The 72,089-nt window shown below is 39.5% G+C and overlaps 2 protein-coding genes across 4 annotated transcripts; one reads left to right on the forward strand and one right to left on the reverse strand.

The window, feature by feature from the left end:
• Positions 1–15,913: 15,913 nt before the first annotated feature.
• Positions 15,914–45,080, forward strand: CLNK (cytokine dependent hematopoietic cell linker). Its single transcript, XM_086747416.1, has 15 exons — positions 15,914–16,013; positions 18,106–18,268; positions 20,023–20,102; positions 20,408–20,453; positions 23,265–23,293; positions 23,637–23,656; positions 25,149–25,277; positions 28,123–28,150; positions 33,759–33,777; positions 34,826–34,901; positions 36,071–36,111; positions 39,562–39,695; positions 40,066–40,143; positions 40,249–40,404; positions 44,934–45,080. Exons 1-15 carry the CDS (start codon positions 15,939–15,941, stop codon positions 45,078–45,080), a joined length of 1,221 nt encoding a protein of 406 aa, XP_086603542.1. The 5' UTR covers positions 15,914–15,938.
• An 839-nt stretch (positions 45,081–45,919) lies between these two features.
• On the reverse strand, positions 45,920–58,862 carry ZNF518B (zinc finger protein 518B). 3 transcript variants are annotated; one of them, XM_086747232.1, is made up of 2 exons: positions 58,760–58,862; positions 45,920–52,230 (listed from the first exon to the last, which is right to left on the reverse strand). In XM_086747232.1, the coding sequence occupies exon 2, from the start codon at positions 52,029–52,031 to the stop codon at positions 48,783–48,785; it is 3,249 nt and encodes a 1,082-aa protein (XP_086603358.1). In that variant the 5' UTR covers positions 52,032–52,230; positions 58,760–58,862; the 3' UTR covers positions 45,920–48,782. The 3 variants fall into 3 exon arrangements, with proteins under 3 accessions (XP_086603358.1, XP_086603359.1, XP_086603357.1); XM_086747233.1 differs by lacking the exon at positions 58,760–58,862 and adding an exon at positions 58,301–58,538; XM_086747231.1 differs by lacking the exon at positions 58,760–58,862 and adding an exon at positions 58,258–58,538.
• Between the last annotated feature and the right edge of the window lie 13,227 nt (positions 58,863–72,089).

A 72,089-nucleotide genomic window follows, 5' to 3' on the forward strand; every position in this document is an offset into this window, starting at 1 on the left:
TAAATACAAAAATAAAAAATAAAATATTGAGCATAACTGGAAGAAATTAAACAGCCCAAACTAGAGCCAAGCCCCATAGCTGGTCTTATTCCAAGGCCACTTCACTGCAGAAAGGATGGAGAATTTGAGGACTGTTTAAATTTTATCACCTTCAAATCCCGTGCATCACAGACAAATTTGAGCTAACTTTGTGCTGATTTATTATGAAAATCCAGAGTGCTCAGTTATTCATGGAATAGTTTGTTTGTTTGTTTGTGGTTCCTGGATGCTTCTACTTCTATTGAATGGCCTTCAAGGAGAGAAGAACTGGGACAAGGAACAAATATTAGGCTGGAGTTGAAAGTTACAATTTCAGAAATCTTTTCTAAAAGGAACATTATGCTGCTTGTGAAATGTGTACCAGAATCAGGCACTTATTCACAAAGGCTTCAGAAACAGCATAGTCTATTCCACCCCAGTCCCTCACGTTTAGTAAGCTGCTCGTGTAGACATCCAAGATTTCACACACATACATGTCTGTAGCTGTCAAGCAGCATGAACTGAAATGCCAGGAAGCCATAACATCGGGTAGCTGGCAGTGCTGAGCAGATATCCAGCCATGACTTTTGTAGAGTTTACACTTCTGTAGGGTTTTACAGAGAGGGGTACAACTGTACAAGAGTGGCCAAAAGCAAGAAGAGGGTTAATCCAGGATTAGTCAGGCACAGACACAGATGGCAATCTAGGACTGGTGAAGAACATGGGTTTTTACATCAAGTTGGATAACTGAGAGAGAAAGAGAAAGAGAGTGAAAAAAAATCTCTTAAGTGGGGTTTGTTAATGTTCAGGGGCATTTAGCTAGACCTAGAGAAAAGCCAGGCTTTTCAAACATGAATGCCTACACTGAGGCAACAGTAGGTTAATTCAAATGTGTAATTTATATTTTAGGATCCCAGTCTGAGTGATACGAATGCTTAAATAAGCAAATATAACCTCATCAGCCAAGCCTCTTCTCTTTCTCCCAAATCGTAGCATTTCTTACATTTGATTTTTCAGTGAGTTCTATAGATTGCTAAATCAAGATATTAAAATATTCTGTGAAATTTACGGGTAGTTAATAGCAACTCTTTTCCAGTCAGACCCCTACAGAAACCACTGCTTTACTATTTGCTGTCCTCTATGAAGAACTTTCTGTTAAAGAAAAGTTGATGGCTGTTTTTTCTAAGAAAACTCAAAGAGGTAATTAAAAAAATATTTTTTTTCTTTGTTGTTTGCCGATGATTCAAAACCTCCAACAACATGCATACAAATGAAAGAACCAGCTATGAAGATACTTGCTTGCTTTCATTTTTACTTGAAGAATGACTACCATACTTACCTCTAATACAGCATGGAAACCACTCCTGTGAGAATACTTGGAGCAGTCATTTTCATCCACCTATAAACTGGATTTCATTGGCAACCTGTAACCACAGTGTAATGCTGTTGGATTCACAGATACCACGGACGGGGATATAGGTTTACAGTGCAGTAGCTGTAAAGTGGAGTGCTTCAGTGCACGCTGTTCTTTTCTCTAGGTACATATTTCTCTCCTGCGTTGGATAGGGTGATATTATTCTCCCTGGATACTAAGAGCCATATTTTAGGTTAGACTCTGTATCTGTGAGGGAGGGATCAAGCACTTGTATTATTATATTTATATGCAGATTACTCACCTTGACTCAGATAGAGTGAAATTAAATTAAAAGCTGCTTACCTATTAGCTCCTTCCTGACAGCAGATAGCAAGGAAGGACAGAAATGGCATTTCCTTTGAGTTCTAGCTCGTTACTTGCCTGTCACGTGCAATAGGTCTGCTCAGATTGTTTTACGATTTGCTGCTGTAGAGAAGCAGCAAGCCATCAGCATAACAGGGATAAGGAGGGAATTTTGAGTCAGGCACTTAACTCTGAGCCAAATGTCTGCTGAAACAGCAGGTTTGCCTAGGGCTATGGGGAAGACTGCCAGGCTCTGGTATATGCTAGAAAGAGCTGCACACATAGTGACAATGCCCTGGGCAGTACTAGGTCACACAGCACCCCGCCCTAGATTTTCTGGCAAGTAGCTCTAGCCAGAACCACATCCTCTGAGATAAGATATCATCTGCTTGGCTTCTTCTCTGCTTCCAGGATGTTCCTCATCTGCAGAGGAGGAAGATAATAAACCTTCAGCTCCTCTGACCACTGAGACAGAGATACTTAGGTATTCTTTAGGCAAGTGGAAAGCTACAAGGCTTCAGCTTCCCTTTTCACATCAAGCAGTCCCCAAAAGGTCTAGGAGATGGTAATCCCAAGATTTCAAGCACTAGTGAGAGAATTAAGAAGTTACATATTTTCCCTCTGACTTCCTTGGGTGAATAGGGATTTACATTGTCCATTACAAGATGCAAGGTAGAGAAACAACGTATCCTGATGTATGGACTTTAAAAGCCAGTAAAAATAACTTGGTAGGTAACAACACAGAACAAGTTTGAAAGCTGTACTGCTTGTAAGAAAGAGGCAAAAGAGAAAATAATTATATATATATGTATGAACATTCTGAAAGACATATTTTGCAGGCAGAATTATCTTTAGATGGAATGTTCTCAAATCTTGCATGTTCTCTGAGAGTGTCAGTGTTACCAGGATCTTTACAAAAAAAGTAAAACACATTTGTTTCCTGTTCACATCTTTGCTCTTTATTCCAGAAGAAACTCTCTACCATTTAGATGTGAAAAATCCCAAGGGGTTGCACAGAAGCTAAGAAATGTAAAAATGAAAATAGTCACAGTGATGCAACCCTAAACCTCTACAAAGTGTTAATATCATCCCAGGACCAAATTCAGATGAGGCATTGTAACTGAATGACTCCGACTTCTACAGTCACAAACCATAGTGCTTTTTTAAATTATTATTCTGCTAATATAAAGCATTTTACATGTATTAAGGACTTCCCTCAGTCATGCCCACTCACTTTAGTATTTGGCTGCTGGGACTGAAAAATGTGAAAATTCTATCCACATGACAGATTTGGTTCATTTATGCTTTTCCTCATCTTCGCATAGAATACATTATTTCAGGTGAGTTTAGCAAAAGTCACTGAGAGACTATTTTTATCTGCACTTAATAAGTATTTCCATTACAATCCACTGTTTGTCTAATCTCCCTGCTCTATACTGTGCCATGGCAGAGCTGCTATTGTAGATAAGAAAGTGCTTGGCATAAACACGCATAGCATGAACAGTAACGGCAGGTATCAAAGCCTCCCACTAGCATTCTTCCATGTGTCAAATGTCTGTGGGTACCTTTCAGATACCCACAGACCCTGTCTCTCGTGACAGCATCTCTTCAGCCAGCAAGTCACTGCCTGACAATTTATTAGCAGTTCAAACTACACGAACCTGTCTAAATGCATGCCGGTCTCAAGCATGTGGACTGAGGTGGCAGATGCTGGGTTTAAACAAGTACATATTCAAATACTAATGAAGCTGTGTGGTACTGCCTGAGCAGACATACAGGAAGGGTAAGGGAAGGAGGAGGCAAGCTCACAGTTCACACTATTTCTTTCACGCCACGCCTCCCCAAGGAAGCTTTGAAGTGTGGTTCAGATTATATTACAGCATTTGCCTTGAAGTGTCCCAAAACACTCTGTTGCTCTGTGAATATGTTTTGTCTGATCCAACAGAAGAGTTGTGGGAAGAAAATCACGCCAAACACCAAATCTTTTCCAGGTGTTTCTCTGCACAGCATGGAGTTACACACAACAACAAAAAACAAATCTCAGTTTTGCAACAGCAATGACTTAAAAGGGCCAGTCTCTGTGAGGATGTGCAATTAACGTTGAGTAAAATATTTTCTCTTCCTACAAGATTACAAACACTTAGCTTGATATATGCATTAGTATAGTGCTGTCCTTTCCTTAAGCCACAATGTCTTATCATTTTTTCTCTTTTTAATCTCTCCCAAAGTGCAAAGTCACCTGCCTAGGATTCATTACAGCAATTCCAAACCAGATGAGACTGTAATACAAAGAAAAGAGCATTCTGTGTATCCTAATACCTGTATTAACCAGTACTAGAGAAGTGGGATTCATAATACATTCACCAGGAGACATCTTTCCCTGATAAGGCTAGCTTTAATATCTTTTCATATTTTGCATGTGGACTTGTAAGGAGCTGGCATTTTGGAGCTTGTTAATGCAGTTTGGCATTAAGGAAATGTTTTGATTTGACACTTTTAAAATCTGCATTTAATGAGTACAATAATTAATGTTCACCGTATTTGTTTTTCTGTGGGGTTATTTGAACTGATATTATGCTGATTGGTTGGTGTGTTTATACACATCATTTAAAATGTTGCCAGGGAAACCTAGAGCACTGTTTTTTGAAGAAAATAATTCAAATGAATTGTGCTAGTCATAATTTTTAAGTAGTTTTGCAAGTGATCAGTTACATAATTATACTAAGAGAATATAGCATTTAATATTTATTATTATGTTCCTAACATTGAGTTTACATAAAAAGACCAGAACAAATGTCCTCCTACTTGACACACTTGGGGGACCACAGCTGTAGTAGGTTGAATAGGTTAATCATATCGGCATTTGTTTTATGGAATTTTTTCTAATGTCACCACACTGAGTACAATACTTCTTTGGACGATCTTATTACTGTTTCATAAAACTGACCTTTATAAATCACAAGGAAAAAAAAAAAAAGCTTCATGTTAGAGCAGTATCTTGGATATATTTCAGAAAAGTGGTTAGGCCTTTGCCTCAGACCTAGACGATGCTTATATGCCTGCGTCAAAACTGTGACAGCTGAAAGGTCAAATTTCTCTCCCTTCCTTTTGGCTCTGCCTGCCTGTGTGCATGTGGCAGCCTGACCCTGGCCAGCATCAAAGCCACACAGAGCCGCTCGCTTCCTCCACTCCATGGTGTTCTGGTTTTGTTTAGTGAGGGGGGGCCAAAGGTGGCAGCTTCTGTAGGAAACTGCTAGAAGTCTCTTCCCTTTGTTTAGTGGACTCGGCCAGGCCCAGGGCGGACCTGCTGCTGGCCAAGGCCGAGACAATTGGTAGCAGAATGTCCTGTGATAACGCCTCTGCGATAACGTATTTAAGGGGAAAACAGGAAAAAAAAGGGAAGAGAAGATGTGAAGCAGCTGAGTGGGGGCAGAGAGGGGGAGGCGCAAGCCTTGTGGGCCTTGCAGGCTTCATCCTCTGGCCTCCCGCTGGGCAGCCGACTGGGCCCAATTTGGCCTGGCCTGGCTGCAAGAAGTGGAGAGGAGATGAGAAGTGAATAAGATGTAAAAAGGATCCTGAGAGGCATCTGCCAGCCTGTTGTGAGGAACGGCTGCAGACGCCAAGGTCAGTGAAGAAGGAGGGGGAGGAGTAATGCGGCTCCTGGCCAAGATTCCCCTGTAGCCTGTGGTGACGACCATGGTGGAGCAGGTTGCCCCCTGCAGCCCATTGAGGCCCACAGAGGGGCAGAGATTCACCTGCAGCCCATGGAGGACCCCACGCTGGAGCAGGTGGAGGCCTGAAGGAGGCTGTGGCCTGTGGAGGGCCTGCCGAGGCAGCCATTCTGGAAGGACTGCACCCCGTGGAAGAGATGACCCACGCCAGAGCAGTTTCATGAAGGACTGTGGCCCGTGGGAGGGACCCCACAATGGAGCAGAAGAGGAATGCAAGGAGTTCTTCCCCCGATGACGAAGTAGTGGCATAAAACAACGTGTGATGAACTGACTGTGACCCCCATTCCCTCTTCCCCCCTGTGCTGCTCGAGGGGGGAAGGTGGTAGAGATAATGTTAAGCCTGGGAAGAGGGGTGGGGGGAGGTTATCTTGTTCTCTGTCTCATTCTCCTGCTTTAAGGATTTCTCCCCCTCCTTATCTGAAACCTCGAGCCGTTTTTCCTTATATAATCTCCCCCTATTCTCTTGGAGGGTGGGGGGAGCGAGAGAGAGACTGTGTAGTCTGGTCCCGATCGGGGCTGAACTACGACATATGGGACAGGGGAGAGACAGAAGAGCAAAAGTGAGAAAATCTGTGGGTTGAGATAAAGACAGTTTAGCAATTGAAGGAAAGAAGAGAAAAAAAAAAATTAAACAAAACCAGTGGTGTGAAGGCAATCTTTGAGCAGTGGCTACCTTCAAAAAAACCCCTCCTTTGGTGTTTATTGCTGAGCAGGATGTCCTATGGTATGGAATATCCCTTTGGTCAGCTGGCGTCGGCTGTCCCATCTGTGTCCACTCCCAATCTCTTCCTCACCCCCAGCCTGCTCACTGGGAGGGCAGAATGGGAAAAAGAGAAAGCAGGGAAAAAGAGCAAGCCTTGATGCTGTGCAAGCACTGCTCAGCAACAGCCAGAACACAGGTGTGTTATCAACACTGCTCTGGTCATAAATAAAAAGCACAGCACCATACAGGCCGCTCTGAAGACAATTAACTCCATCCCAGCCAGAGCCAGTACAGCGCGCTGCAAATTCTCCCACCTACATAGAAAGGTAACTCTGTGCCTGCCCAAAACTACCTCAAAAGGGCTTAAAAGCTGAGCAGGTACCACAGGCCAGTCAGGGTACCGAGGCTCTGTTTCAGCCTGTTAAAGGCCCTGAACACCCTTGCTTGCATATGCACTCCCCATCTGCCCTTCCCATCCACCAGCAGGATCAAAAGTCACCTCTGATTGCTGCCCCGTAGGGAGGGATAGGGGGAGTAGTGAAACTCCCCCACTGCCCATCTGCATGCATTTATAGTGTTCAGGAAAAGGAAGATTTGGGCTCACGTTCTTGGGGGATCCAAGCCCCCTTTCTGGAAAGCACCCACAGAACGAGGTCTGCAAGGTATTTTGGTGAGAAGCACTCATCGCCTGCCCAACTGCCATGCAGAAAAACCGCTCCTCCTTCACTGTATGCAGCAGAGCAGGCTGTGAGTGAAGAGTCAAGAGGTGCCTGTGCTCAGCTGGGGCATAGGAGCCCACACCAGGTTCTTGTACCTGTGTTTTCCTTTCAGTGGAGAGCAAATATAAGCAAAACACAGTAATGATCGAGGTACTAAGCAACATACCTCCTCTAATTACTAGATTATTTCATACAAAAGATGATGGATAGCTACCCTTCACTCTTCCATGCGAGAAAGTGTCTGCCTTCCGCTCCCAGCTGCATACTGCAAGTACAAGGATGCACCTGCTCTCCAGCCTGAGCAACCACTGAGGCTGAAATTTCAGGCAGCTGCTCTGCGCTAGCTCACGGCAGCTCCCTGTTCAGCAAGCTAGAGATTGTGGACCCTGCTTTGAGGGGGTCTTTAACTTTACAGGCACCAGGCAAAGAACTGCAGAAGACCTACATCCCTCCCTGAGCAGCATCTGGAGGCTGGGCAGGATGTAATGAGGGACCCAAAATGGCAAGGCACATCTATGTTCAGGCAACTTCAAAATCCTAACTTATCTTCAATAGCGAGATAGCCCAGTCAAGCCAGGTTCGTGATCTCTCTTGCTTGCCTGTATCCCTTCCAAAAGTGAACTCTCTGCTGAGCACCACCTTAGGGGTTTTTGACTGCGTTATCTGTGGTTAGATTTAAACATTGCTTCTGCCCTACTGACTTCAGTTTTGCTTAATCAGGGCCACAGCAGAGGTGGCTAAGCCTCCTCCCAGCCCAAGCCCTGCAATTAAGTACCAGCATCTGAAGGCAGATGTTACCAGAAAACAAAATGAACAGTACAATGCACTTTCAAACCATTGTGTAACAGAATGACCTTGCAATTGCAAAGTCCCCCAGAATCCAGTCACAATGGCACGTGCAATGCACATAACCACCTTTAATCATCATTTGAGGAAACGTGCTGCTTTCTGAATGATAGTACCACTTAATAATCACCCGGGTAAAACATTTATTCAGAAAATAGCTTTAAGCCATGGATTGGGATAATCAGAGTGATAAATAGTGGTGTCCTTTTGTTGTATTATGTAGCCCATAAAATATAATACTGGCCTCTTTCAGTAGTAGTTATGATACAAAGGTGGTTTTCTCTCTCCAAGCACATGACAGGCGCATGGATTTTCAAACTAGGGACTGACCTCCTTCAGATGTTTACAATCAGTAGAGAGTTGCAGACTCCATATTTTACTCCTTTCCTTCTAGCAAAACTTTTTGCCTTCAGCTTGTTGTTTTATCCCCCATTTGTTGGTTGCATCCACCTGTTTTCTCATGGTTTAGAATCATGGAATGGTTAGGGTTTGAAGGGACCCTTAAGGGTCATCTAGTCCAACCTCTCTGCAAGGAGCAGGGACATCTCCAACCAGACCAGGTTGCTCAGAGCCCCGTCCAGCCTGGCCTTGAATGTTTCCAGGGATGGGGCATCCACCACCTCTCTGGGCAACCTCTTCCAGTGTTCTACAACCCTCACTGTAAAAAAATGTATGCATCCTTTGGACTGGGATTGACTTTATGATTGTGAATCATCTGGCACAGGGAGGATTTCTTCTATGATAGGAGCTCTCAAACATTTCTGCAAAATCAAATAAATATACTGCAAAAATAAGTAACTACAAAAACAGATAACTGCAATAATGTTTAACCAATAGGGAATTGCTTCTGAATATTTTGTGCCAAATTATGCCATTTACAGTGTTTCAGGAAAAAAGATTTGACACATGAGTATGGCAGGGCCTTTGGAAAGTAGTAACTGATTGAACAAAACGTCAGGCACTATTTAACTGTTTTATGTACAAGTATTGCAGCCAGAGGAGAGCTATTTAATATGATAGCTACTTTTGTTGTTTCACTGTTGAAATGGAAGAAAAGAGAGAGAAGAAAGATAAGACAGAATGGCTTTTTTTCTGTTTTAGCCATCTGAACTTCAGCTATTTACTTAGCCACGTTTTATTCCTGGCAAGTAAAATTTACCCTAGTAATAATCCCCTTAAATGCTGTGAAGAAAACAAATTTCAAATGCAGTGTCTTATAATTTACCTAATAATTTCACGACTCTTGGAATTTTTAAGATTTTTGAAAGAGAAACTTTTATACATCCCATTCATCATAAGTTAATCATAATTTATTGCAACAGAACCCATCAAGATGAATTCAGTTGACATTAATGTAAGTGTCATCTGTATTTCTGTAGGTGCTCCATCACAATTTGTCTGCAGTTAAATATTAGTCAATCATCACTTAAAATGAAGCCTGCCCTCAATTTTTCACCCCAGTATATCTTCTGGCCATACATGATGTAACTTAAATCTTGAGCTGAATGAGTATTGCTGCTCTGTCTGTGTATTTGGTCAGTCTGCAATGAGTATCATAAATGGAAAAGGTACAGAACATAGCCAGTTAAATGAAATTCCATTTTCCCCTTAAGTTAAAAGACATGAAAGCGTCTTCAATTGCATAGAAAAAAAATTCCATCTTTTTGCAGAAGGAGGGAGCAATGTTGCTGCAGCATTGACCAGAGAATGAAGGAAATCCTGTGAAGAAAAAAATGCTTTGGCCCTATAATTAGACATGGGGATTTAAAAAATGGCATAGCTGTATTTTAAAGCAAAATTGGTGAAAAATACTTTTTTGTAATCTTTTTAGGCAAGGTGGGGATCTTATTAACTTAGATCACTCAAAAGGTGCTGAATGTCCTTACAGCCTGAACCTATGACAAGTTTCTGACAAATCTTGTACTTCTGAGCCATTTATGCTACCAGTTACCAGTAACACGTATGTAGTTCTGAAGGACTCACAGAGGTAGCCAGCAAAGGAGGTATTCACTCTCAGTGCTGCATCTCACAGGCAGACAAAAAACAGACTAAAGAGACTAAAATAGTTCCCTGCTGCAGGCAAGGGACAGCTTGCAGAAGGTCACTCTTCAGGTGCATGTTGGGAAAATCACCACCAGAAGAGTCAGGGAGGAATGCAGTAAATTCAAACACACAAAAATCATGTTTACTGCATGTATAATATTCATATGCAATAGATCTTTGCATTTGTAATACACACAGCCTTAGGGGGAGCTGGGGGACGAGTTTTGCAAAAAAATGAAGTTGTTCTTTTAAAGGACAAAAAAATTATACATGAGTGATAAAGAGCATAGAGATGGCAGAAATCAGTTACCTCTTTGTATTCCTGATGCTCCAGAGAGATAACTCAGCAGTATAGATTTAACCATTTAACCAAAATTCTCTATAATTATAGCAACTGTTCAAGCATACCTCTCGCAATAACTCCACAGCTGAAAATATCTTCTCATTCTTCTGAAATTTGCATCTTTGCATTCGTGCCCGTTAGTATTTCCACACTGAAAAAGAAATTATCAATGTGCACATTCAAATATTGATTACAATTTTGTTGTTGCTATTGGTTTTTTGAGGGCATATTTATAAAGAAAAAATTGAAACTTGATTTGGCAATACTGATTATAGGATCTACGAATTCAAAGGAATTTGGGCAGGACTAGGTCCAGGCGACATTGTTCAAGAGAACATGACCATGTTTCCAGCCTGTGGGAATTATTTGGTGAGATAATCCTAACTGTTTTGCAGCGAACACTGAAGTCTCTGGTAGTTAATGGGTAAAAGTTTAAACTATCTTAGTGTTTGTTCCAAGGATTTACAGATCAGTATTATTTCACATGAGTAAAATAAGGAGCTCTGTTTCTAAGTGGGGCTGAAGAGCAACCAGGATCAGAGAGGCCAAGAGACTCTGTTGCTTTGATAGCTATATTGCTGGTGTTCAGCAAGTATTTTACTAGCAATAGAGATCTTGGACTGGTGCCCCTGGGTTTTAATTCCTATTCAGTTGTACAAGAATTTAATAAGCATCCTACTCTAAAGAAACCAAAACACTGAATGCAGGAATTCAGTTCCCAGGTTTTCATTCTATTAGCAGGAAATCATTGTTCTTTTTTCCAAATAGTTGAAAACAACAAGAAAATCAGCAAAATATTCAGAGAATATAAATGTTCGAGGTAGGGACGAAGGGAATCATTTATATATATGCATTTCCCAGATTTGAAAATTTGTTTTTCAACTTTGCTCACACTCACATTTTTTCCCCACTTACTGCCGCTTGCTAACAGTAAATTTTGTTCAATTCCATCAAGAATTTCCAACAGGAAAACGATAGTACTTCGCCCAGCAAATTCAAACAGCAGGAAGACATCTTTGCCAAAAAATAAGTAAGTAAATAAATAACTTTCTAAAGCACTGATAAGTAACATCAATAACAGTTTTATTATTGATGTGTCCATGCTCTAAATAGCAGACAGAGAAAGACCAGATGGCTCTAGTGTGGTTTACAGCCTGCTCACTGAACAGGAAACCACTCAGCTTCACTCTTTGTTCAAAAGCTGCTGCTAACCTAAATTATTTTGTAATTCTAAGAGTGAGGCAGTTGAAACTCAAAGATTTGTGTTGGTATTTCACAAACTTCAGGCAATTCCAAGGGTAGATGCTTAGATACTCAATAAAATAAGTGTACATTAATGCAGTCCTAATGTGATGCATGGCCACATTTTCATTGTACAATATTTCTTGCTGTTGTTTTTGAATACTAAGTACTACTACTGCAATGATCCATAAATGTTGCTGGACAGGCTGCTACAGAGCTAAAGTCCAATGAGTAAAGGGGTGATGGTGAGAGAACCATCATCCAGGACACCAGAGTAAGGTGAAGATGCATTTATGTGTTTCTTGCACACTCAATATATCTCATATACTCCCTATGGCAGAGTAATAGCAGGATGGAAGAATACCACATCAGGATTAGGGGAAATTGTTATACTTATTCTGCTGGCTGGCAGAATGGGAAGGGAGCCATGTGCAGTGGCACAGCTGCATGCTAAAACAGAAGTTTAGCTCTTATCTCCCTAAGCAAATTCATCCGTCGAACAATATACTGAATATGCTAAAGCATCAATAAGGCTGTTACAATATTTATGTCTAAAACGAATGATTGCAAAATGAGTAGAGCTCTCTGTAACTGCACCAAACTTGGAGCTGTAAGTGAACAAAAATGTAAGGTTTGATGCAAGATTGTTGAATTTCCAAATCTGTCAAATAATTTTTCAAATTTAACTATTATCCTTGCAGCTTTCACTCATGCTATTAAGCTAGACTCTTTGAGAATGCTCACAGAACAATGTCAATTTCTAATATTTAAGTGGATTGGTTTTTTTCTTGTTTTATGTCTTTAGATCTTGCCCAAACATACGTGCAGCAGTGAATCCGGATATACATCCAACAGGTAAAATTATTTTCATGCTGAAAAACGAAGTAGTATAGCATGTCTTTTTACCATACTTATTAGTCAGAGTTAGTGATAGGTTGTAACATGCAAGGCATGACAGATCAGAACATCGTAAGATCATAAAAGTTAAAATTAATTGTAAGAAAAAAAACATGAAAAGAAATGGATAGCCACAAATGAAGAAAGCAAAAAAAAAAGTGTTTACTTCCTGAGTGTCCTGAAAATGTTTGCCTCATGATGCTATGCACTGCAAAAAGCCATTAATAAGTCATCCTCTCGTTGGAGACAAAACATTACATCGGCTGATGACTTCTAGGAAGAAACTGAGGGGACTTTCCTTTTTCCTCTGCCACCACTCATGAAGGACTTCCCTCTTTTTGCTGTTTGCTATTCCAAAACAACAGGACAATGGCACAGGATCTCTAAATCTGATTCCATGACAGATTATGGTCAGTAGTAAGCATGTGTTAAATCACACTGATTTCAAAGTAAAACACTGTTCCTGCTTAAATCAACGGAAAATTATACCATATTTCACAACTGTATCTGAGCTAAGAGACATACAAAAGCACACAAAATTATCTAACAAAATAGGGGCAGATAAATTTATTTGGCATACCATATGTTTATTGTGTTATGTGAAGTTTGCTTAAATGCATTCAATATCCATACAATACAGAAGATTTAGATTTAGGGCTGGAAAAAGCAGTTCTGGAAAAATAAAATGCAGCAGTCTATCATCTTATTGCAAATCTTTTATTCTCTGTGGATAGCTGGCCATATCACAAAAGCTCACCACAACTGGCATTCATTCACATGCCTTTTCACAGTCTCTGAAGCAAAGCCTGTCTAGCATTTTGCCTGGTCCTGGAAGTAAACCTATGTAATTTAGGAAGCTTCTACTTATTTCACCCAACTGCTCCTAAGGCTAGAGGAAGATGCCCATATACTTAACAGGACAAGGTTTTACACTGTACTTTTGGCCCAGACAGAAAAAAAAAAAGTGACTCTGAAAACTCCTATGCAGGTTCTTCCTTGCAGCATTTTCAGCCTCATTTTTTTTTGTGCTGAAGGGTTTAGGAGATGCCCTGTCAGGATCACAAGGTTTGTTAAAAGACAACCCACAATACTTTATTGCTTTCTGTCACTGGCTGAAACACCAAAAACAAGGACTAAAAAACCACTGCACATTCACAGGCTCACTGAAGTCAGTGCGAACAGATTTGCTTCTGCTTTCTCATTTAAAGAAGGACTATGTTTCTGACGTTGGGCTCTCATGTACAAATTGTTAACCTGTCACCCTTTTGAACAGACTTTTTTTAGGTCACTATGAAAAGCAGGCAAGGCTGCCACGAAATGCACATCATTTTATTCCCTTGCAAGTTAAAGATAAATTAATTTCTTCCCTTTTGTCCTTTGACATCAGGCATTCTCTGTCAACTGGCAGAAGCACACCCACACATATGCCATAGAAACATAACACCTTACTATTGTTATAACTCATATACTCCATTTATTAATTTCACAGAGGATGTAGCAAAGCAACAAAAAATTTTCCGACTGAATGAAATAGGATCAGTCCCTAGAGCTTGAGGAGACGCTGACTCCTGCCAGCTCTAAGTCTTCAGCTTGCAGTGAAAAAATATTGATGCCAGAAGGTCCAGCTGATTGCAACTACCTGGCACAAAGATAGTGTCCTTTTTTCATTCCTGTACAACAGCCAGTGCACCAGAAGCCAGAAAATTGGATGTTCCAGGGTGATATATATAGTAAACAGCAGAAACAGTCTCCCTCCAAGTGGCAAGCCTCTTTGATGGCCTTCTACCACCCGGATGGCACGCAGCACTTCCCATTCTGAAGGCCCGACATGTACAGCATAGCTGAGACTGAAATATTCATCTTCACTACCAAAATGTCATCCTTAAATAACAGGAGGAGCAGTTTATAGCTGGTTTTCACTCCTCAGCTAGCACAGAGCAAATATTTAGGCATTCACCTTATGTAAAGGGAATGCCCACAGGAGAGCAGCAACGCTGCCTCTCCCTTCACTCACGCTGTGCAAAGAAGGCGTTAGAAGAAAAGGAGAGAGAGGGCTGGAGTTCCTCCAAACTCTGGTGATTCCTGTGTAACAGAATAAACTAACCTAGACATCAAATTGTAAACTGATGTTGGATAGCAATAAATCACCCCAAAGGCTGGTGTCAAACAGTCCCCTTTCAGCATTAAGTCATGAAATGCATGGCTAATAGCTTCAATGTTCACCACTGCTATTCATATCTTATTGTTGAGGATAGAATAACCATTTTTTTATTAACACAAGTAAAAAGGCTACAGTTTAAGACACTGACTGTCTTTTTTCATTATTGTATTGGTACCACCTAATTATCCTCATCTGCATTAGTTTTCCTCAGCAGTGTCATTGATTGAACTGAGTTTACTTCTGATTTGCACCAGCACAACTCAACAGAAAATCAGACAACTAGTTTTCATAAATACCTCTTCCTCCCCCTGTGAATGACCCTCTGAGCAGAGATAAAAGTACCGCATATATTGAATAAATGAACATTCGATGCCATCTGCTGGGGTATACAAAATTCTGCAATATCAGGCTCATGCAGTATTCAGATCTTAAAAGAACAACAGTGACAACAGTAAAAGGCTGTTTGGGTAAAGACTGGCTTCTTTCAAAATACAGCTGGAAGGGAAGGTTGTGGGATGCTGCCCATCCTTCATACACTTGAACAGGGTACAACACCTGGGCAAGAAGTGAGTCTGGTTTTAACTCTCTCCTTGGCATAGAAGGGCTTCAGTCCACAGTTCTCCCTTCCTCCTAAGCATTACAGCGTGCTGTAATTATATGTTATAGGTTAGGCTTAACAAAGACTTTCATGCTCTGCTTTTGAAATCAGAGTATTATGTAGCCACAGATGCAAGATTTGTGAGGCTACAGGCAGTCTAAGCAAGGATTGCTTCAACAGTCCAGAACAAGAGCACGTACTGGGCAAGGACATACCATGGCTGTTTGGCATTAAACAAACACTGGATTAAATGTGTAAATCAGGTTAAGGGCAGAACTTGGGAGTCTATTCTCAAGTGAACTCACTTTTTTGTTCACAAGCTCTTTGGCCCTGTAACTGATGCTCTCCTGGTTACACCATGAGAAAACTTCCATGAGCAGACAGCCACTACCTAGAATAGTTTATAGTCTGGTAGCCTGGAGTGTTCTCGGTTTTGAGAAACATTAGTTTAGAGCTTCTCAAGCTGAAACCAGGACTCTACTTTCCTGGGTAAGTGCTGTGCTACTACAGAAAAGACATCAGCATCATTTTCCAGTTCAGTCTTGAAAGCAAGAAGTCAGATTTTCTTCTGCCACTAAAGGAACAAGATATGTTTCTATTCAGAAGAGGGATTTCCAGACCAGGATCCTCAAGCTCATCAGGGTGAGCACCAAGTTCTGTACCAAGTAGCAAAACTCAGAAGAGAGAGAGAGGAGTTCAAGCACATCCTTCTCTGACTGTTTTCTGTGGGCGGGCTTAGACATGCTAGCAGTTGTAAATCCCATTTCCACAAAGCTACCTCCTCATGCACTGTATAGGTCAACAAACTCATGGGTGGATTTGCTTCATCTGCTTTGTTTTAGTATCTGTAAAATCCTGTGCAGTTGGCAGATCTTTATTCCTTTATATAAATTATTAGTTATTGTATCATTTTCTACGGAATGACACCTGCTGATATTTTTTCTCTATTTCACACAGAAAACAGAAAAACTACTCCTGCTGATCCCTATAATTTTGTGAGTATTACACTGTTCTTCCTAAAATTTTGCTTTTCTTTTTCTTCCTGTTGTGTGTTAATATCATCTTGGCTATAACGCTGACAACAGAAAAGGTAATCCTCACTGTTTGTTAAAGCAAAATACAGCATGAGAAATTTGTATATATGAGAACTTCTACTTTGTTTTAGTGGGAGCGCGGTTAGAGAAGTTACTTACTCACTAGTCAATTCTCCATTTATGGTCTGAATCTAAAATACACCTTTATCATAAGATCATATGAAAACAAGTGTGTAAGTCATAAACCTAAATGTTTAATATGTAACCAACGCAAAAGAAAGCTGAAAAGCTAACAGTACACATTTTAATGTCTTCCCTTTCGTATCTGAAAGCTGGGCTTGAGTTTCAGCTCAAGTGTCTAAGAAAAGACTGCAAATATCTTACAAGTCAGAGAAAGATAAAAGGAAAGCTTAATAAGCAAGTTGAACAAGTAAAGGATGACTAAAGAAGGCTGATCTAATCAATACTTTGGCTGCTTCAGGTTTCATAGAAAGGATAATTACAGTCAGATTACAATCAGACACTATATGTGATTAATAACAACCAGAAGACAGTAATAGCACACAGTAGAACAGGGAAAGAACAGCCAGGAGAATATTTACTTATGCTAAAGCACTTAAGGAAGCATTCAAAGTAATTTCTAATACATTAATTGATTATCTTTGGGAACTCTCCAAGGAGTCCTGAGTATCTAAAGCAATGGAAAGAACAGTGGTAACCTTGATTTCTTACAAGAATGAAAGCAAATCCTGAGTGTTCATCGGATACTTGGAGAGACTATTAAACAAAGTCAGTCTGAAAGCATATTTTGGAAGTAATAAGTCTGATTATGTAAAAAATTGCTAATGTGAACATGAAGAACATCTCATCAACTCCTCAAACTAAAGTAATTTCCTTCTCAGTGGAAATATGGCCATAATGAGGGGAAAGAAAACAGTACATGTGATACATCTTGATTTTTGTTAGGTCTTTATATTTCCCAGAAGTCAGTCTCACAAGTAGAAACCTGGAAACCTAGTCTAGATGAAAATGTGTGAAGAGTTTGCACAACTGATTGAAAAAACACCCACCCTCCACCTAGTTGACAGTATTTTGATGCTGAACTGGAAAGAGTTATGCAGCAGAGGAGCCTGCAAACCCAGGTATCCTCCAGGGGTCTGTTGAGGGTGTGGCAGTAATTTTATGTACTGTTATAAAAAAAGGCAAACCTCCCCCTGAAATGTACTGTCAAGAACACTTCTTGCAGGTCTGCTTGATGTTGTAATAAAGATGTGTACAACCTGGAGAGAGTTCACAGGAAAGCAATACTAGGGATATGAGGTTCAAAATCTTTTAAGTTCGTTGACATCTCAGGAAAGCTTTAAATATATTTATAGGCATTAAGTATAATAAAGATTGAAATAAAGCTGATAGTAATCATTTTTTCTAGTGTCCTTGGAGGGTAAAACAAATTGGTTTAATTTCCAGCACTCAAGAGAAAAAGCATGAACTAAAATGACAGTTAACTAGTGGAAGAAGACACCCCAAGAAGGTATTGATTCCCCATTCACTCTCAGCACCACATTTCTGTGGACACCACTGTTCAGTACATACTTGCTACCACATTCACTTGGGCTGTACATTTGCTAGCACAAATTCTCAAAAACAGTGCATGTTTTTATTTTAAAAATTATGACATCTGTGATGATTCTTGCAAGTAACACACGTAAACGGTCAGTATAATACAAATACCACATGGATAATACTATAGTGAAAGACACAGTTTCAAATGTCTGCAATGATTATAAAATTAAACTCTATCATTATATTTGCAAGAGTAGTGATAGGTCAAACTTAGAGAGAGACCTAAACTGTCCCCCAAATGGCTATTTTATGAATCTAAATCAAAATTTAGATCCTCAAAACCCTTACTCAACTACTTTCCCTTCAATCTCCATCAGAAAATTTGCTGTGCACCAAAATGCTTGTTCTGGTAATCAAATATTTCCAAATCTGAAATTAATCTTGAACTTAAACTTATTTGTATTATCTGTGTATCTCTTCTTCTATCCAGAATAAAGATTCTACAATGAAGGCCAAGAGTAACTTACAATCTTCCTCCAATGTATCAGAGGGGGAAGAAGGTGATTATGAGATTGTAAGTTCTTCCACTCTGGAAGCCATCCATGCTTTGAAAATCCTTCCTGCAAAACCTCTACAAGAATCTGAATACGCAGGTAACTTTTCCTGTCTCTGAAAGTGAGTCAAACCTAAAGGTAAATAGGAACAGTACATATTTGGGGTTTTCAGTCTGGATATTTTTAAAAATTAAATAGTTCAACTGAAAAATAAAACACTGGTGGGAACAAGAGAAAAACTTTGTCTGATCTTCATATTCAACAGTTACCCTTATTTCCATTAGATTATGATAAATTAATAATTACATGCTGCTTTTGTCATTTTAATGTTACCTTCATGGTTGAAATTCCACCTGGAATGTGCAAAAAAACTGGCTGGTCAAACCCACAACCATTTCAGAGAAGCCCACTGCTATTTAACCCTAGAAACCTTTAGGATGGAAAACATATTAAAGAACACATGAAACTTTCCTCCAGATGATAATTTGTGTTCTCTGCCACTTTCAATAGTAGTAATAAGTAATTACTTTGACTGTATTTCTCAGGCATTCTTAACCTTGCAAGATAGCTGCACTAATCAAGTTTTGGTTTACTAAACCCATTCTAAGTCATATTTAGTGCCCAAACATGCATAGCCAATTAATACCCTGTTTATGAAAGTAAATATCATCCTAGCTATCCATTGCTCAAAGCCATTATAAACACTCTGTTGAGGTTTTAAACAATTAAAAAAACAGAGGGAAATCCTAGATGAGGAAGAATGGAAACCAGAAACCAAAAATATCTGAAAATACTGGATCAATATATGTATGAAAGTTTCCTCCTGTTCACATCAAAGTCAGCAAAAATTTTTCTACTATTTTTTTTTGTGGGAGTTAGTTCAATATCTAAACAAATAGATGGCTTTCAATGTGAGTACTTTTTTCAGTGTTTCAGTGTGTGAGCAGATCACAGTCAGTCTGAACATCTGAACGTAACATTCTATGTTATGTTCCAAAGGCTCGTTTGTGCATTTTATTTGGAAATCTGAAGTAACTTCCAAATACTGTTTTTATTTTGCTTAGTAATAAATACTTTCCATCAGCAGTCAGCATCTTTTGTTGTTTATGTAAGACTGTCCTGAAATACCAAAAAGACACCATTTTTGGTTTGTGATTTCAGAGAAAACATATTCAACAAAAAGCTGCTTTTTGCCTGTGTGTTAAACCCAGAAACTATAATGTCAGGACACTATCAGTCAGAAACTATCTCGTCAGGACACAAGAGTGAAGAAAGGTCTGAAAATATATTTCAGAAAGGCAAAACTCAATGATAACATTCCATTTTGCCATCTTTCTTAGACAAATAACAATGCCCTTGAGATATAAAATTAATGACTAGAAAACACATGCTAATGTACAACCTGTGCATTTCTTTTAGATGGCCATGGGTGCAGTATTTATTAAAAGCTAAAGTAAAAATTTAAAAGCCCTCTAGAGAATAAACCCCCACCACCACGCCTCTCACAAAATCAGAACAACGACATTGCCAAGAACAAAAGGTTCAAATAAAAAATAAATTCACTAATCTATTCCCAGCTTAGGTCAAATGTCTGCCTTAACTGCATACCAGCTTATGAAAGCATTCTTTTTAAACCACAGTGAGGAGGTTAACCATAAAACTATTACTAGGGTCACGTTTGTCCTCAATACAGCTACTAAAACAATGGTTAAAATCTGAAAAGGAAAAAATTAAACTGCTATAAAAATGGCAAGATCTGACCTGAAAAAAATATTTTTAACATTAAAACCTCTTCTTCATAAAATACAGTATTACCGAATTACTCAGACTTGCTTTTTCTTCCTCTTTTACAGATAAACGTTGTTTAAGGCCTTCAGGTACCACTTCCCCAATGAACAGCCAGCTCACATCTCAGCCCCCTCAAGATTCGGCTGTAAGTAAAGATCTTAAACCCTACTCACAAACAGATTTCCCCTTTTCTGTAATATCATTTAAAGTTAAGTGCAGTCTATTTAAAGTCTTAGCCACATAACATTCGATTGTACAAGGTTGCACAAGTTCCTGTGACCCGTTCCTGTTTCACTTTGCACCAATGTCCTTGCCACTTGCTTTCACTTGTTGACTGCTGGGGACCTACCAAGCATTAGAGGCATCCCAGTCAGGAGCAGCGCCGTTTCTAGTAGCCATATTTTCAAGGATGATGACTAACATCACATCTTTATTTTGTTTTATTAACAGAAACACACACCTGTTCTGGAGGGGAGGAGCGCACCAAGTGTTAGAGGTATAATTTAGAAATCTACCCATTTCTGCAATCAAAAATAGAATTTGTTGCTTCTATATTTAGCATTTGTACATTAGTAGAGCCTGCAGATGATAGAAAAGACATGGTTTTCAGAACAGCAGCCACTTTCCAAAATAATCACACTTCAAAATTCGCAATACTATCTAGTATCAAAGTAATTATTTACAAAAGGAGATATATGTTATCTCATTAATTCCCTGTTCCTCAAGTGGGAGGAAAAAAAAAAGTTATTCAATTTTAAAATCAAGTTTTCCTTTTTCCTACAATTATAAGGACTTAAGGTCAGGGGGAAGCCTCTGTCTTCCAAACTGTTCCACCAAAAGGCTGCAAGATCCCTATGCTTTACTTCTCCTTCTCATGCTCTCTTGCTTTTTGGCTCCCTGTTCTTCTCAGGCATTTTGTACTAATATATTGTAAAGCATAACCTAATAACTATTTTTAAACACTAATATCAACTATAGCAATTCCTACTAAGGATTTACGTCCTAGGGTAACTATGTACAAAAGCTATCTGACAATGTCCTCCTAAGAATACACTAATTATATGGTATATCACCTAGCATATTTTTTTTCTCCACTGCTTTAATATTAATTGTAAACTTGCTTCAAAGTCCTGTAATTTTGAGTCACCAATGTACCTTTAATTTTTGTTTGTTCTACTTTGTTTCTTGTGGTGAATTCAGACAGATTGCTATCTTGTTCTTCAAGAACCTAATAAGATGTCCAACTATTAAATCCTTAAGTTAATTATTTTACTCAGTCATAAGATTATGTTAAAGTAGGTTTATACACACTTTTCTATATTTTTTTAATATTTTGTATACTTTAGATATAGCAATATCTCATTAAGTCAACTACTGCAGGATTAAGTATCTGATTAATCTTGAAAGGGAATGACATTTTTTCTCTTACAGTTTTCAAATCTTTGCACTTTATGCTAAATATGGTCAAAAAGAATGCAATTGCCACACCAGGAAAATATGATCTTTTCTGTGTTTGTTGCAACAGCTGATTTTTAGAAAGTCTTATATTTGATCAACCAGAAAAATAACACAGAATTCCATGCAAAACAGAATTTGTTTATGTTTTTCTTTTTAGTTCATATTATAATACAAAACATAAAGCTAAATAATCCCTACAGATTATGAGAAAGTAAGCACGATGAAGTTTGCAAAATGAAAGGTTAGACTGATTCTTGTGAGCAAATCCTGGTGTAGCTTGTAAAAAAAAAAAAAAAGCTGAATTGAGAGATATTAGAGTAAGCCAGCTTCAAAATCTGCAGAAATCAGGAGGAAAGGTCCCACTGACCATTTGCCAGTTCAGATAAAGCTTCAAATTCCACGAGGATTTAGTAGGTTGGATTTACATGTTTGTCTGTCTCCATGAGATGTGTGCTGACATTAAGAAAAAAATCAGACAGTGCAGGCAGGTCAACTCTGCAGTCTGAGAATGCAACTTATACATATTTTTTGTACATCCTGAGCTAAGAGTGTTTATAGACGACTCTATTATTTTCACATAACTACACACTGTTATTACATGTACCTTAATATTTCCCATGCCCAGTGCTATTAAGTGGTTTTGCCACAAGATGGCATGAAGAGCACAGAAGAATTTTTATCAAGTTATTTTCTAGAATGTTTTACTTGAAATTGAACTTAAGATATATTGCATGTCTTTTTGCATTAGTTAGGATTTCAGCACATAGAATTTAGAAAATATTTTCAAAATCAAAATTTAATGCAAATAGAGTAATACAGGGTTTTTTTTTTTTAGTAAGATGTCCTATGTTCATTCAAATAATCAGTTGTATTTTGGTAAATTTGAAAAAAAAACAAAAAAACCACCCAGATTTGCTTTCATTGATTTTCAAGATTTTTATAAATTTCTATACAAAAATAAAAAGTGTCCCAAACAACTTGATAAGCCTAAAGTCTCTGAACAATATTTAAATTTACAATACCTGAACAAATATCACCCTCAGATGTTTCATTTTGAAAGCCAGAGGTAAAACCAAAGTTCACTCTATTTTATTGAGTTTCATGATGATTTTTTATTTCCTATATTTTATATTTTAAGCTGAAAAAAAAAAAAACTTGTTTTTTCCAGCTTTAACTTTAACTAATTCCCAGTTATGTCTCTTATGAAATGAATCTTTGTGAGTGAGATTAAAAAGATTTACTTGCCTACAGTGTAATAAGATTCTTAACCCTTCTATGATCACCATCATTATCTAAGTACACTTAGTCTTTGTGATTTATAAGGAGAGAAGCAGACACAGCTGAGAATGAGTCATAAGTTGCATCTGAATCCATCCACGAATCCATCCTTAAAAAAAGGCAAAATAAACTACAGATCAAACAAAATCACACCATGTGCAAAAAGTCTCATTCAGAGCCCCCTGGCCTCATGTGCAGGACAGTTAACGGAGAAAACATGCACTCAGTGCTGGCTTCAGTGACCTCCCTCTCAGGTCTAGACTGTGACTTGCCTTCATTACCACACACACCAACCTCCTGCTGAACCTCTGAACTTTCCAGCTCTAGCTTCACAGAAACTCATGCTTCCCATTCCATAGCAGGAAAAGTTATGGAGATATAGATGTGACAGGTAGGATGAACAGTATAGGGACAGCAACATGACCTCAGACCAAAGATTTCTGGAGGTAGAGGAGAAGGAAGGATGGGGCTGGACTGCCAGTAATAATAAAAATACTAGAATAAAGGTATATCTTTATTTGTTAATTATACAGACAGAACTCTATTAACAATTATTAATAATTATCTTTAGGAGAAACAGTGAAAATACCTGGACCCCAGGTAAGCAGAATCTTTCATCAATTAAAATTTGTACAGGTCATTTTGCCATTGAATATATTTTTGAAAGCTCGGTGCATTTTTGCTAGCTGTAACAAAAGGATAAGTGAATTCATATCTGCAGTCTTGTATTATCTCACTTATTTGCATTCACTGTTTATGTAGATGTCTTTTACTCCTCAATGACTTTAAAACGACATACTAAAGTGTGATGTTTTGTGTTGTAGAATACACAAACCTTTTAACTGTTGATACAGGCATGTCTGCTTAATCTAAACTCTCTATATTTCTCTTAGTAAAACAAGGAAAAAAGCTTACACTGTTTTTTGTTTCCTGTCTTTTCCAGAACCCTGTGCCTCCCCCACGGTAATGTCACTTAAGAGGTCGCTTACCTGCAGTCCTTGGGGATCTCAATGCTAATGAAGGCTCACATCCATCTATATCAGTCATGGTAACGAGATGACTGGAAGTGAGCCGGCATCCTTTTTACTACCTGGCTCTGTTTGGATTTTTTAGCTTCTGAAACGAAATTAGGGAGAACAAAACATGAGCCATAAGTGTTGACAGCTGGAGCTCAGGCCCGCATCTTTAAAATCAACTTGGCTGAGCCTACAACCAAGTCAAAAGCCTAGATATCTTGAATCTGGTTCAACTCATATATAAATTGTTGGGAAAAAAATCTTCCATCAATTTGTATTGATGCCTTAGGTACCTCTGTTCACTGTGATAATATTGACTTCATTGCCTTTTAAATCATTCTGCCTATTTTTTGCTACAAGTCTAAGTTGTGTCCATAGAAATCAACTGGAATATTGCCACTTACTCCCATAGAAGATGGACCAAGCTCTATTTCATGAATATATTTTTCTATTATATGCCCACAAACAAATAATGAATCGCTTGTTAATCTTTTCAGCCCCAAACAATAATAACTGTTACAATTATTATTGTACATAATTGTGAATTTGTGACATCCTTCCAAAAGGTCATCCAGGACTGAAAAGCTTATTCCTCAGTGCCTATACTGGCTACTGCAAAAGCTGTAAACAAGTTTAAAATATGATTAGCATTACAGACATTCAGGTTGTTCCTTAAGTTAAAATAGGAAATAAGACCATAAAAGAACAGTGTAGCATCACAAATTCAAAACTGAAAAACTGCTGAAATAAAAACATCCTCATTTCATTTTTCTACAAAATTTCACTACCTGTTTCTGTTTGTATTATTATGACCAGAATGGATCTTAACTCTCTCACCTGACTTAATTTTGGTCTCCACCATGCAAACGCCTAAGGCATCCTCCCCAGGAGCCCACTGCTGAAGGGCAGGTCTGCCGTGCAGGATGGACACACCTCCAGTTTTACTCACCCAAGCTCTCTGTGCTACAGCTACCAGTTGGAGCTGGGCTGTGACTGGCTGGTCTCAGAGCATGCCCACATCTGCCAGAAAACCACAGGCACATGTTAGCTGTAAGTTTTCTGGGCTGAAAAATATTTTCTCCTCAGTGTCTGAACCGCAGTGTGTTCCCTGGCTGGGCCTTATACGCAGCCATATCCACCCAGAAATATCAATACTGGAAAGCTGTACTTGGCACCTACTGGTGAAGCACACAAAAGCAGTGTTAAGTGACACGTAACACAGTAGAGTAATGGCTTGCAAATGCCATTATTATCCATAATGACTATTGCTACTGAAGGGCCCCAAGATGCTCCTGGACTTGAGCTAAGCTCAGCACAAATACATTGAAATGCTCTCAGAAAATTCCAGAGATTTACTTCTTGAGCTTGCACTTACAATGCAGTCCCTGAACCTCCTTTATTCCCTAATAGTTCTTTAAATTCTCCTTTGATTTCTCTAGGCCTCTGAAGACACTGCCAAAACAGTATCAGCCACTTCCCCCAGAGCCAAAGACAAGGAGCCAGTTCTTTCACATGAGAAAAACGCTCAGCCAAGCTCACACCTTTCCAACATCAGCAGAAGTCACAAGGTATGGGTGCATTCCTCATCCTCATTCCCTGACAACTAAAACACTCTCCCCAGTCAAACCACAAGACTTTACCTCCATCGTACCTCTGCTTTTACTTAAGAAAAAAAAAAAAGTTATTCTTTAGACAGCTGTGAATAATTGAGAGAACTGGTATTTAGCGTAATGGGACACTAGCATTTTTTAAAGAAAAAACTGCCACAAGTCTTTTTTCAGCCCATGAGATCAATGAATCCAGACTCCGAGTCGTTTCTTGCCCTTTCCATCTTGGCCTCCTCTGTCATACGACACCCATGTTCACTCAGCATCCTGATATGGCAGTGTGGATGAGTGCTGAATCATGAAGCACAAGCCGCTTCTGTCCAGCTGTCTGACCAAGCATATGCGTATGTCAGGTTATGAGCCTGGTTGCTTTTTTCACACAACACACATATCTAGTCAGATGAGTGTGTGTGTGTGTGCTGCTCACTCCCACATAACCAGATGCATATGTGCTCTTGCTGCATGACGAAAATGCACATTCATAAATGGGGATGGTGGTGGACACACACTGGGAAGAGGAGTAACACACATCCAGGGGCCACCGGATATATTGTTCAAATGCCTCTCACAACAATCTATTGCAGCCAGAAGTTTGGGCACAAATGAGCTGTGTCAATTCTGCCCATCCTTCCTTAAATGGTTTCAATTTCAGTTCATCAGGATGGAATTTTGCTTTGTTTTGCAAAGGTCACTAGAAATCCCATGAGAGGAAAATGAAAGCTTAGAAATCAATGAAATAATCTTCTGCTTAAAGTTAAGTATGTAAGTAAGGAGTGAGCTCTAAGTATGGGTTGTTGGTTTTTGTTTTGTTGGGTTTTTTTTTCCTGAATGGTGCTTAAATTCTTTCATGGATTAGGTTCCAAAAGCTGTTGGTTGTTAAGACATTTTATTAATATGAAGTAGCTTCATATTCAGGTGCATGACCTGGCTATAGCTGCAAAGTTCCAAATCCCATGACTCATCCCCCGCCTGTGAGAACTGTTATAAGCTGTGTTTGTCAGCAGATATCAGTATGCAGAGCACTTGGATTTGAAAGGTCCTACGATAAAGCCAAATTCTGTAACAAAAATACATGTCATTTCTTATTCTAGAAGTAAAAGGCAGCAGTAAAAATCATAACCATCAAACTCCACTTCTTATTGCAGTTACAGATGCCAGAATATTCCTAATAGTGTGTTGGATTTTTTCCAACTGTACTAGATTTTTTAATCACATGAGTAAGAGAGAAGTGGCACAGACTAAGACCACATATGATCTGGGGAAGGCACTTCACACATTTCCCACACAAGCACTCCACTCAAAATATTTCTCACCCATCTTCAGTCCAGTCACAGCTTTGTAAGAAGAAAACATACATATGAGCTGCAGCGTGGAGGAGTGCACGCTACAGCCGTTATCTGCTAGACTGTAAGCAAAGCTGTCAAACCGTAGATGTGATTTAGGAGTGTAAGTCCTGTTTTCCAACAAGATTTGGAAGACTTGTAAAATTAAACACATCATTATTTATATACTCTATAAATAGCCTCATTAAAAAAAAAAAAAAACCAAAAAAAAACAGGCATGTGCAGGATCCTGGAATATATCTTAGAAGCTTTGGTGCGATTTAAACTTTCCCATGCCTGTGGTACGCAGGCCATGTGAGCGGTGTGTCCCCTCATGATGGAGGCCAGGCGAGTGGCACGTCCCCTCACGGTGGAGGCCAGGCCTGCAAGCACACCTTTGTTACCGCTTAACTTTACCATGCACTCAATGGCCTGAATATAGGCTTCCACAAGTTAAATAATGACCTTGGAGAGCAAGCTAACAAACTACAGAACCTAACGCAAAAGCAACGATCCAGACCGAAAACACTTGCTCTCATTTCTCTCTCCTTAACTCTCCATGATGATGTTTTTAGCACAGGCACAAGGAAAAGACCCCTTCTCACTGAACAAGTGTTGAAAAACAGCTCCCAGGGTTTTCCTTATCGAAAACGGTATATACGATATATACCGTATCTTCCTTTTGCATTCTCTCTGACTGATTTAGCAAAATAACTCACTGTCATATTTTCTAAGTTCTGGAAGTAAGCTAAGCAGGAACTAAATCCTGGAGCCTACAAAAACAGCCTCCAAAAAACTACTGGATGTTTATCCACACCTTATATTGCTAAATAACTTCTAAAATCATCTAACAAAAGATGTTAGACTCAATACATTGTCCCTTTCTGGGGAGAGAATATTTTCTGGTTAACCTTCTCCAGAAAGGAAGATTTTCCCGTTGACCAGGCATATCAGGAAGGCAAAAAAAATACCTAAACATCAACTTGAATCAGGACCATGAGGAGCATTCTCTATTCCTCTTTTCCTGGTTTGCACCTCCTTTTCTCTACACCTTCCATTCTGCCTCTGTGAAAGTTTCATTTTTGAAACTCTTCAATCTTCAAGGAACTTACCTCCATTTATAGCTGACTTTAAAGTTCATAATAAGACTTTTTTGGCATGAAATGAAAAGTGTTGAAGAAAGTCGATAATCATTCATATCTCTTCTCTCCTCCTCCCAGAATAAATCATTAACAAAGACTTTTCTCATTTGCCATAAGGAATTCAGTGGATGCTATTCTTTTTTATGGAAGTCAATAACCTTCTCCTGCAAATAATTTATGTAAAAAAATAGCCAGCCTCTGAATTTCTATTGCAGTAATAAAATCCTTCCCTTGCCAAGAGCTGTTAATTTCCAGTGATGATGTAATCAAAGTAATTAAGTACTCAAAGTGATTTTTATTTTATGATAAAGAAATGTTTTGCATTAATTCTTTCTTTTCCAGGCATCTATCTGTTAAGGAACTAAATGAAGTAAGTAATCATAAGTAACCATCTTTGCATATATTAGTACAATAAAAACCATACACACTATATGGCTGCACAGCCTCTCTCGTAACAGTAATTCAGCCTATTAAGTAAAAACACTATAAGAATCATATTAGCTTTGGCTCAGAAATCTATCTGTCTTTCATGTGTGAAGCATTTTCAATGCTGCTACTCTCTGAATGGCAGGTAGGTTCCTGAAGTTGTTTACAGAAATAAAAACATACATAGAGTGCAAAGCTTCCTTCCCAAGTATTCACATAAAAGCACATCCCATAACTGTCAGATGCTGTGGATGCCTATGAATGGTAAGCAGCAGGACAGACACTCTCTTTCAGAGAAATACAGATTCCACATAGATTTTTAAAAGTAGAAGACCAGGATGAAGAGACAGATGAGGTATTCTACAAGCAGCTGGCACGAGCTGCATGGTCGTCAGCCCTTGTCCTCATGGGGGACTTCAACTTCCCTGACATATGCTGGGAGTACAGCACAGCACAGAAGAAGCAGTCTAGGAGGTTTTTGGAGTGCATAGAGGATGCCTTCCTAATGCAGTTGGTCAGAGAGCCCACGAGAGGAACTGCCCTGCTAGACCTGCTGTTCGCAAACAGGGAAGGTCTGGTGGGAGATGTGGAGGTTGGGGGCTGCCTTGGACAGAGTGACCATGAAATGATACATTTCTCAATTCATGGTGGAGCTTGGAGGGGGAATAGTAAAACTGCTACCTTGGACTTCCGGAGGGCGGACTTTGAATTGTTCAAGAGACTAGTAGGGGGAGTCCCCTGGCATTCAGTCTTAGCGAACAAAGGGGTCCAAGAGAGCTGGTTGCTCTTCAAGAAGGGAGTCTTAAGGGCGCAGGAGCAGGCGGTCCCCCTGAGCCACAAAATGAGCCGGCGGGGAAGAAGACCGGCGTGGATGAATAGGGAGCTATTCTTGAGGCTCCGGGAGAAAAAGAGAATCTACCGCCTGTGGAAGGAGGGACGGGCAACTGAGAATGAATACAAGAAAGTCGTTAGGATGTGTAGAGGTGAAATCAGAAAGGCAAGAGCCCAGCTTGAATTTAACCTGGCCACTGGGGTGAAAAGGAATAAGAAACTCTTTTATAAATACCTTAACAGTAAGAGGAGGACAAAGGAGAATATCCACTCTTTGCTGGATGAGGCTGGGAATGTGACCACTGAGGATAAGGAAAAGGCGGAGGTTCTGAATGCCTTCTTTACGTCTGTCTTTAAAGGTCAGACCAGTTATCCTCAGGGTACTCCTCTCTCTGACCTGGTAGTCTCGGCTGGGGAGCACGCTAAGCCCCCTGTGATTCTGGAAGAAACGGTCAGAGACTTACTACTCCAACTGGACTGCCACAAGTCCATGGGGCCGGATGAGGTCCACCCAAGAGTGCTGAGGGAACTGGCGGAGGTGATAGCCGAGCCACTTTCCATCATCTATCAGCGCTCCTTGTTGACTGGTGAGGTCCCGGAAGACTGGAGGATTGCCAATGTGACTCCCATTTACAAGAAAGGTTGTAAGGAGGATCCGGGGAACTACAGGCCTGTTAGCCTGACCTCGGTTACAGGGAAGGTTATGGAACACATAGTCTTGAGGGAGATCATGCGGCATGTGCGGGATGGCCGGGGGATCAGGCCTAGCCAGCATGGGTTCATGAAGGGCAGGTCCTGTTTGACCAACCTGATCTCCTTTTATGATCAAGTGACCCATCTGCTGGATGAGGGAAAGGCTGTTGATGTGGTCTACCTAGACTTCAGCAAAGCCTTTGACACTGTCTCCCACGGTATTCTCCTGCAGAAGCTGGCAGCCCATGGCTTGGATGGGTACACTCTTGGCTGGGTAAGGAGCTGGTTGGAGGGCCGGGCTCAGAGAGTGGTGGTGAATGGAGTTAAATCCAGCTGGCTACCGGTCACAAGTGGTGTTCCCCAGGGGTCGGTGCTGGGGCCTGTCCTCTTCAATATCTTTATTGATGACCTGGATGAGGGCATTGAGTGCCCCCTCAGTAAGTTCGCAGATGACACCAAGTTGGCTGGGAGTGTGGATCTGCCTGGGGGTAGCAAGGCCCTACAGAGGGATCTGGACAGGCTGGAGAGCTGGGCTGAAGCCAATGGGATGAGGTTCAACAAGAACAAATGCCGAGTCCTGCACTTCGGCCACAACAACCCCAGGCAGCGCTATAGGTTTGGGGCAGAGTGGCTGGAGGACTGTGTGGAGGAAACGGACCTGGGGGTACTGATTGATGCTCGGCTGAGCATGAGCCGACAGTGTGCCCGGGTGGCCAAGAAGGCCAACGGCATCCTGGCTTGCATCAAAAACAGTGTTACTAGCAGGAACAGGGAGGTAATTGTCTCCCTGTACTCGGCACTGGTGAGGCCGCACCTCGAGTACTGTGCTCAGTTTTGGGCCCCTCACTGCAAGACAGACATTGAGGCCCTGGAATGCGTTCAGAGGAGGGCTATGAAGCTGGTGAGGGGTCTGGAGCACAGGCCTTATGAGGAGCGGCTGAGGGAGCTGGGATTGTTCAGTCTGGAGAAGAGGAGGCTCAGGGGAGACCTGATAGCTCTCTATAACTTCCTGAAGGGAGGTTGTAGTGAGCTAGGGGTCGGCCTTTTCTCTCGTGTAGACAGTGATAGAACTAGAGGCAATGGTTTCAAACTGCGCCAGGGGAGATTCAGGCTGGACATTAGGAAATATTACTTCTTGGAAAGGGTAGTCAGGCACTGGAATGCACTGCCCAGGAAGGTGGTGGAGTCACCGACCATGGGGGTGTTCAAGAAACGTTTGGATGTTGTGTTGAGAGATATGATTTAGCTGAGAAGTATTGGTGATGGTTGGACTGGATGATCTTCTAGGTCTTTTCCAATCTGTGATTCTGTGATTCTGTGAAGACTGAAATTATAAGGTCAATAGAGGAGCATAACAGTATTCTGTTATGTAAATTCGAGGCTACCTCAAAAATAAGATGACCTTTTTCAATAAGAGAAATAAAAATTCTCAGTAAGAGAAATAAAATTTTATATCCAGAATGAACCTCACCTATTATCCCTCAGCTCTCTTCTCCCTCTCCTCCCGACTCCCCTTCCCCACGGCCTGTCACAAGCCCTGTGAAATTCATCACCTCAGACAAACGGCAGCTTTGCCTGCAAAACAGCTCCAGCAGCAACTGAGGGGGCCACCACACTACTGCTCAGGTGCTTGTGTGGTCCTACAGCTTCCTCCAGCCAAATCCCTCGTCACCCTCCCCAGCAAGGTGGGGACCACAATCTCAGCGATGCTCAGTCCTTGCCGCCCTCTGAGCCCATCACAGCCCTGCATAGGACAGCCTACCTGCCCAAGCTCACAGTCCACTGTGTCCTCAAAGCTCCTGAGCCACTGGCAGCCCTATAAGCCCCTCTGTATCCCCCAGTTCATCTCCTACTAGCCCCATCCTCCAACTCACAACCCACCTGCTTCACTGCTGGTCTGCAAAGCTCCACCAAGGGCAGCTCTCGGCTCCAGGCTCTGCCAAGACCTTTGTGCTCTCAACACCAGCAATGCTCTGAGTTCCCTTGTCTGAGAGAGGCTAAAAGGGCTCTTCCCTCCCTCCCTGCACCTCCAAGCTGACCACTTCTCCTCCCAGCATGGCCACTTACAGCCCTGCCACCAGCGACCTCGGCACCAGCTGCCTGAGTCGAGGGCAAAAGCTGAGAGAGGTGATGCTGGCAATGCACCTATAGGCATATGTAAAGCAGAAAGCAGTAACTTCTACACAGAGACTGGTAAAGGCAAGAGATTTTTTTTTTCCAGATCCTAATTTCTGTAAAAAAAAGTTTTTAACAAGTTCCTGCACTTTCTACTCAGGCCAGTGAAGTCAAGCAGAGGAAATGGGTTTAGCAGTAAAGTGGTTTAGTTATGACAAGTGGTTTCCTCTAAGATGTATTAAGAAATACAGTCCCTACAATAATACAGAGTGTCAAAGGATGTTTGGAAAATTCAGAGATAGGTTATAATTTATTTAATTTTGTGTTTCTTACTGAATGTGCTATTTACTGCACTAATAGCTTTCTGTTGTATTGGGTTTGTTATTTCATTGCAAGGGAACAGAGGAAAGAAAGGAATCTCTACGCTAGATAAGCCCAGCCATTTCCAACCACAGCAGGCTGTAGCACAGATCTATAGACTGCTTTAGCCCTAACTTTCAAATTCTTTGAGATTTTCTTCTCCGCAGTTCTGACTGGGAGGCTGTCCGAAACATCAGTCTTCCCATGGTCAGAAACTCTTTTAGTTTGATAGCTCACTACAAAACATGGTTTGATTGCAATATTGTAATTAACACTTAATGCAAAAAAAAAAAAAAAAAATTATATATTGGCAAGAAAGAGAATATTTTAACACAAAAAGCTTTGTCTTGTCCTAGATACTGACTCACTACAAACCAAATATGAACACCCCCACGAACACTAAATATCTTACATCTGTAATTAGTATTTCTGGCTGGGCACTGTACAGCTGCACAAATACTGCAGCTCCTAACAGGCTCTTAGTTTGGCTACATCTTAAGGAGAAATATTGTATATCTCATAACACGGAAAAGATTAAATTTAATTTGGATCTTTTCCCATTCATATAGATCTGAAGACATAAATAGTTTCAGTGTGGCCTGGAGGAGGAGACAGTTTGCCCTTGTCAGAATTTTGGACACCACATGGCAGGTCAATAGGTTTGAGAGCAGGACTGCCCTTCACTGGCATCCAGACAGGCTGTAGGAAAATGGAAATGATAACTGGAAATGATGGACTAACTCCCTCTGCAGCAGCTCTGCTCAAAATTACCTGGGGACCGCAGGCTGAACATGAGCCACTGGTGTGTCCTTGGTGGCCATACAGGCTCACAGCGTACTGAGCTCCATCAGCAGAAGTATAGCCTAGAGATCAAGGGAGGGGACTATTCCCTTCTACTCACCACTTATTAGACCATACCTGGTCTAATACTCTTTACAAAGAGTAAAACATTCTTCTCTTTAATATTTATGTGTTTTAGTCTTGTGTGTATCAAAGTAACAAAGTAATTACTATTCCCATATGAATCAAAACAATACAAAATACAGTGAAAGTCTGAGTCAAACTCAGGTCTTTAGATACCTGTCTATCATTCACTTCTTTGTAACATAATATGCTGAATTAAGACTCTCCACACAATTATTTTGAATTAAGTATCTGCCATGACAGTAAAAATAATTGTACTGAAAATAAATGACTGATTTTAATCTTTGAATAGTGTATCTCCAGTCAATCAAAATCACTCTCTTGACTTAATGCAAGCTCAATGAAGGAAAGTGATACTGTAAGTTAAACTGACGCACAATAGTCATCATGAAATGGCGATCATTGTGGTAAACTGTATGTTCACTTACACCCCTAAAAATTCAGTTCTCATTATTCCCAGTGGACTGAGATCAGCATTCAGCCTGAGATTTTGACAAAGTGATCAGGTATTAATTATTAAAAGTCTATAGATTTTTTTTAAATTAAAATATAGTTGGGTCTGTTGGGGTCAGTTCAAGTTGTCAATCAAAAGAAAAATATTTACTGTCTTATGTTATCATTTTATATAGGCACCTGGAAGAGAACAAGGTTAGTATTTCATAATATTATACTAATTTGTTGTCTTTCCTTCATAGTCCAATAACAAAATATTCTATCATTAAAATTCCAGCTAAAGCAATCATTATAGGAACCTGGCATCTATCCTGTTATGTCGTATCAGGCCGGCTGGCTCTAAATATAAATGAGTAAGAGACATCTCCCAGGGATATGTCTGCTGAGAACAGAGAGATTTAGAGTGACCTCAACAGTTGTGGTAGATGTAGCAGAAAAAAGGAATTTAACTTGGCATTAACTGCAGCTATTTGGGGAACCAGGGTATCACATTTATCCTAAGTCAATAAAAGTCTTCAGCTACCAGGGAAAATAAAGAGCGCTGGAACCTAAAACACTGAGGGAAGAATATCCCAAAGAGAAAAGACTGGATTAATCTGGTCTGCACAGAGAACATCCCCCTTCTCTCCATCTTGTTCCATGTTTTTAAAACATGTCAACTCTTTAGATGTACATACAGTGTTGAAAGAACAGCTTAAGCCACTCACTGTGTAACATGTGCATGAAGGTCCATTAAAAAAAAATGTAAAAAATTACTCTGAAATACTTTGAAGATAGATACAGACTATATGATTTTTATGCGGTTTACACCTTTTTGTTAATGAGTTCATAATTTCCTCTGGCACTTCCTTTTGCAGATTAAGGCACAGTTTTCTGATTTTCAGATAGAAATAGTATTGACTGCATTAATACGTTCAATGCCTATCTATCCCATCCTATAAATAGGATTTATGAACCCTCCATATACTTCTAGTACAGCGTTCTACATTATTTACCATTATGTTAAGCCGTACCTGGCATCAGCAAAACCTGTAACATTCACCATGTAACATTCAGTACAAATGTTTCCCACTGAAATAATTAGCTGACTCATTTAAGCCAAACTGATTGCAGCCCATTAGGTTTTTCTACTGAACTGTCTCCCCCTCACATATGAAATCAGTTAATTTATTTCATGGTAGTTGCTAAATACTGTCAAAGTTACACACAAAAGGAAATACTAAGTTCTTATTCTTTTTAATAGTTACAGATTCAGGGAAGAAATCTGAAACATCTTTTCAAGCACAACAGTATAAACCAAAGCATCATCCTGAAGCCAGGTAGGAATTTAAGAATTTCATTAGTTTGTGCTGGATGCTTCAAGGACTAAACATTCTGCCCTAGAAGATTATCCTTCACTATGCAATAAAAGCAAGATGATATCACTTTCTGATGCCATGTAGTGATAAATTATGTTTTGCCCTGATGCATGACAAGAACCACCTTTGGAATTGCTTTCAAGTTATTGTAGTTGCACATTCAATTGTGCTCTTTAACAGCATACTACTGTATTAGATTTTCCCTCACTTTCTGTGATAGGGTGTTAAATATACTGTATAAAGAAGCTCTACCATCTCCAGCTTCAGCATTTCCTCTCTCCCTTATTTTCTATTTTTATATACAAAGAACACATATCTGGCCTTTCAAAAGCCAATTATTCTTCCATAGAAATCTGCCACAGTTGCTCCTATTTCTCTTTTCTAATCTACAAAAATATTTTTTTCTAAATCTATATCCTCCTGAAGTACTCAACAAAAGTAAAAAAATAGGAGATAAAGTATAGAAAGTATATGAATGATTTAACATCTTTACTAGACAAATACTGAATCTCTCATCTAGCCTTGTTTACAATGATGACATTTCTCCAAGATAAAATTCTTGTCTGGAGCAAGTGTGACAGTATTTGTGACCTCTACTATTTTGTTTCTTCTTGTGTGGTACCAGTGGCTCTGTTATGAGAAGTTATTTGGTCGGTGCTCTTCCCAGTGAAACTGTTCTAATTAATAGCACAACAAAATACCCGCTGGGTACTCAGCAGCAGTCTAGAAAGTGAAGAAGGACAGGGAACAACTCCTCCCTGGGTATTCCTATAGAAGGACTGGGAACATCAGGTGAAATTAGCAGGGAAGGGGCTCAAAACAAACAAAAGCAAATTGTGCTTCACTAGACATGCAGCTAAAATATTAAACTCTTGCCAAATATTCTTGCAAAGAGTAAAAATTCAAAAAGTGGCTGGTGAAACTAATGGAAGAGAAATCTGTCAAAAGCTGTTAAAGACAAAATTACCACCTGAAACCCAGGAAGGGCCAAAGCTGCAATTGGAAGAGGGAGGAAGGGGTATTCTGGAGAAGCACAGCTATGCACTGCTATCTGATTTGTCTCTTTCTTCAATACTTGACACTAACAGAAATATTTTTCTGACTTACTTTCATTCGTTGCTTTTTCCTAGCCTTCAGTATGCACAGAGCTCTAGAAACATTTGCAGCTCAGGTAAGAACCAGAGATTGCTTTGAAAACTAAACCAGGCATGGATAAACAAGAAACGGATCTGTGTTTCTATGTGTGTATGTCTGCATTGGGGATTTGTTAAAGAAAGCAAGCAGAAAACAAGTCAAACAATGGCATGGTCAACAGCAGTGAAGAAACAAGCTGAGCGTTACTTGATCAGCTATACCCCATGTCTGGCTCAAGCTAAGAAATGCCCACCTCAGAACGCAAGTGTTAAACCACTGCAGACCTCCATGCCCAGAAAAGGAAGGGGATTTAGACAAGTTACTGAAGGACAATGGGGAGAGGAAGAAAAGGAAAATTGCTTGGGCATACAAAGAGACACCCACAGAGAAAGTGCATGCTGTGAGCACAACCCTTTGCTTTTCCAGGCAGAGATGCAATCAGCTGGGCTAAACGGAAGCGACAGATGTTCAGGACATTATAGAGCAGCTACTGTGGGTTTAATGCCTTTGTGTAAACAAATAAACTGATCTTTGAAGAAATCACTTTAGATTTATCCCAGATTCCTAGAGGGAAGGACTTGTAAGTGCCATTATCAGGCAGGTCTGTCAAATAACTGTGGCTGGAAATAGGACTTCCCAGGGACTGCACGATTTTAGCTAAGGGAATGTACTGGAAGCCGACATTAACACTGGTGAGGTGTCGTGCCAAGAAAGGGCCTGTGCTACAGTGTGCCCAGGAGCCATGGCAATGGCCCTCTGCTCGTTTTCCCTGGATTTCTTTAAGACTGCCAGAAATTAATGCAACACACGAGTAGTTTCACTAGATTCATATGCACGCTGTCTCTCTAATCTTGAAGACAATACTTCTACAAACACTATTAGAAGTTGTGTTAGCCTTTTGCTGTCATATTATACTGTATCTGTTCCCCTCAAACCCCTCTACCCAATTTCTTACAGAAAATTATGGCCTCATTAGTATTTAACCCAAAATTGCTATGTGACTTATCCCTACGTTTCAGTATGCTTCCATCTGCTTTAAAAAGTATTTCCATAAACCTAAGAGAGACAGAAAAATACCCCAATATCTACATAGACTTCTGAAAAGCAAAATCCCTTTATTAGCCAAACTCCATTATAAGAATTATGTAAACAAAAGAAAACGCTTGATTGATAAAGTAGGATTTGCCTTTCCTTCGGTCATTGCCCGGCTAAGCAAGCCCACTTCCCCCAGCTTTGTGGCACAGGCCCCACCTTCCTGACCCTGGTGGTAGCCCTCCACCGAACCACTTCTGGTGATTAATGTCCTTTTTGTGCCAAGGGTCCAGTTCCACACACTCTTCTCTGGACACCTACTAAAAATCTGTTTTTACAACACCCACAAACCTAATCAAAGTCTCTGTTTCCTGCTGTTTCTCAGCAGTCTCTCATTCTTTTTCCTAGATGCCTCACCCCTATCTCCACTTCAGATACTTCCTACCATCCCTACCACTGCTATTTGTCATTTAGGCTCTCTCCAGTGGCACAAACTCCTTTTCCCTCTGTAAATTTCTTGCCCTCATGAAACAACAGGAACAGAAGAAACAGTGGCCTTTCCCCCTGCTATCCTACAATTTCATTTCAAGTCCACGTTTGGATTAAAAAATATTTAAAGAAGAAATATTAGTGTTATTAAATTTATACAAATATCCTTTCTGATATTTTTAGCTTTTATTGTTGAAAACAAGTTATTTGCTGTTCAAAAATCTAAAATATTCTTCTGTAATTCTCAGCAAGCTGTTAACTCCATCCCAGCCAAACCCAGATCACAAGCATTGCAAGAGAATCCTCTCACTCCTTGTCCCACAGTTTAAGACATATCAGAAAAAAAAAGTTCTACAGAACATACACAGCACAGGTCATAAAGCAAACATGGTTTTAGCCATGCAATAACCATCAAAAATGCAATGCGAACACAAATGCCAAAATCAGGATCCAATAAGCTGAACAGGGACATATTTGTATTTTGACAAATCAAACTGACTGCAGAAACACAACATAGATGTCTGGTCCCAAACCCTTTGAATAGCGATTTCATTTCTGAACGGACCAATTGCCTCCTGAAGATCATGGCTGTTCATCTACTGAGATCAGTGGACATTGTTTCTGGTCTTAAAAACAAATGTAATGCTGTTATAAACCAGAACATGGTACATTTATGTATGAAACTGTGAAACACAGAAAAAAAACCTGTATTATTCTTCTGTAAAATAATGTCTTCCAAGCCAAATTTCTTTAATATTCTGTCATATGCTATGTATGGGCAGAAAAGTAATAAACTGATAAAGCATGAACAACAGATAAAACATAATGAAATACTGCTTTGGCAAACAGTACTGTCTCTTGTGATAGTAACCAGAAGGAAAAGATGGAAGCCATTGATAATTGCATTTTTCTCATTTCCTCTTACAACGGACACAGATCGTTTCTCCCACCAGCATTGCACAAGACAAACAAAATGCTTTCTGTTGTAAAGCACAATATTACAGGTTTTATCTTCAGTTAACCATTTTTCCCCTCATGTTGTGTACCTGCAAACTGCATTTGACCTATACACTGGAAGCACGCTATTGCTTTTCTCAGGCTGTTTCTGCTGCATCCTAATCGGACACAGCCCGAGCCTCCCACATTACCTCACATTTGGTGTTCCTGCCCCATTCCCTGTGCTCACCCAGCTCCTCCGTGACGTGGCAAGCTGGGTCCAGCTAGTAGGTGCAACCCTAAATCTACAGACAGTGAATGAGTATTTGCTTTGGGAGAACGGTTTCCATTTCAGCTATCTAAGCTCCTTCAGTCATGCCTTCTCAGCAGCGCAGAGCTGGAACACGCAGCCGGGGGACCACCACCTTCATCTTTTTCCTAAAGCAAGAACAACCTCACTTCTTGGTCCTAAATTTGTTGAAACAAGTCACAGAGCAGACAAATTCATCAGCATGGCAGAACCTCTAAATTCCTTAAAGTTTTGACAGTTTGGTGGAAACAATGCTAGCTGGCAATAGCATAATAAGAGGCTTTAATACGATCCAGCCTAACAGCAGCTCTGATCCAACACAAATACAAAGTGCTCAAAAGATGAACGAACAGAATCATTACAATTGTAGAACACAAAGATCCCATATTTATTATTTTATTTAGCATTTTCTATTTTAGTAATAGTTTAATATTTTGCTGTGTTTGTGTGCAAGAACCTGGCAGAGTGACGTCAATTAAAAAACATTAGGAAACTAATGTGTTAAATCTCTTGGGGCATGAATCTGAAATCACTGGTACTGCATTAGGACAAGATCAGTCATAACTGACAGCTCTAAATTTTAAAGGTTAGTATCACAATACTGTATTTCCAAACTGTAAATGCTATTCTCAGACTTAAGTAAAACTGATGAGGTAAAATTAAACTGTAAATTAAGTTTAAAAAAATACACCTTTTTTCCTTCTGAATTTACTTTTACAGGGTCCATGTTAAATGAACAGAATTTATCAGTGAAGAGGTCACCATCTCCTACACTGTACACAGCTTGCAAAAATAAATCAAAACATTCACTTGCAAAATGGGAAATGCCATCTCTTACTCAACCTGTTGAAAAGGTAACGAACACTTCACTTCATAGACAGGTTTTTAGAAAACAGGATTATCACTATAGGGCACGCACACACTGTAAGAAATGCTATTTTCTGAAAACATTTCCCCAAGTTAAATGGTCTGAAAGCTGTGGGTATTCAGCTTGCCTGAAAACAGTCCAATGTGAGCTCTTGAACCAAGGGATAAGAATTTACATGTCTAATTTGATTCAGATTTCTTAACAGGACTTCTCAATACAGATGCACTACAATTATTTTTATAAACTGTGCTAAACTTGCTTTAAATGCAGATTAGATATAATCTGTTTTCACTGGCTTTTGCTTCTGCCAGCTGTGGTTAGTTTCTATACACTGATTATGCTATCTTAAAATTAAGGATTTAAACAAATATGAATGGTACGTTGGAGACTATGATCGCCATGAAGCAGAGAAGGCACTGTTACAGGAAAACACTGTAAGTACAATTTATTTTGAAACCTGGGGTGTAAACTCTTGGAGAAAATGTCTGTTAACTGTCCACAATGGCTTACAATCCAAAATTTGAATCTGTCTCATACAGGATGAGACATTCTTGGTTAGAGATTATTCAAAGAAATCAAGCACTGAACCGTATGTTTTGGTTGTCTATTATGGAAGAAGAGTTTACAACATTAAAGTACGTTTTCTGGAAGAGAGCCAACAATATGCACTGGGAACAGGGCTCAGAGGAGATGACGTAAGTAAAATCCCATCTGATGTTATAGTCTATTGCTTTTATATTGCACTTCACAAGATCTTAATACTAAAGATTAGTTATAAACTCTCATACATAACAAACTTGTTGTTTCTTTAAAGTTTCTTTTACAATACTCTTGTTTCAAGTGTGTCTCACTGTTTCAGGCAATTTCAATATAACAATTTAAAACCCAGTTTTACATACCATGCTCAAATTCAGATTTAAATCGATGTGAAAATTTCCTAAGTACTTATAATACTTCTACATACTCCAGTTAACATCTGCAAAGTAAGGGGGGAGTAGGAAGGGGGAAGAAGAGTCCTCCTTTTCTAGGTATACATATCATTTTAGCGTACTTTTAAACTTGTTATATTTTTAACTCGTAGACAATTTAAAACATATACAACTCCACACATCTGACACCACAGCCTGTTGCTGTTACTGCTGCATAATCTCTCTTACTGTCTGTGTCTCATATAGCAAAAGGGGAATCAATATATAATTTTTAAAAGGGATATAGGACAGGTGTTGTCATGACTACTCAGAAGCAATTAAATCAATCTTTCAGATATGGTAAATTTCCATTAGAAAATCCCTTTAGGTTAACAATGCATTTTTACACAATTAAATCCAATTAATTCATTGTAACAGTCTAATTCTTATTCAGCTTATATGGTTAAGTAACAATATTGTATCTGCATGTCTTTCACACAAGGAGAAAAAGGTTACAACTGAAACAGTCATGTCTATAAAGATGTGATACTCTCAAAAAAATAAACATAAATAGTGCTCAGCTGAACAGTAAATTCAGCATAAGGGACAACCAGCTGGCTGCAACAGCAAAAAAAAAAAAAGCAAAGCAACAACATACTGTGAGGGTTATCAGCTATGTACACAACAGACAGAAATCCAACTAAAGTGAAGCAGTAAAGCCTCTGTAGCTCAATCTTCAATTACATCCTTTTTATGCGTGTCAGTACTTCCAAAACTTATCTTTTCTATAGATAGACTTAAAAAAAAAACACCTTACACCAAAATTTGATACACTTGGCAGGTCTAAGATTTACATTTGGATTCTTATAAAACATGGGATAGGATTCATGAGCTTTCAGAGATGAGGGGTAAGGTTTACTGGCAAGTTGCTCTTCAGGAACACTGGTTTAATGACAGAAAAGTATCCTTTGCTGTTCAAGCTCACTGAAAAAGTTTGGGAAGCAGAAGAGTGGAAATCGAGAACTGTACTGCAGGTCCCATCACCCTGCCATTCCTATAGTGAACCATCAGTCTTCTGTAAAACATTGTCTGCATTTCTGAACTGAGCCTCCCAGACAATTTCCTGGAGTTTTAGTATGATTCAGGAGAAAGCAATTTTAGTCTTCCTGTAATGACTCTGATTTAAAAAAAAAAAAAAAAAAAAAAGGTTTAGATTAGAAACAATGACTGACTAAAAAATATTGAATGGAACTGAAATATGGTACCCTGCAGGATAATGTAGTATGTGTACAGTATACCACATCATTCTAACAGTTAAGACAACTAGAAAATTACCTGAACAATACATAAACAATTTGAAAAATTTGTACTGAACTAAAAGGAAGGAGAAACAATCCCTCCCATCTCAGGAAATACCAAAATATATGACTCTGTTGTTTGTTCCAACTTGTGCACAGAAAGTATACATACAAAGACAGTGGATCTGGACTGACAACAGTCAAGTTGTAAAGTTACAAATCCAGAATAAGGATTTCAAGCATCTAGTTAGTAACCAACAGTGTATCTAAGACTTGGCTCTACCAGGCCAAATCTGTAATCATGACACCTTAAGCCTTCTTTTTTTTTAATATTGTTTCTCCTGAATTCAGAAGTCCTCCCATAGATGAACTACAACAGAATAATTTCAGAACTGTTTTGCTAGTCAGCTATGTGTAGTACTAGCCAGCCACAGAAGTGTCAACCTCTCACTTCCATGCACTATTCTCGACAGCAGACATGAAAATAAAAACAAACACTGGAGTGGTGTTAATTTTATTATATGAAACACATACACAATAATGAACAATCAACAGCACCAACCTTGCTCAGCACAGCTACTTCCGTTCAGACAGTCTGAAAAGATTCTCCGAAAATGCTCTTTCCTGAAAACTGTCATCTTAACTTCTGCACCTCGCTTAAAGTTCTTCTCTCAGGAGGGTGAAAACACCTTGTAAGGCTGTGAATTACAGCAAAATTGCTGCCTATAATTTTCTGATGCCTATTAAAATACTTTCCAGACCATGCTCTATTGTTCCTCCCTTTGTTACACCACACCTCACAGTATGCAAGGCAGGCAGACCAGCTGCTTTATCCAGATTAGCTGAATACTCCCTCTTCACCTGCTAAAGAGAAAGCAACCTAAACAAGACAGGTGCACAGCTATTACTTTTCTGCTCAGCTGTTCATTTTATTCAAAGGTTCAGTCTCGCTGATTTTGTGCGGCATGTTTTCACTTTTGGATTAGTCTCATTCCAGTCAGTTTTCAATATTAAAGCTCCAGAGATATCTGTAACCCTGCTTCTTTTCATGTACACAGTTCTTTTGAAGAAATCAAAACCTTGCTCACATTTAAAGCTGATTATGACATTAAATTTAAATATTTTTCTTATCACCTTTGCAAAACTAGATCTGCCACACAAAAAAAAATACATGTTTTCAGCATGTCCGCAGCATCAGACTCAACTCACAATCCAATAACTAAAAATCAAAGGCAGGAGTAGGCTCCTTTTCAACTCAGCACCTGTCTTACACAGAAGCTCAGAGCACGGCCCGACACGTATCTCCATCTCAGTGTTCCGGCCACAGATGTTTTCTCCATCCTCACCACTCCCTATCACTATTTGCAGCTACCTTTCATTTTCAAACCACTGGTCATACAAGCCACATTAATCCAACTCATTTCATTTCAAAGTGAGTCAAACAGATCAGCTTCAACTACCTTCATCAGCTATTAAACCGGCCTGATTTTAGAGTAGATGAGGGAGCACTTCCACAATGCCTTCCAGTGAAAGTGTTATGATAGAAGTTACTGCCAGGAAAATGGACGGAGTGAACACCTGTCAGGGGATGCTGATACTTTCAACTGAGATAGAGGTTTACCTCGTAAACATCACCTTGTAAAATATACAGCTTAAAGGTATAGTGATGAATAATATGACATTAGCCAAGTGAAGCCAAGTCAAATTTCCAAAGCAGATGAACAATTACAGTAAGATTTAACTTTCCAACCAACAAAAACATCAGAAGACAGAAAAAGAACTTGTGCTGATAGAAAGTAAATTTAGAATTAAGAAGTTAGGATTAACTTTGGTATGGCATGAAATACAAATCATGGTTTTGCCTAGATTGCTAGTAGCAATGGCCATCTTGAACATAAGGCAAGGACAAAACAGCAAAGTGGTACAGATGTATAAAAGTAAAAATTACCAAAACTTTAAAAAAATTAGCACATTAGTTTTGAGATCAAATAATTTTCATCTTAAAATAATACAGGAACAGTTACACTGAATCACTGATTTAATCAAATTCTCTTGTAAACTCAATGTGGATCAGGTGATGACAGAGACCACCATTAGATACCATCATGTACACAATGAATGCCCATGCTTATAGTAACAGTGATATAATAGAGATATAGGATAAGTATTACTGTCACAGTAAGCTTGTACTGCTGTGTACAGTTCTAGTTAATACCAATGAGTCCAAAGAACAGCCTAAGACGATAAAAAGTGGTGTGATGACAGCTTAGTGGTGTGAAGATGAAAGCTTACAAGTTACACACAGGGAAGAGAACTATTTAAACTGAAGGACTCCTAGCCATCAGAATGATACGATGAAGAAAGACTCACCAGGACAGATGAGGATAAATACCTTTGATAGCTTTCCATTGCTGCTTGATCAGTTCAGGAATCTAGAAACACACCTTTATCATTTTAGGAATGGGCTTGGAGGATATCACTGTTTTGAACATCAGAACAAGACTAAAACCTTGCTGAGACCCTTCTTGCTCCATACTTTAAAGGGATTTTATAGCAACTTTCTCAGTAAACTAAATGGGAAAATAAAAGGTACATTTTAAAAGGTACAAAGAAACTTGCAGTATAAAGTATCATGCACTGATAATTATGCAGAACTTTTGACAGGGTAAAGTTAGTAACGATTTATAGTTGCTTCATCTTTTCAAAATCTGTCATCGTATCTGGCGTCACCAACTTTTACAGGTGACGCTGCATTCTCAGACCTTCAACACGCTCCCCCTTTGCTCTAAGCAGCCAGCTGCTTTCTCCTACACAAGGCAGAGAGACACAAAGGAAATAAGAGGATGAAGTTCTGGTGCTTTTCCTTTTATGATTGCTTCCACCTAATCTAATCATAATTCTATGCAAAAATGTTATCTGTTTCTAATGCTGTCATTTGCAAGTCTTTTAATGCTATAGATAAAACCATCTAGCAATTTCACTTTTAGTCACTGATTACAATTTTTCTTTTTCCCCCAGAAATTTAATTCTGTAAAAGAGATCATTGACTTCTACAAATGTGTTCCCATCACACTCGTTGACGGAAAAGACCAATCAGGAATCCGGAGAGAACAATGCTACCTTACATATCCATTCAAGCTGCGCAAAAGATGTTTTCTGCCTTAACATAATCAATTTGTTTGTGTAGATGTAAATAGAACAATTATTTAAATGTCTTAAAAATCAGACAAGCCTTAGAGTGAGGAACTCCTCATAGTATTACGAAGTATTCTAAATGGTCCACTGAAAAATTTCTCTCCAACTGAAGAATATAGATCTACTCCATTTTTTTTTATGCTTGTAATTTGTTTTTAACATTGAGGATACAGGTAAAGTATACACCATTGTATAAATCCACAGAAAAGCATTAGGAGACTGACCCCTGATACCTTGACAACGACTGAGCAATTTGCTTATCTTGCACTCTGCCTTCTAACACAAGACAAAAACCAAACTCAGTCGTGCTTACCTAAATGCCACTGAAGCTCACTGAGTAGCAAAACCCGACAAAGCATATAAAAAAAAATATTGCTTTTAAAAATATACATGAAATCCTATTTATCTGAGTATTCACTGTTTAACAATTTCATTCGGTGTGCCTATGTGTTTGCACAATAACAAGCTGTGCTCAGTAGCCACTGAAGTCAGTGTGGGTCAGCTGATGCTCATAGATATTGGAGCAATTATAAAGCTAACTTTAATTATGTAAATTCTATTACTTAACTAACACTTACTCTTTAGCTTAAGGAGCAAATATTTGTATTCCATATCTGAGCCTTCAAACACTTACATAGTAGGACCATTATGCAATCACTTTGAATTTGTACCATATGCAAATACAGAGATAACATCATCAGCAGGAAGGGCACACGTGCTTCAAACTCAGGAAGAAAACATGTCCCGGTGTATATCAAAGACAATGACAAGGCGATATTTTTCCAGAAAAAAAAAATATAGTAATATTTATTCATATGAGTTTTGGAAGGCTTAACAAAATTCATTATAAATATGAAAGGTAAACTTCAGTATTTTTCTGCAAAGTATCCATAATCTTCCTTTCTAAGCACACTCAGAAGTCTGACTAGTTAATTGGAATATACTAAGAAAGCAACCTCAGTTACTTTATCATTACAGAATAGGAACAAGGAGAATAAAAACATTCAAGCGCAAAACACGACATTCCAACTCAATTTATGATGTAGTTTGAAGTGGCACAAACTAGCTCTAAAAAAAATTCAGCAGTTGGTTGTTATTTTCTTGCAACCTTTTTATTTCTCAATGCTGCATCAAAATGCAAAATAAAGGTTCATTATTTCTCTCAAACCACTGAGACTGTTAAAGACTGGAAAGAAGTTATTCTGACATAACATTATCTAATAATAAAAATGAAAATTAACAAAACAGAAGCTGCTAAGTAGAGTTTGACAGAGCTCATAAAAAAGAAAAGATGCATGACGTAATCTGCTATAAGAGTTTCACAGCCACCATACAAAAGGTTTTCATGTTAAAACAAAAAAGGTTTTCTAAATTAAGCCCATTAAAAAAAAAAAAAAAATCACAGCTTAACAATTTAGACAGCAGATTATGGCAGTGACATGCAAAGCTTTGCAGATGTTTACTGAAACAGTAAATTTGCTTACAAAAGACAGGCATTATTAGTATACTTAAACCACCTAGAGTTTATAAAGCTGAGCAGCAACACTTCCCCCTCCCCAGTACAGCTTTCATGAGGAATGTTCTAGTTTTGCCAGTGACAACTCTTACAAAGCAAATTCAAAACTATTTATTTAGTAGCTTCTACAGAAACAAAATTAAGTCAAAGAGTAATCCGGACTGAAGGAGTTAAAACAAAGGAGAAATTTTAACCATGTTTTTTTCTTATGTTAACAATTTCACTATTTATTGTATGTGATATGTCAGAATTTAAAAATGGAAGCTAATTTCACAACTGAAAATGCAAATAGCACTGTTCAGTTTGGCATCAAAGTATATGATGTGAAAAAAACCCCTCTAGTTTACCCACCTAAAAAAATATAATTCCATTTGAATACAAAATGAGAACTGTCATTTCATTGTTATTGACAAAACAGACACAAGGAAGTTTGTTCTGTGGAACAGGTTAGTCTGATACAAATGATACAAAAATTTTCCACGTATACACGATGAAAAATATATGACAAAGCACCAACTATCTGAAGGATTTCAATACTGTATTGCAAAACGATGGGAAAGCAATATTTTAACTGGTTTTGAAAATAAACCTCAGTCAGATGCAGTTTTAAAATATTTACATTTCAATGCAGATACCATACATACTTTATCAAAACAAAGTATAATCCGCTGGAGTATATAAAAAAAAATATTCCCAGCTTAAACTGTTTACAAAAATGCACCAACAGTGAAAAGAGTTAGGGACTACCTGTTTTTGAAGAGCAGTCCCAGTTCAAACATAGAACACACATCCAGCATTAGAGTCAGTATTGATTTTCTTATCCGTAAAAATGTAAGAAGTTAATTTAATTGTAAATATGTGCTTCAATATAGTTCCATTTATATGACACTAGAACAATTTCAAATTGACAAGACGAAGAAAAACACCTATTGTTCATGTACAGAAAGATTAGACTTCGGTATCGTCCATCCCTCTTCTTCACTAAAAAATTGAAATTTGGCCCTGATTTCGGAAACTTTTTAAGCAACTAAGCAATGTTTACATTGCACTGCAGTCAGCAGATACATGTTAGATGTACATATGTAACTAGGCACATGCTTGTATGAATTGAGGCCTAAAAAATATATTCTAACATTATCTAAATTCTTAAGACTAAGAAGGATGAAAGACTGCACTGAAAATCTGTTTCAACACTGTCAACGTAAAAGCTGTGCAACATGGTTTTTCACTGTGAAACATCTTCATCTTCAGCAAGTTCCCCTCATAAATAAGCATTAACGCACCAACTGGAGTCCTAACGAAATGCCCAATTCTGCAAATGTATTTCTATCAGGCTACACACACATGGTGGCAGAGGGTTTACGTTTGGCTATTAACTTCTCTCTCCTATCGATCCAAGCCTGATGGTATCTCTGGCTCTGCCTACTCAGAACAAAGATGGTACAGAAAGCTAACAGTGTTCTGCGCTCTTTCTCACCTCTACGCAACACAGGCTAGGTAAAGACTAAGTACGAAACAAAATTGAACTTTTTAGTGCTATCTGAGCTAGTGGGAGTAACTCTGATCCCACAGATTCTTCATTTACACCTTTGCAACTTCTCTGAAGTCAGATGATGTGTTTTTGTTTCAATGAAAGAGTACTTGCATTTAAGTTTTACTTTTTATGTGTGGTGCTTAATTTGCCACTAAAAGCTATGATACACACTTGCTGCCCACAAAGGATCAAAGGTGCTTTTAGTACATATACACTTGATCTCTGAAACACCATGCTGTAAAAAAAAAAAAAAACAAACTAAACCCTGTTAAATTTACAAAGATCTCACTGTCTAAGATTTTAATCCCTAGAGTTAGCACAAACCAGTTACAGCACAGTATCCTAGCACAGGGAATAGTAACTAGAAAGATGTTTGCATAGCAAATGTTTTTCAAATTTCTCCTATGGAACAGTTGACATTGACATCCAATACAAATTTCAAACATGAGAGTGCAAAGTAGTGCTTAATCCTCACTATTGACTTCTCTTATCTCTATAACTCTTCTCTTCTCTCTCACTTTGCTAACAGTAGAGAACTTTTGGCAAAACAGTTATTTCAATCTTCCTTTCCAAGCAAATTAGTGGCACTCATTAAGAGAGGAAAACCCCCCTAGTCTCTAACTTAATGCTTTTTTGCTGGAAGAGAAAGAACATCCCAACCCTTGGTTGCCTCTATCAAGTGCCTCTGTCCGTGACTTATCCATTCTTCTTGGTCCATATATACTCTTCCACAAAACCAACACTTAAACATACACTGAGGTGTTTCAGCTGGTGAAGTTTCCACCACCTGGTAGTTGTTTTTATGGGTCTTTTTAAGTTTCATTTTTAGCATACTCTGCTTTTTTGCTTGGTTTCCTGTCTCAGCATTCTGAAGAGTAAGACGCTTTCGATGACGTTTGACACCAAGACAACTACTCGTCCTTTCTGATAGAACCACTTTCAAGACCTGACCTTTATATTTGTTGATAGTCTTCATGACATTAATTATCTCTGGCGAGTCAACGTCAGGATGGTTTAGTACCACAACTGGCTGGTTACGACGAGGGCATTTTATCAACTGATTCATTCTCAGAGGGACAAGCCGAAGACGTCTTGCTGTCAACAGATATGATGTGTCAGAACTTGAACTGGTTTCCGATTGAGTTCTTGTTTTCCTTTTAGCAAGTTCCCTAGAGCTTGCCTGTTTTGCCTTATTTTTGGGACCTAGTTGACTTTTTGAATAGGGTTTGCTTTGCTTACTCACATCACTGTTTTTCCGAAACGGTACACCAGTTTGTTTGCTATAATTTTTAACACTTGCCTCTCGCTTTGGTCTTTGCCTGAGTGATATACTTCGAGGCTGAACATTCGGTTCACTCTGGTTAGTCAAACATGGCAAATTGCTGCTAAGTGTCTCAGAAACACTGACAGGAACTGGGCGAGGCAGAAACATTTCATTGCAATACATTGGAGGAGCTGACGTTTCACTCCTGTTCTCTATCGCATTTGAGTTTTGACTGCTAGTAGAATTCAGCACTCTCAGCATTGTCCCTTTCGGGATAAATACTGGAGTAGCAACATGGGAATTTTTAGTTACCCTGCTTTTAGATGTTCTTGCAAATGTAAGTAGCTGATCTCTACCGTATCCTTCACTACTAATCACACTGTTTCCACCATGCACTTGAGGCAAAGATGCAGACTGTTCCACTTCAGTGGCAGGAACAACTCTCTCACAGCTTGCTGAATTTTCTTGAGGGTAAAGCACCTTTTTACTAGAAGCTTGACATCTCAAAGGCATGGATTTCATATTAGATTCAGCAGCAGACATGAGCCGAGCAATCTTCTTACACAGCAGTGTTGCTGACTTCTTATTGCATGTTGTGTCATCCCACCTGACACCCTCCGGAACGTTTTCAGCCCCAGAGCTAAGAGAAAATACAGATGAAATAACAGGTCCCTCAAAAGGGTTGCCTTTATTTTCAATCTTCTGTAGTTCTAATGATTCCAGAAGAAGATTGTTCTTTTGAATTACGGTTTCAGCTCTCTTAATTTTGCTAAAGCCAGAAGTCATGTCCACACAAGGTGGAGTTTTAGTGACATGAAAGTTTTTTCCTGCTTCAGAAGATCTAACAGATTTTTTATCAAAACTCTTACCAGCAAAATGTGTTTCTGTAGAGCTGACTGGCAGACTCCGACATTCTTTGTCATCCCTTTTTAGAGGCAATGTATCCTTTTGTTTAAGGACTGCAGAAGAGGAGGAATTTTTGCCCTCCTGAGCAGCCTCTACTGAAATGTTCTTAGAACTTTTCTCTTCAGAAATAGCAGCATGTTTTGGAGGGGGCACATCCACACCTTCTTCAAAACAACACAAGTCATAATGCAAGTTATTTTTTCCATCTCCTTCCCATCTTGAAGATCTAAGATCACTTTTTTTTTCAGTACTATTCATCACCAGAGATGGAGAACAAAGTTCTATAACACCTGAATGGACATCAATACCTTTCACCAAATGAAAGCATAATTTTGATGCATCTTCCCTCTGTATAGATACAGAGTTACACTCTGAGAGTTGAGAATCAGAAAAACAAAGGCATTCAGAATTCTTGTCATATGTACTATCCAAATTAAGCTGGTTACTAACAGTGGATAATTTGTCTACATTCACTTCCATGGTTAGTAACTCACTTTGAGATAGAGAAGATGCTTCTTTTCCTTCTGCAGATCGTTCTATACCTTGATTCTCAAGTTCTTCTAAAGCACCATTCACAGGTTTGTAAGTTGCTTCTTTCATAGGAATTAGTTTAAGAACTAGCTGTTGTGCTCCATCCACGATTTTAATCTCTACTATCTGAGCTAAACAGTTAGAAGGAACTACAAGTTCAGATGGTGCAATTACTGTTAAAGGCATCCCAGGCTGTAAAGGCTCTGTTTTTGGAGAATAAACCTCAACTTCAACACTTTGATTCTCACATACACTTACTTCAGACGGCTCCAATACTGTTTTGTCCTGGACTGATGCTGTGTTTACACTACATTCTATATCATGAGACAAACAGACTGTTTTAGTTACTTTATCTGGAATATCACAAACCATATTTGAAGAAGAATTTGAAAGTTCATTCTGAAAAGGAATTTTATCATATTTCTGCTTTTCAAGTAAAGTGCTTTGACTCCGCTTCTTTTGCTTGTGGTTTCTGACAGTATTTGACAGCTGTTTTCTGGGTGTTTCATGTACTCTTCTTGTATGTTTTACTATATAGTCATGTCTAACAGCACCATATTCACAGTATTCACACTGATACGGAAAAGTTCCAGTGTGCTTCACCAAATGTCTCTGGAATTCTCCTTTGGTGTAGGATATGTAATTACAGTGGGAACAAATAAATTTAATTTCTTCATGTTGACCTACGTGCTTTTTATACTGCAAAGGATCCTTTGTTGAAAATCTACATTTATCACAGTAGTATTTACCTGGCAGGAAGTTTTTAACTTTAAATGTTTTGTGGGTTTTACTTGGGGACTTTTTTTCACGTTTTTCAAAGTCTACAGCATTTACATCCTCAGGAACAAAATGGAAAGCTGGTGGCATAATATGACTGCACTTCTTGCAGATGAAATTTTTGTCTTCAGTCCACCCAAGCTTCTTATGCTTTTCTATGTCTTGCACTGAGATTTTCTGAACAGTCCTGCATTTTATACAGCTTATCACTGACAACTTATTATTCTCAGCCTCAGTCCCTTGGTAACAGTAGTCCTGGTCATCATCCTCTTTCGATGGATTTGTTTTCTCCTCGGAAGATTGCTTTGGGGATGTAGTTAAGGAATTATTTTTATCATTTACTTGGCCAGGGTAGAATCTTGGTAAAATTTTCCTCATTTTTTTCAACTGCATTTCAGAAGATGTGATTCTGCACCAGTTTTCTCAAACACAGCAGGATGTTTTCTTGATATTAGTCTTGTGTATGTTGCTTATCAATCAATCATTCAGCCCAACAAGCTGCAGAATATACACTTCAGAAGAAATAGTGCTCAAGGAACTGTATCCATATGGTATTCCATGTTCTTAATTTTTTTTCAATGAACTTGCAGCACTGAAGAATGAAAAGCAGAAGATTAAGTCAGTTAAAATTCAGTGATTATTGAAATACAATGAACTAATACTTAAAAAGCTATTAGTGCACTACATCTGAATTACAGAGTGCAGGCCTACTGTTAATATACCACTAACCGTATTCCACACATACAATCATTAACTCTAAGCAAAATATACCAAATCAAATAATCCTTTAAGTTTGCTCTTATTCAAAATGTTCATAAATTCATACAAGTATCTGCTACGCATCAAAACCTAAAGAGTTCATGCTATTTATTCCATGCCATGAAAAATTTTACATTTAAGAAATGTATTTACAAGCCTAACAAGGAAGACGCTTCGTAACAGAGCTGAGTAGGAAACTATTATTTCAGTTCATACTTAGCCCTCAACTCAAGAAAAGGTATTATGAAACACCGCAGGTGCCACTCATTTGTGAATCCCAGCAGGAAAAAGAAGAGTGACTACAATGGCTACTAGAAACACGAAACTGTGAGTTTGTTTTAAATATAAGGACTTTTTAACTTAGCATGGAAATTCCTGAAGCACAGAAGGAAGTTATTTTCTAATGACTGCCATTGTTTCAGATCCAAACAGTCCTGAACAGCAATTCATAAGAAGGTGTGATTTATACTTCACATGTTCTCAAAGTACTGAAGTCTAAACAATCTGCAGCTGCAAAATTAATTACTTTTCCTTCTGCAATATCACAGTGTAATCACTTCTATATTTATATGCTTGTCCACATATAATTCATTACATCCTGATAATATAGAATGTGTCAATCAAGCAAACCAAACAATGCAGTCGAATGCAGAGGAAGAAAACTATTATCAGTGTAACACAGCCACATTAACTTGTGCAGCACATTTGGCCCCACAGGTTCCAGCACTCTCACTGTCTCTTTTCTATACTTAACATGAACAAGATCTCAGCCTTTAAGCTTTTGCCAAGACTATGAGACCACTGGTATTTGGAAAATAAACATTAGCCTTTTGAGACATACATGAAACACGATAGAAGTCCAAAGCTAACAGCAACAAGTAGAATCTACTCAACATCTCTCTTATTCAAGCATTCTTACTTACAGACATACTGTTGCACAGATCTGCATTCATGTACAGACCCCATTTCATGAGGTTATTTCTAAATTCTGAAATCCAGTTCCTCTCCAAGTCTATCTACAGAGAGCAGGGCCTGATTTGGGCTCCAAAAGCAAAGTGGTGAGATTACCTAAGTAGCATCCTATTACAATAATCCTACATGAATGAAGAAAACTTTACACCATGGTATGTCTCCACAATGGCTTGACATGATCCAGAAAATGTTTCTTGCATCTCCCTGTGCTCCATCTGCTGATACCCCTAACTACCACAGGAATGCTGCCTTAAAGATGGAGCTTTGCAAAGAACAAGTATACGGATGAACCTCAAACAACAGTAAAAAAAAAGTTAGAAAACTGGTTAAGGACAACATAATGGGCTTTTCACTCCTTAGCAGATGGACTGTTGCACACCTGTGAAACTCCTCAGTAGGTAGTTCTTAGGACTGTAGTAATTTCACCTCATTGTAATGCAGACACTTCTACATCCCTGTGTGAAAAATCTCAATATCCTGATGTGAAAATCAAATCAATAGCAGCCTCCCAGGAAGGAGTTAAGTATACACGACTACTGTATCATGATCTGAAGATTTTTTGGGTTTTAGGCAGTTCTAATGTTGGTAACATTATGCCCTCTATTATCCAGATTCTAAAGAGGAAAGAAAAACAAATGTTCCTGGTAGTCTCAGATGGACCATTCTTCCCCTGCTAATATCACTTCTTAGACTTAAGATTAATCTTGATGACACACAAGTGTGATGGCAGGCCTATGTTCAGGAGATCCACTGTTTTATTTCAGGGGAAAGATAATGAAAGATCTTGATAAGCTCAAGATCCAAAGATGCTTTGGAGATTTCTATACAGCTTTAAGAACTAATATTGCATTTGAAAGGAAAGGGTGAAGTTAGATCAGTCTTTGCCTTTTTTTGTTGTTGTTGTTGTTAACAGCTATCCATTGATACTGAAATGGCACTCCATATGAACTGACCAAAAGATAAGTAGAGAGCACTTTATGCCATCAACATCCTTGACCACAAAAAACAGTATTAAAGACATGGAGAGTTTTCTTACATTTTTCAACACTGTAAACTTCATCTTATGGGACAATACGAAAAAGGATCCTCCACTTTTAAGAAGCAAGAAAGTACAAGAAACACCGTCAAATACTTTAAGAATGCTTCAATTTACCAGATAGATCTAGGTGGCTCAGTCCAAGAGGACACTAGAAAAATTTTACAGAGGTAATTCAAAGAACAGGCTACTAATCCTTCTGAACTTTCTTTATTCAAATAGTTTTATATATGAAAGTGAAAACAAACAGGTATATAACCCCCAAGCCAGGCTTTCATTTAGACCCATGACAAATACCATGTTGCTAGAATCCAGATTTCAAATGCTGTTGGAGTTACTGCAACTGCTTTTCAGATGTGCGGCAGGCTGATCCTAGCCAGCAGCCAAGCTGCCACGCAGCTGCCCGCTGGCTCCCAACCCATCCCTTAGTAGGAAGGGGAGTGAACTGGAGAAAAAGAGTAAAGCTTATGGATCGGGACTGAGGCAGTTTAATAGGTGAAGGAAAGAGACAGGAAATCACTCACCCCACCTTCCACAAGCAGACAGATGTCTAGCCAGTCTCTGAGCAACAGCCACCTTCGAAGCCACCCCAATTCTCCCCTCCTTCCTCTACTTCCAGTTTTCACCACTGAGCATGAGGTTATATGGTACAGACTATCCTGTTGACCACTTCTGGTCAGCTGTCCCAGCAGCGTGCCCTCCCCACCTCTTGCCCACCCCACTGCCTACTCACCGCAGTGGAGGGCGGGGGCTGGAGGTGGGGAGGGGAAACCTTGACATTGTGCAAACACTGTTCAGCAATAGACAAAACACTTTTACTCACAGATCTAAAACACAGCACAGTACAGCTACTATGAAGAAACAGAACTCCATCCCAGTCAGACCCAGTACAAGCTGAAAAAGAACTGAATAACCAGGTGCTGCTGAAGTGACACCACTGTTGTCTCCCTAGCTACTTTTTCACCAGTCTTTCCTGAATATTGAATTAACAAGAGAAGTTTTGATGCAAACAGTTCCGCTTTATCATTATTTTAGATAAAATAAGCCCAAAAGTATATTGTAATTTCATTCTTGTATTTAAAAAAAAAAAAAAATTGCTTTTTCTGGTTACTTCAGAAAAATGAGACCATCAATGTACAAAGAGGCAGAGCAATCCAGCATCTATTCATTCCATATGAACGGGTGGGAAAAATCCCTTGAAGATTTGTTTTGATATTTAAAAGGTTAGCAGAGACACACTTCAGAAGATTAAATTTAAATATATATAATCAATTTTTCAAGTTACAATCAAATGCAGAGCACACAGACCAATACAAAGATATCATTAAAGGAAGATCTGAAAGTCTGCATGGAGTCTGAATGACAAATACAAGAACAGGACAGATTAAGAATGGAGTAAGAGATACTGGGAGTGTTAATATCAGTTCCAGTCACTGTCTTCACAGGAATAGATTCAGAAAAAGGTTGTGAAAATAGTTTGAAATACAGGAAGGTACCTGAACTGGGAAAAATTGTTTAAAAAATATAGAGGCCCTGAAAGTTTTTAAAAAAAAACCTGGAAGCCAAAATTTAGAGGCACATGGAAAAAGGAGGACAGAAGGAAGATAATCTCAACTTTCTCATTCACTCCTTCTACCAAACACTTGCAATTCAGGGGTATTAAAAGACAGGCATTTAATAAAAGGAACTATTCCTGCCTTTCACATAACACTAGTATATCTTGAACCTTGCTGCTCAAGACACAGAGATCAATAGATCTGCAGGAGTCAGAAGGCATTCCAAACAATGGATATCACATTTACACAAAGGTTAAAACACAAAAAGACCAATTAAAATCAAGAAAAGGAGGACTAAACATCCTCTGCAGCCTGACTATGCCAAATTCAACCAGTACAAGGTTTTTTGCACTCCAGTAGATTACAAACCACTGATGTGGCCACTGTCAGACAGGAACTGACAGTGTCTTCCCATTATTCTATACTCCTGAAATTTCCATTTACTTCAAATACATTAATACTTTGTTCATCATTTCAAAGATTTGTTTTCCAGTGGTTTAGTTCCCTTTTTTACCTCAAATTACATGCTGCTATTAATGAAAAGGGTGTGACAAGCAGCATGCATTTATCATATGTGATCAAATAAGTAAGACCTTACTTCAGCAAAGCACACACCTCTCACACACAGACTGCATCCAACAATCAAGGACTGCTTTGGTACTGAAAAGCCCATATAAGTCATCTCCTAAGAGAAAATTTTAAACAGAATTGGAAGACACTGTGCATCACTGTCAGGAAGATATAGTGTATAAAATCTGAGTCTCTGAAAAACCTAAATCTCTACGTAAGCTTAAAACTACCTCACCTCTATTTTACAGTTATATATATGCCATGTATTATCCATTTAACATCGGCTGACTACCTCTGTTAAGCAGAGTTAACTGTTCTACTGATGCAACTACGTAGCTGCATTATCAGCCATTAATTTTAGGCCTGGGAGAGATCTAATGTGCTTCACTCAAGTACAATGTATTGTAGTAATTAAAACAACTATTCAAATACATCAAAGAAGTTTTATCTACAATTATTTCTTCTTAAAAAGACATTTTGTTTCACAATAACAGTTAATCACACAGTCATAACACTTTTCATATCTTAAATTCACGTGAAGTTTTTTCAATCAACAGGAATAAGGAATGTCAATGCAGAGAATTAAGAAGAGCAAACACCATGCATCAGGTTTTCAGAGCTTACTTTATTACAAAATATAGTTATTTCACACTACAGAAAAAAAAATTATTACATTCAAAGTTTTTATTACTTATGATATGAAGTTATGCAAACGCTGCTTAAAAGTAAATCATCATTTTTAGAATGTATAGCTGAAATATTGTCCCATTTACTGACATTCATTGGCATTGTAAGAACTCAGGTACATATATAGATGATACACTATTCTACTGAAATGGAGGTCTGCCTCTCTGTGGCTCTAGGACTGAGGCCTAGATTTATTTGTATCTGAAAAACACACATTTCTGACTTATTCAATTGCTTGGTGGTCCTCCTGCAATAAGCTAAGCAAGGCATTCTCAAATAACTATTGTATCAAAAGAAGTATTTTAGAGAGTGCCGAGATGTTTATACAGTTGCTTATCATTACATGTATGAACAACTGTTAAATTTATGCTGCACATTTAATCACTTTACACAGTTTATAACCATTTTCAAAATCTCTCTGTATATCCAAAGGATACTGACTAGTATTCAGCATTACCTCACTTTAAGCTTTAAGGCCCATAATCAATAAAGCAAGAAGTATAGCACTGAAGAAAATGGAAGAGGGGGGAGGGTCCCATTAAAAGCACATATCCCTCCGTGCCCAGTTCTCAAAAACACTCATGTAGATCCTAAAATTCATTGCTACAGATTTAATTCCTGCTAAAATTAGCCACATACTATCTGTATGTGCAAGAAAAGGGCCTTGACTGTAACCACTCATTGTGGTAACAATGCAGAACAGAACTCTAGGAAAATCCTGTAAAATACCATTAGTCATCTTAAAAATAAAACAGAATTTTTATTAAATGTATATTTCAGGACACTTCAGTCAAATCTATGGTAACACTGGATCATTTATTTAGAAGAAATCCAAGTCATTTTATACATCTAAATGATCTTAAGTGTCCAATGTAACACTTATTAAATTATAGATCCTCTTACAACAAAGTTTAATGCAGGATTTAACAACACAAATCTTATGCCCAAATAGAACTCCCTAAACAATAGTCCTCTAAAGAACACAATTTACATACAAAATACAGGACGTTCTGTTTTGCTCAGCAATACAGTTACTAACCCAAAAGCTTCTCTTCTTCAGGAAGAAGACCAAGATGACAAACCTGGACAACAGCTTCACAGTCCAATCGAGTCTAAAGCAGCCTGATGGCGTCCACGAGACAGCAGCACCCGCCAGCCAACACCAAAAAAAATCCCATTTTCCTGGGCATCCCGCCCAAACACGCAGAAGCATTGCCGCCTCTCCGGGAAAGAGAGGCCTTTTTCGCTCAGGGCCCGTCTCCGGCGGCCGAGCCCCGCTGCTGCCCGGGTGAAGGCGGCGAGGCGTGTGGCGGACCCTCCGCAGGCCGCGCAGACCTCCACTCGCCGCCGCCAGGGAGGCGGCTCCGCCCGCACCGCCGCGCAGCGCCGCCGCCGGCCCGCAGGGGGCAGCACCGCGCGGCCCGCAGCCCGCGCTTGCCGCTGCGACCCCCCGCCCCCCCACCCCCCCGCCCGGACAGGCGGGCAGGCGACAGCCGCGGCGCCGGGCCAGCTGGCACAGGCCGAGGATAGGGGAGCCTTACCTGGCTCGGAGGAGAACGAGGAGAAAAAAAAGGGCTGCCTCCTTCAGGGGCAGACCCCGCCACCGCTCCCCTTATCGCCGCACGCAGACGAAACGCAGCGCCGAGCCTGAGCCTCGCCGTCCCCGGCCCGCAGCTCCCGCCCTCCCGCTCGGCGTTACTTACCCCCGCGAGGGCGAGGGCGAGGGCGAGGGCGAGGGCCAGCCCGCCGCCGCCTCAGCACAGCCCCCCGCCCACCGCGCCGGCGGAACTGACCTCAGCGGCCGCGGCGGCGCCGAGCCGCCCCATTGGCCAGCGCCGCGCCGCCGCTCCCGCCGGCGGCGCCGTGTAGAGCTCTACTGAGGAGCCCCGGGCGCGGCGGCGGCGGCGCAGGCGCACTGCGCGGCCCGGCCCGGCCTGGCTCGGCGGGGGAGGCCTCGGGCTGGGGTGACACCTCGAGGTGCCCCGGAGAGCACAGCCCGCACCCGCCTGGGGCCCTGTCACCTGTGCGGGGAATGCACCCGCCTGGGGCCCTCCCACCTGTGCCGGGAGCCCAGTACGAGGCATGGGGGAAGAGGCTGGGATGGTGTTGAAACACCTGCAGGATGGCAGGCGAGGGTGTCTAAGAAGGTGGACGGTCAGGTTGTTGCGCGCTGGCCATCCCTCAAGGATTCTGACAGGAGAAGAGGCAGAAGGAGGAGCAGTTGTTCCAAATAATTCCCTGCATTCCCCCTAATACCACAATGTTTTATTAGTATATGGCACGGACATACATTTCACAAGGATTGCTCTGTTAAGCAGGACGATGATGTAGTGGTTGCGTATTTTCAGGTGCTTCCAATAAAATCCAAATTTCTCTTTAAATAAACTGTTCTCAGGCAAATTTGAAGGGAGAAAAAAAAAAGGATTTTAACTGCCAGCATCTTGGTCTCAAAAAGTACCTGTAATGACTCTGCAGTATCTAACCACTCTGCTTAAGAATGAAACCATATTTAACATTTGGCCCAAAGTCTTTCAAGATGCCGTCTTTAAAGTGGAGTTTTTTGGTATATGACTTCAAAGTAGAACTCTGTTTGGCTGATTGTTTTGTTAGCATGGATTCTGTGCGATAAGAGGAACCACAAGTAAGTTACATCTTATAATCAATTCTGTACTGGAATGATTGGAAACAGGGCTTGGCCTGTCCTTACTGTTCTCTAGACATTAACACGGATCAGGGATCTCGGATTTTGGGATAGGTTCTTCAGGTCAGACAAAAGAAAGGGAAAGCTAAAGCTATCAGACAGGGAACTTTAGGGGAAAAGAATCCTCTCAACTATGAATTTTTTAGTTCCTAAATGAGATGTTTCCCTCAGAGTCTGTTACATCTTTTGATCAGCAGTGTAAGAAAACACTGTTAATGTGGAATTTGGAACATTCTAGTTTATTGAACATTTTTAAAACTTGTGAAGCTGATCAGGCCCGTTGCAATTTCTAGAAGGCTTTTGGCAAAGGCTGTCAAAGAAACTAAGCAGTAATGGTACAAGACCAAATGTCTTATTAATAACTGGTTAAAGATGGAGCATGGGGGGTGGGAGTGAGTGTGTGGTGCTTGTAGTATAGAGGTCACAGGTGCACTGCTGTAGCAATCTGTGCTTGCACCTCCTCCACATACTCATAAGTGACTTGGAAAAGGAGCTGGGCATTCAAGTGACTGGTATACCAAGATGTTCAGGGACTTAAGAACAAAAGCCCACTGAAGATCTGCAGAAGGACATTATAAGCCTGGATAACTAGAAAGTAAAATGGCAAATTACAGTCTGGATAGATAAAAAGTGAGGCACAGTGGGAAAAAAACATTCAAATAGAAAGTGATGAGCTCCAAGCTGACTAGTACTGTTCAGGAGCAAAATCTTGGAACTACAATGCGTTTCTGCAAAAAACTCACTTCAGTGCTTAATAGAGTTCAGAAAATCAAGCTGTATGCTGGTATTTGAAAAGGAACAGAGAACAAAGTATCCTTATGCTGCTGTGTAAATTCATTATTTTATCACATCTTGAAAGCGGTGTGTGGTTCTGAGTTCCCTCAGCTCAGGAAAGACAAAACGGTAGTGGAAAAGGTTCAATGAAAAGTTAAAAGGATGATCAAAGGTACTTTGCTCTGAACATTCATGTAAGGAACAACTGACTAAGCTTATGTCTGAAAAAAAAAAAAAGATGACTATCAATATAACAAAGGGCTAAAAATCACAAGTGTACATTGTAACATAAGCTGTCACAGGTGGGAATTCTGTACGTGGATCCCACGTATGCCACCAGGAAGAATTTGCACTTAGTGACTTGTGTCAGCCACTCTGCAAAGATGCTTATGTGCTGTTACGAAAATTTGCTTCCCTAACTGTTATATCAGTCAGTCTTTATAATATGCAAGTGTATTAACTTTGTTAATGTATATCAGTTCACATGAAACACTGCAATGTAACCAGGTAGTGGAATTTTACTGGAGACTTTGGTATTGTTCATGCACATGTAAAACAGACAAAACAATGCCCTGGAAATAAGGACTGTGCTTCTTGGAAGCTTAGAGCTGTCCATGAAGGATAAAGGATACCTACCCATGGACAACCAAGATAAGGCCAGCATCCTAGCCCCTCTAACATGTCTTTGAAACCCTCCTAGTGTCATCTGGTATCATAGATAAGTAACTCTAGCAAGACTGACTCCAGAGACGTCTGAATCAATAGACAAGCAGCAAGAATGCTACAGAAATACAGTTGCTTTGCAGAGTTTTACTACAATTAGTAATCAGTAGTGTGGGTCTTAGTCAAATCATGTTGTACCTGAATGGTTGAAGGGTATAAGAACCACTTTCAGGGTGACCCAGTTTGGCTGGCACACCTCATGTGGGTGAATAAATATTTACCCTTGTAATTCTATACTTTGTTTCCTGGCCTCTCTCCTTGGTCTGCACAGGCAGTTGCAAATTTTTGTAAGTGAGCTACACTTAGATCATTTTCTTCAAAACCAGAAAATTTTGAAACATTCCTAAGATAAAAGATTATGTTCTGTAACACAAGTAATAATTCAATAAATAGTTTGTTAGTCAAAATGCTTTTTTCAGCTCATCTATCTGTATCTGAAACAGTCTAGAGTGTCCTTCGTATCAGTAGAATGGAATCAGTTATCTGATAACTCAACACTGATTAAGCACTTTTACCACTGTTCCTTAAATGTGTGTAGCAAGCTTGCTCTGAAGTTGGAAAGGCACTTGCCTGTAATAAATGCAAATAGATTATTCAGTATTTAAATAAGGCCAGACTAAACAACGTCATCCAGAAGAACCTTTGTTATAGAAAGCTTGAGAGTCAATTTGCATCTTCCTCAGTGTTTTCCAGCTACATAAATTCAGTCCCTTCCCTGCATTTTCTAACCTTACGTTCAAAGCTGCTCCATTTCCTTCCTCTGTCGTGTGAATGCTGTCTTCGCAGAAATGAGTCAGACCTGATCAAATCATAGCTCCCCTTTCTCGCTTAGTCTCCAGCCCCAAACCTGTTTAGGCTATCAGAAAGGGAGTGATTCTGCTGCAGTTTCCACCTTATCAGTCCCCTTTTGTTAGCCATTTGCCAGTCGTCTTTGGTGACCTCTCTTTCTCAGTTTGTCTTGTGACTCACGGACTCCGCAGTGTTAGTTAAGCACTTGTGAGACTCCCTGCCAAGGATCCTGAAGGGAGGGTCATCACTTAGTAAGGGTTGCTACCTAGGTAGGAGATGCTGGTGGTAACGCTACTAATTGGCAAATAGAAGCAGGATCCAAGCAAGTAGCCTGTTTTACTTCATAGTGGGTCCTAATTTCTGCAGCAAAGAGATGATGCCCTTCCTGCATCCTTGCAGTATTGCTGTCCCCTGTGAGACTGGTCCTGTCCTGCACTGGGAAACACCCACATACCAGAAATTCGCCACGACTACTCTGCTGCTTGTCCTGCTGTCAGCCTGCATTTTTTTCTGCCCTCTAACAAGATTATCTGACATGAAATGCTGATCCTGGCTTGCGGAGCCATGGGACCCACAGGTAGACAGTTGCTGCTGTAGAGCTTCAGCTTTGCAGCTCAACTGCAAAACTGGGAAACAGCTGTGTTTGGAGAAAGCTCAGGAGGAATGAGAATAAAGAGGGTGAGTAAACGGGCCACAAGACTAGTCAGGTGTTCTAGGAGCTTTTCTTGGAACAGTTTTTCTTTGTATGTTACTAAGCTCAGAAGCCGCCCCAATAAAGTAAGAAACCAATGCACTGGAAGACCTGAGAAAACTAGCAGCGAGAGCCCAAGTTGAAAATGAAGAGGAGCACTTTTTGGAGACATACAGAATTTCTCTCTAAGCCACTGCAGTACCCTCACGTAACAGCTCCTCCTTATCCCCCTCAGGACACTGTCATAACTATAGTTCAGGTGGATATGGTTTTTCACTCTATAGGCTGCAATAATGCAGTGGCACAGTCTATTGGGCTTTGAGAACAGAAAGGAAGGAGCTTCTTTTGGGTATGTATCCTGTGAACGCACTTAGTCGATGTGAATTATGTTGAGTGGAATATTTTGGCTTCCACGGTGAAAATATACTGCTTTGTAAGCGTTCAGAGCACTTAGAAAAGAAAAATGCAATCTGTTTTCTAAAAAGTGCAAGCACAAACTGCATACAATGACAATATTCAGGATTTAAAATAGCAGCAAAAGAAGATTCGATTCTGAAAGTTTCCCAGCCTCTCATCATGCAGGCTTGGACTTTGAGGCTGAAGGAACCAGCTTAGTATTTGCTTTGCACTTCTGCAGCTGATCTTAATGCTGTACGCTACATTCCCACTTCAAGTGGCTGAACAAAGTGCATACACGATGTGATGCATTCTAGAGGTTTCTTTAGATACGCGTTGCTGCTAATTACCAGAGTGCTCCCTCCTGCTATTTGGTTTGATCGGAGGGCATTCGGACTATTAAGAAGCGGCAAGAGGGTAGTTCTGCATTATGATGTTAATTTCTGCATCTGTGTTTGTAAAAGCCGGCACGGCTGTAGGACGCTCGGGGATGGCTGTGCCGAGCGCACCACTGCTGGTTGTCTATTGCTCTCTAGTGGCCAACGTGTAGCCCTGCAATGTTCTCTAGGAACATTGCCTTCGTGCTTTCTTATCACAGGCTCTTGCTGTAGCATTGGAAGCCTGCTTGCAGACATTCACCTTTAGTTTAAGGCAATTTACACTTTGAGCAGTGGAGCGGGGCGGGGGATAGAAGTATCTTGCATTTTTCTGTCTTCTCTCGCCCCAACATTTCTAATATTTCCACCCACGCTCCTATTTGTCAGTGACCTCACCAACTGCCAGATAGTATCTCTTTTTTCCGTCCCAAAACATACACAGACAAAGCCTTGCTGCCCTGTTCCTGAGCTACGTGGCAGTGCCTCACTCTGCCTTTTGCCAAGCAAAACAGGTTTTGATGGGCCAGTAGCAAGCAAGGCAGAACAGCTACTAGTTGGATTAGTTTAGTTGTCGTTCCTCCAGCAAATGACCCGGTTTTACAGTCTTATGGGGAATTCATTCTCATTTAGACCTTTACTCATTTATCTGATTGTTTAATTTGAGAAGCATATAAGCATGAGAGTAAAGGTTGTGGGCTGTGTGATCACATAAGCCTGGTTCCCTTAGGAAATCAAGTTAACAGGTCAGCGCAGAAACTGGAACAAGGTTCTGAACAACCAGAGATGGGAGCTTCTGCAAATGGCCTTTCAACAGACAGAGACAGGCTGTGAGCAATCATTAATTTGGAGGTGACTTGGGCACTTTTGTGAAGGGCAGCATGCAATGATTACCTGCAAGAAAGAGACCCAAGCTGAGCCGGAGCCCCTTGGAGCACTGTGTTCCCTGTTCAAAGCTGAGCTGAGAAAAGCCCCTGGGGCAAGGACACACGGACATCCCAGCCACTGTCAGCCGGCACATCTCCAGCGCCAGCCCCCAGGAAGACAGCCAACTGGCAGTGATGCAGATCCCAGTGGACTGCAAAGCTCCCTGAAGAAGAATGGAGAGGAAATACAAAGTGAGGGAAAGCAAAAATTAAAAGTAGATAACTGGATTAAAAACACACACAGTTACAAGTGACCAGTTCTCTCTCACCACTTATTTTTGTAGCTAATCCTTAAAAACATTTGAAGCTACCTAGGGGTAGAATAAGTCTTAGAAAAGTAACAAAATGTGTTCATGGTAAAGATGTATCCTGTAAACTGATGTGGTAAGAGAAACCTGAAAGTCTTACATTTTTATCTATGTAAAATAGTGTTTAGCCAGATATTATTAACATATCTGAATACTTTTTTTCAGGCTTTTCATATCCACTCTGCAGGTTCACTAAAACACCAACAATATAATGTAGTTTAAGTGGGATAAATACTCCAACAGATTTTTTTTTCTTTTCCAAATATCTACACATGCAGTAACACAATCAATTACTACTGTATGGTGACACACTGTAGTAAAAATAAACCTTGCAGTAATCCTGTTCCAGCATCTCCTGAACAGCCCGTGATTTCCTAGGAACCACAGCCATCAACACTGGCTCCTCAGGGTTAATTCATCTGTTTCAGATTCTCTAGGGGAATGTTCATACACAGAAAATTATTCCTGTCTGGGAGAAACAAGAGAGGCTAACCACACAGTGATGAGTAAACAGGTGGTAAAATCAGTGTGGGTGTTTTCTTACCTGCATTAGTGCTAGCTGCTGTGTGATAACAAAAGTACATATCTTTTCCTTTAGAAAGTCACTGTTTTCATGAAACATGTTTTGTGAAAGCAGATTTGCTCTACTGCAGTAGGGGCCTTATTCTCCCGACTTACCAAAATGTCAAAGGTGTCTTGGACTTCTCTTTTAAGTCTTGTAAGTATTACAAGAGCTTTTTGAGATAATGAGACATTTGTTAAGCTTGTGTTTTGTCATCTATGAGGAAATTAAAGACAGGTGGAAGATCGTCCCTGTTAAATCTATACATATTCACACCCTGTTAAAGCTATGGAGGCCTTAAATAACATTTCTTTATTTAAAAGAATTTTACCTTGTTACTTTTTATAAAAGAATCTTAGTTTTATATTAAAGAAAATATTCAAGAGTACATGTAAATCCAGATGAAGACTTGTCAGTATGTGCCTTTTTTTTTCTTTTAGAATAAATGAAGAAAGGCAAAAGAAGAACTTGGGGCTATTTTTGTTTTAGTTTTTCTCCAGTAGCTCAGAAATTCAGGTCATCACTGTTGCTTGTGTTTTCCTTTTGTATCTATGGGGTTTAATTTTGAAGAAGTAAAGGTGCCGAATTAATAGAAGGAAATATTTTAAGTCATTCTCAATGTTCTAGAATTAGTAAATACGTGTTTCAGTCAAGCCTGAGAACTGCATTTTCTTTCTCCTGGTCAACATCCCGAACCACTGAAGCTGCTCTGTCAGCATAGAGCACTGAGCATGGCATGAGGCAGGGCTGTGCTTTATGATACACAAGCCCTTCAATACAACCCTGAGACACAAAATGTGATATCAAAACTGCCTCATTCTGGATATCCTCTCAAAATCATATTTGAGGGTCATTGTTTTATTTCTTATATTAGACAGAGCCTAGGAGTTTAAAAGTTTAAATGGCTTCTAGCTTAAAAGTTTCCTGAACCTGTAGATTGCTGGAAAGTGTCTCAGACATTTGATAGTTAGGGGTGCAAACACTATGCCCATATGATATAAGAGAGAAGGAGAGAGTAATTTTTAGGACAGTCTTTCAGCAAGCCTACTACGGCTACATTACTTCTTCCTCATTTATCATTTGATGCATAAGAGCCTTAATTTTAGAAAATGCTGCAGAATCACAGATTTTCCATACTTGAGACCATGAGGTTTTAAAATTTCCTGCTGCTATAGCAACTTTAGCAAAAAATGCATTTTAAATACCCCTTTGATGAGTCATAAGTGTCTATTAAACTCTCTTTGTAGTGAACTACCATTTCCATTCAGAGTCTGATTGCTCTTTTATAGTAATCATTCATTCTCTCAGATCTAATATTAAGGAACAAAAAAAGTAATATTTCAGATTCGTACAGTCACAAAATAAATATTAGCAAATCCTTGATCTTCAGACATAGTCCCAAGTGTAATGAGGGGAAACATTGAGTCATATTACCAAACAGCTCCAAAATAGAGCCTTAAAAATCTTAGATACTCACAAATCTGAAAAACAATTTGTTAAGCATCAAATATAACATACCAAAGGCTATACATTCAGAGTTACAATCTCTACTATTTATCAGAAATTAGATCTGATAAATACTACCATGCTTGCTTCCTACATACTACAATTACAGATATTTTTCTTTTAAATGTGCCCAGAAGAGAAAGGTGATAAACAATAAATTACTTTAGATAAGGCTAAAAAAGAAGCTTTTTTAGTATAACCACTTTCAGACCCAGGTACTTAAAATTACTCTCTCCTCTTTGGAACTTTACACCTCCTTAGTTCTATAAACAAGCTCAAAAGGCCAAACGTAATCAGTGCCGTGCAAGCGCTTGGATGAGCGTAATTGAGGGAGTCTCTTCGGCTTCAGCATCTAGCTGCCTAAGTCTAGTTTGATGGCATCAGTCTGGACAGTTCACAGAGCAACTCAGATTGCGAGGAGAACTGTGCTGGCAGAATATTACATACCTGCAGACTCCTGTTTGAGGACTGATATACCTCATTTCTTTTGCAGTTTTTACAAGCTACATTGCAAGGAAAAAGATTTGAGCAGCTTTTGATGGGGAGAGACCTAGATATAAATATATTCTAAAGTATGATTACTTTTCTATATATGTTTAGTCTTGTAATCATGACTGAAAAAAAAATGTGCACAGTTGTAGTAAGGATTTCTGGTTTTAAATAAAAGTAAGTTAATTGACTTTGAAAAGATAATGGATGCAGCTAGTCTTTTGAATACACCTAATGAGCTTATTTGCCTTTTTGAAGTCAATTTGATGTCTCAACAGGCATCCTTAGTGATATTTTTGGTTGCAGTAAATAATTTCATAAAATAATGAGATTTGCAACAGGGAAAACTTTAGTCAAATTAGAATTCCAGGACTAGAGTACATTTCCTAGCAGCTGCAAATGTGTATTTTTTTCAAGTAAAATATAGTCTTCTGTCTCTATTCCTGGAAATGGTTCAACTTAAAGGGAACTAACAACAAGATTACATCGGAGACACTGTGCTGTTACTTCACCGTAGCACATTTTATTTGGCACTGATATTGCTAAACTATGGCCCTGAGCTTAACTTGATTGAGTGGCTGCATCAGTTTTAATGACTGTTCACAGGGTGAGTCTGAGCCTCCCTAGGCAGAGGAAGAGACACCAGACCGCAGGATAAGCACCGCGAACAGCCAGCGTGAGAGCAAAACAAAACCGAACATAAAGTAGGCATTGCGTGGTGGGCACGCCAGTTCAGAAACACAAAATAACAAAGGATGAAAAGTCAAATTATGACATTTGCACACCATTTCTAAAAGTAAATTGTAATTCTCATACATTCATAATCTTAGATGAGACTTCAGGTGAGAGCTCCCTTGTGATAAACCATCACAGCTTTGTTGTCTCCAGGGCAGTGGCCACTTAAATCAGCTCTTAATCCAGAAAGGTAACCCAAAACTAAGGATAGTAAATTCTTCTGGAAGTCAGTACAGAAGCCTCATGTCATTCTAGTTGATGTTCAGTTCTAGGAAAGTTATCATCAACATTTTCAACTAGTAATTATGTTTGGTGACTTATTAATAATCCCAGCATGATCATCAATTTACACTATCTCTCATGAGAAAAACCCAAAATTATTAGGGCTCCAGTCCCTCCTTGCAGCAGACATACACAAAAATTCTTCTATTGCAAATGTCACATCTGTCAACACAAAAGGAGATACTAATTATTTCAGTTTCAATTAATACATGTGTTTCTGCAAGTTGAAAATGTATATATGTTCATAAAGAAATTTACATCAATTAAAAAAACCTTTTTGCTGCCTCTTTTTCCTTAGTGTATAATTGCACATACAATCCGAATTTCTTGGGACAAGAAATATTTCCTTTTTTATCTCTCTTCTCCCTATCCAAACATCACGTGTTGTGTCTTCAAAATTGCTGATAGCCTTTTTCCCCAAAGAGGTTTCTTTAATGAATGTTTAGTATGATCAGCAAGCAGTTAATGATGAATTTTGGTCAAAACAGAATGTGTTTGTCATGCAAGAAGACAGGGCAAACAGGGAAAACACATTGTTTTGTGTGAAGACAGATATGCACAAGACAGGTAATGTCAGGAGAATTAGTGACAGTGTAGAATGTTGTATAGGTCTGTGAATTCTGAATTGCTTCACAGATGCCTGAATCTCAAAAAATATTGCAGCATGACCAAGTGCAGTTTGTCAGATGACAGCATAAGTTTTGTAAAAAAAAACATTGACCCATAAATTCAGGAAATTTCATACCTAGCACATTCCATATGGAATATACGTGCTACTGAAGGAAAAAATGGATAGTTATGAAGGACTTCCAAGGAATAAGAAAAGCAATGTGGGATCAGAATAAATGGTGATAGATATGATCAGCACTAACTTAACAACAAAAAAAAATACTGATGAAAATTGCTTTGTGAGAAAAAGTATACAGAGATTTTATTCTTAAAGAACTGCATATGGTCTAAGGTAGAAATCTTAGGATTGTCTTATGTGATGAAAACCTCATTGAATTAAAATATGTCTCTGAATAAAAAGAGGGGATATTAACCTTTTCTATTCAAATTAGGCATGGCTTTGAAGCAGAATTTAAATTGAGTAGTAGCCTGGAAGCTTTGATTTACATCAAATAATTGGATATGTACTTCCAACTTGCAAAGCAGGCAGCAGCTGAAAATGATCTGAAGCAAAACAAGATTTTCAAAATCATCACTGAATTATTGGTAACAAAGGACAGGAATATGGGAACAAAACCAAGAGTGAGAAAAGTATTAAAGATCAGATGATTTGCACAGGAAAACTTGATATATAAAATAATGGCCTCTCCGACTGTTACTACCATTCAGGGAAAAGATCTTCTGTTAGATTTGAGAATTTTATTAAAATGTCAACTAAGTGCTCAAGTACTGAGGTCAGACAAACAAATTAAATGCTAGAAATGATAAAGATAGGAACAGAGAACAGAAGAGGGAACATTATTATTTTTTCTCTCTATGAAACCCATGTGCCTGTGTCTTGGGTATTCTGGGATATTATGATTCTCCCATCCCAGAGACTAGAATGAGTTCAGAGAAGGACAGTGGGGATGATAAGGGTCTAGACCAGCTCTGTGAGGAACAAGTGCTAGCATGAGGATGAAACTGCTGAGGAGGGAATACAACAGAGGCCTCAGCACCCATTAGCAGCAACACCGAGAATAAGTACAGGATAATTGTTTTTTACAGTCCAAGAGACAGGGGTATTATTCTCAAATAAAGCAAGCAGGCAGCAGATGCAGAACAAACAACAGGAGGTGACTTTCCGCACAACAAGTAAATAAACTACAAAAATTCTAGTGACAGTCTTGTTCATTGTAAAAGTGCAGATGGATTCGGCAAGTGATTGGGCAAATGCAAGAGGAAATATCCACAGAGGGCTAAGTAGAGGGACATCACTCTCAGAAAGTATCACTACTGGTTCTTGTACTCTGCACTAGGTATCTGCTGTTGGTTGCTACAGGTGGCTGGGTTAGAAGGACCTTTGGCCTAACGTGCTGTTTTTATACTCTCGGGCTGCTGCACTTATGTGCTTGTATCTTAAACAAATTTAATTTGTATTGTGCATCAGGCTGATGCACAGAAGAAACAGGAGAAACAGAGAACTGTTGCCAGGGATCAGTAAACGGTAATTAAATAATTACCTATGGATGGTGATTTTACCATCAAAACCAGCAATAGGCATTTCTTACATAAGAACAGGGTTGTTACCACATGAGCAAAAGGAGTAAGTTAAAACGTGATATAACAAAATTGTAACTTAAAAGTCCAAAGGTATTTGGAGTTCTTTATCATATGGGAAATTAATTTACCCATAGATGTTTGGCTCAGATATTCACCAAATTGTGTCATTACTTTACAAATTTTACCTGCTATATCTTTTTTGTATTATTTCTCCATAAAACAATTTTATAATCCTCAAGAACCGATCCACAGCTTGAGACACTTTGGTTATGGACATTGGATATTAAAAAAATTGGAAGCTTAGAGTCAGAGACAAGAAGTTCATTAAGCACAGGAATGAACACTAGTGGTGTAAGTACTCTTGAGGAAAGTAAGCTATGAATGTAGTGAGAAGATCTCAGTGAGAAGGCCTCTCCAAAAAATTTTTTCAGATGTAGCAGTGGAATGACTGATGAGCAAGAAGAATTAAGACAAATGTCTCTATCTTTTAAAGGTTCTCAAAGATGACTTATACTGCAGTGATACTATAACATGACCAGATGGAAAAACTCACTACTTTGATTTTACTGGGATTAAAGTGTATCCTTCAAATGCTATTGTTCCTCTCTGTATTTTCAGTAACTGAATTCAGTTCCTCGGCTGAACTAGTTAATGGGAGGATTTGTTGTTAGTATCGCCTGTCGGTGCTGCACAGCAATCCCACACTGATTGATCCTCAGGACAACTACGCTTCCTTAGCAAGGCTGCGGAGGCAATAGGTGGGGGATGATGGATGGTGGGCAGTATATTCAAAGGCTGATACAAGCACCTGAGATTGAACATCTTGGGCTCCTTCTAGCGTCAACAATTGGAGCTGGAGTCCTTCAGAAAGGAGTGAAACTCCAATTTCACCACTTTGAATTTCTCTCTGCAGAGCTTATCTCTATACAGTGACTGTGCAGGGAGCTTGGGCAATGGGGTTTATTATGCTAATATTGAGCTTTGGGATGCTACTCCCCTTTGAAGATCTGTCACTGTGTGCCATAGCCTGTTGGATTTCACAGTACCATTGCAAAGGCTCTCAAGAGGGCAGGCAGAGGATAACAGCAGAGGCTGGGCTCTGCACTGGGGTGTAAATACAAACCACAGAAGATCAATGACTCACCAGGGCAGGAGTGCAGCCTTGGAAGTCAGGCAGAGCTGGGTTTAGGGACCACGAGGAGAACAGACGTGTGCCTAACGTATGTAAAACATCCCATATACAGTCAAAACACAAAGACGATAACAGGGAAATGTAAATAACAGTCACAGTCCCTACCAGGGAACAAAGGAAGAGCAGAATTAAAGGAATTGGTCCAGCACCCTCTCTTCCATTTACAGAGGAGTAATGTCACTGCTCCACCACAGCTGCCACCTCCCTTGCCT

The sequence above is a fragment of the Chlamydotis macqueenii genome, chromosome 4 (assembly GCF_036417535.1).
Source record: "Chlamydotis macqueenii isolate bChlMac1 chromosome 4, bChlMac1.mat, whole genome shotgun sequence".
In the NCBI taxonomy this organism is placed as follows: Eukaryota; Metazoa; Chordata; class Aves; order Otidiformes; family Otididae; genus Chlamydotis; species Chlamydotis macqueenii.

Bases quoted from the DNA above. Each gene is read 5' to 3' on its own strand.
- CLNK (XM_086747416.1), top strand. From the start codon at position 15,939: ATGACACCTGCTGATATTTTTTCTCTATTTCACACAGAAAACAGAAAA. The intron at 20,103-20,407 runs GTAAGTAAAGAT...TTTTATTAACAG, and splicing joins AGCCCCCTCAAGATTCGGCT to AAACACACACCTGTTCTGGA. The intron at 23,294-23,636 runs GTAAGCAGAATC...TGTCTTTTCCAG, and splicing joins TGAAAATACCTGGACCCCAG to AACCCTGTGCCTCCCCCACG.
- ZNF518B (XM_086747232.1), bottom strand. From the start codon at position 52,031: ATGCAGTTGAAAAAAATGAGGAAAATTTTACCAAGATTCTACCCTGGC.